Below are 60079 nucleotides of genomic sequence, written 5' to 3' on the forward strand. Positions count from 1 at the left end.
GGAGTTAAGTTCGTTACAGTTAGTTAGGAAGTTTATTAGTTGTTATTAGTTTGTTACAATTCTGTTTTTCATCTTTTACTCTTCGTAACTTGTAATCTATAAATACTAGATGAGTGATCAATGATAAGAGAACATTCATTTCTACCATTTCAATTCTCTTATATGAACAGTTCTAACAATATGTTATCTTTCTCTCTATCTGGTTGTATCCCTCTCCCTATCACGTGTCTATTGAGGATGGTGGTGGTTAGGGCATCAATGGGAGTGATGGCGACAATCTCTATCTTTTCCCTCTATCAAGAGTGACTGTTAGAGTGCACCTACCAGACTGGTTTCTCATCAGTAAGACGCTACCAACGGTTACACTGGTAAATATGGTGGTCACTGACTTTTTAACTAAAATTTAGTGTATTTTCACTATATGCTCTTTGCATAGCCAGTAAGACGATATCGTTATAACCACCCATGGTTAGCGAGGGTTGTGTACACCTAATTGGACCAGTCAATTAGATGTATTTGATCGAGAAGGCGAGCACAATATCCTACTATCGACTATAACATATTATCCCTAATATTGCGGGGGAGGGGTAAAGCAGAAATACTCTAACATTGGGCGCGACAATTGCCAATAGAGAGAAAAGAAGAGGGAGAATGGGTTAGTGTAGCATGGAATGAGAGAGATAGGGAGGATAGACAGAGCGCCAAGAAACAGAGAGATAAAAAAGACAAACTATTAGAGAGATAGTGGGTAGTGATAGTTGGTATTAGGTCGCCGAGAAAATGGGGAAGATGGAAAGTGGTGTATGGGAACAATCGACTTGGTTCCAATTAATTGACCCAGTCAAGGATGCTATATGTCCATATAATAAAGGACAAATGCTAAATGAAGCTGCATAATTGCTTCATAAAGCTATTTGCTAGACACAACCATTTATTTTTTACTAAATTGCTAAACAACACTAAAGATCGATTTATTGGTTTTATCTAGCAAATAATTTTTTGAATCTTAGATTGCTAAATATAACTATGTTTTAACTTCCCAAAATTATTTACTAGACACAATTTTTTCTTTTATTAAATTATCCAACAAAAATAAAATTGGTTGTATACTTGTATTAGTGTTATCTAATATTTTTAAAAAATACTTAAACGTGTTATAGGTTTTAAAAAAATATACATTATTTATATGCAGTATGATTTTATGAAATATACATTATTAAAGTTTAAACTAAGCTTAAAAATATACATAGTGACTTTATGTTGTATGATTTTATGAATATCCCATGCGATTTTTTTTTGTTGAAAATATATCCGTTAGATTTTTTTTTTTTGTTGAACAATATCCGTTAGACTTGATAAACCAAAATTCTAATCTATAAATACCCGTTGGACTTGATAAACCAAAATTCTAATCTATAAACACGATTTGATTTAATGAAATATACACTATTATAAACTAAGCTTGACTAGGTCATAGTAGTTAGGGTTATAGAAGATACTTGGTGATTTTATGAATGAATATCCGCTAGGACTCTTTTTTTTGTTGAACATATACCCGTTGATGAGGAACCAAAATTTAAACTAAGCTTGACTAAGTCATAGTTATTAGGATTATAAAAGATACTATCTCTATCTCTTTGAACCCAATATTTTTTGAGAAAAATTTCGGTTATATTTGATTTTTTTTCTTTGGATTCTACCTCAAATTATAGCTTGAAATGCTCTGATTGGAATATAATATTTTTTTGTTATTTGTTAATATTTGGTTAACTTTTTAGTTTAATGTTCGAATACATTTTATTTATGAATAATTAATTATGGTAATAGAAATTTGAATTTTGAGAAAAAATTTGATTATATTTGATTTTTTCTTTTCTTTTAGTGTTGAATTTAGCAATTTAAGATAAAATTCAATTAATTTTGTTTAGTTATTTTGTGTAATAATTTTTTTAGAGTTGTGTATAGAATGGAAGAGAGATTCGATTATACTTGATTTTTGGTGTTGGTTAGCAATTTAGGACACAATTTTAGTTAGTTTTATTTAGTTATTTTTGTCTAATAGTTGTCCTTAGCAAAACTGAAGTTGCATATAGTAGCATCCTAATAAAAATGGTATGTGCAGATAAATTTACATTCGCGAGTTCGTGTCAAAATAGGAACCCATTGGTTAATATATGAACCTTATTTCATCTTATCTTATTAGTTAACCTTAAAGAAAATCCTTTAGCGCAAGTAGATCAAGCAGGTGGGAATTTCTTTATCTCAATTTGCCTTCTTTTGTTATGAGATTCCATGTAAAGTTGGATCTTATGCTTTTGCTCTAAGATTTTGGGGGACCATAGTACATGTCAAGGATTTCTTGAGCTCATGAAAAGGCAACAAGGGTTCCATTTTTTAACTTTTTAGCATGACTTTAAATAATGATTTGGAATCTTAGACTTGGCAAATGGGCTGGGTTGGGATCCATTTCAAATGGGTTCACTTGTCAAAATAGTAATTCGTAAGTGAGAAATTCTACTTGTGCACTCCTTAATATTGTGTGTGATTTTTCCAGTACTCGGCTCATTTTCATCCCAAAATGATTATCCGAAAATCATTTGGTGACGTGCACCCAGGGGCGAGCCCACATAGGGGCCCGTGGGGGCGCAGGCCCCACGATCCTAATGTGACTCGCCTATGTTATACTTCATGTGCTACTATATTATATATGTGTATTTCCATTATGAAATATCATCCTTTCTTAGCTTAGGTGGTGAAACAGTGGAGTTACATCACAAAGGTCAAGGGATCGAAAAAACCATGCAAACCACATTTTTTTCTAGAATTTCTACCAACACATTTTTATCTAGAATGTCTACTACTTAGATTAGTTGAAATTGTTCATTAAAAATATATTATGAAGGGCATGTTCCGCTTAAAATTGGTTCTTATTAATTGAGATAACTCAATTTTGACCTACTCAAAGTCACCAACTAAATAAAATGGCATCCAAGAGATGATGAGTATTTTAAACAACCCCTTTAATATTGATTTTGTGTGATTTTTTCGTGATTTGTATTTTGGACTTCAAAATTGTCTTTTTTACATTTTTTTGTCATAGTAAATATGTTAATAGAAAGAAAACTTGATCTTCATCTTTTCTTCCATTACGATCACTTCCTCTTCATCATCTTTTCTACCATCGTTTCTTCTTAATCTTCACCAATATCTTTCCATCCCTCTGTTTTTTATTTCAATATCTTTTGGGAATCCAGTTGGGGGAAGATCCTTGAACCATATTGATGAGAAATTTTGAGATTGCTTGTTATGCATCAAAATTACTATAGAATATCTAAATTATAAATAAAATTTTGTTGAAATAATACGTCTACATCATGTATCTCCAACTTGTAAATAGGTCCAAAGAGGACCACCCTATTGAGAGAAACCCATCGTTCAAGAAAGAGTGAGGGAAAGAATCCATGTATTCTCCTTTGGCGAGAGTGACATATGATGATAAGGATTCTAACGGCAAGTTGGTGCTAAATATCAAATAAAACTTTGCAATACAATAGATAGAATCTAACCTAAGTCATACGACCATGGTACTATGAGAAGAATAATACGACACTAAACAAGAGGACAATATACACCCTCCCGGATTCTCTTAAAATAAGCTCCCCAAACTAGGGGTGTTCCATTTTGGTTAGGGTTAGGTTTAGGGCTAGAGCAATTCCCTTCAACAAAAAAAAAAAACCACCTACTAAGTGGTCGGGTGAAAAATGAAATACCATCTCTTTAGATCTGTGAAGTGTACTAGTTTGAGGGGCGTTGTTAGACTTTTGTCATTTGATCATTCCACGATACAAACCCCTTTTATGATTGGGTCAAACGGATCTATCTGACATGTCACAGACTTTTGACAGACTATATCGACACAACATGACTCGTTCCAAACAAGATGTTTTACTAAGTCCAATGTCTATATATCTCAAGGAGGCTTCTGAGGACATTGAGATTGTCATGGAATTTTGTTCATATGGTCAATGTTGACATTGAGATTTTTTTTTTGTTGCAAGGCCATTGAGAGTTTATATGAATATTTTGGGTTATAACGCCAGTATATTCTTAGAGATTTTACATCAATGGTCAAAATGTTCACTGACATTTTTCAAGACATTCAAGACATTCTTAAGTGGACATTTGAAGATATTTAGTGAACACTTTTAATTGATATCTAATTAGTGGCCTCAAACTATAAGAAAAAGTGTAATTAGTTCACCAAGAAAACCCTAAATAAGTTACATTAAGCAAACGGACTCTTATGCTATGTTATTCATAGTACTCTAAAAAAAAAAAAAAAACCTCTTTGAAGTTTGAGGAGATAAGTAGGCAACCTAATAAGAAACTAAGGCCTCTAATTCTAACCCGAAAAATACCTCTTGGAAACTAGAACATTGTCAGCGAAAGCCTAGGGGTAGTCGGTCGGTATTGAGATGCAAGACACTCAGCACTCCTACATGTTGTATCGCGCTTCAGGGTCAGGGACATAAGAAATATAAAAAATTTACCATGTAACCGCTGTCATCTAACAATGTTTCAAATGTAAATAGCTTTACTCTTTATGCCTATTATTTTCCTTTGAACTTGACTATATGGCTTAACTATTTCAGTATTTTGTGAACAATTCTTTTCAACCAAAATAGTCGTCATGACTATAATTTTTTCATTATATAAGGGCTATAAAGATAAATCATTACGTAATCACTTTTACGGTTTCTCAAACATTGGTCCAATCCTCCAAGTATCATATGCTCCCTACAACATGAGCATTAACTTATTCGTCGTCTTTCTTTTTAAGTTTATTGAAATCAAAAGGTCAAGATGCTAAGTCGGTTGGTATTAATTAATCAGTTTTTAACAATAAGAACAAGAGATATCAATAGTAAGCAAATAGAATTTATACTTCAAAAAAAAGTAAACAAAGAAATCAGCGGTCAAAATCTAATCTACGACTATATTTTCAAGTGGTCGAAGAATTCATTAACAACAATAAATAACTCATCCAAAGAGTAATTTGACTTGCAATAGAACCGGACCTCCACAAAAATAAAGTAATATAGTATATATATATATATAAGTGGCATATTACTATTAACCTTAAGATTCTATTTTCGACTTTTGCAAAACCATTCAAGAAATGGTCCCCCTTGTACCAAGCTAACCTGAAATTAACGTCATTTTCTGAATGAAATAAAATAAGAACTTAGGTCTAGTCTTCTAGTCGTATAAGATTGTTATAGGACCAGATAATGTTTTGATATAATTGGGTCGTATAACAGTACGATACAAACAAATAATGTTTCCAAAGGTAAAGTATTGACGAAAATATCCAAATCAAAACAGCATAATGCTAAAGCATTATACTTGAAGATAAGTGTTCCACCAGTTATCATGTTTTCTTGTCTTGTTACAAAGCAATTCTGGATAAAACTAGGTCTTCTTGTCATGCTCATTTTACTATACATAGTAAGAATTTATCTCTACATAAGTAAACTATTGAAGTGAAAAAGGATAATACTCAATATTATTATCCACACAACATAAAGGACACAAAGTCTTCTCTTTCTACTATAAGACCAACCAATATTTGTTGACTTAACTCATTCACCAAACAAACTTAGTTTTATATTTCTAAGAAATTATTCACCAAAATGGATTCCTCATGAGAATTTGCTAAAATAAAATCCATTTTCATCTTTTTTTTAGTTGAAATTGAAAATTTATTACGAATCTATTGAGGTGCATATAAGAGTAGAATGTCGGTAAAAAGAAGAAATTACATAAGGGATAAAAGTTCATTCGGCTTTCTCAAAATTCGTTCTTACCCATTTTGTTAAAGTTGGATGCTATAGAATAAGAGTAAGGATCATGAATTACCATGCTAATCTCTAAATCATCTACATTGATTAGCAAAAGAAAAATCAGTTCAAATTTAGTGGCGGGGGGCGTTAATTTTATGATTGGCCTCCCTCTTCATATCTGCGCAAATTGTGCAAATCTTACGTAATATGTGCGAACTTGTGCAAAACTAATTTTGTGCCAAACTGTCAAGACTTGTTAAGAGGGAAGTTAAACCACAAATTGATGGCTAAATAAATTTGGCATATGTAGTTTTAGGGTTTAAGATTAAGATAGCCAATTTGTTGTTGTTTTATTCAATACCCATAATATACTAGTTTCCTTTCTAGAGTCTAATACAAAAATACATTTTGAAAATCAAGAGAAAGGACTTGAAGATAAACAAGTATAAAGGAAAGAGTCCGTACTTTGATACTTATTCCTATCCCCCCCTATTTGCTACTCCTTCCAAACCTAAATTTTTGTGGTTCAGAAACAAAGAAGTCACACTATATTATACCCTTTTCTCCAAAATACATATTCTGCTTAACTGGTTCCTACCCCACCACCACCTCTTCCCTTTCTTGTGTTTATAAGGAGGTAGCATGCTCTTCATTTCTAGCACACATCAGTCTCGACTTATCGCCCACCTCAAGTTACAAACAGCTCTTCCGCTTTCCTTTCGTGTTTGCAGGTATAACCTTCTATTTAATCCTTTCGTCTTTGGTCGTCTTCTATTTACTCTCTTCTCTGTGTATTTAATAATTCCACTCTACTTCTTATTTGTTTCAGAAACACTATCTATAAGTCTCCACTATGTCATCTAGCTCGAGACGTAACTCAAACTCAACTTGGACGGAAAAGCAAAACAAATCGTTCGAGGATGCCTTAGCCATATATGACAAGGACACGCCTGACCGTTGGCACAATGTAGCCAAGTATGTTGGTGGGACGTCGGTGAAGGAAGTAGAAAGGCGTTACAGGATGCTCTTAGACGATATCAAACGCATTGAGGCAGATCAAGTCCCTTTCCCCAATTATAGAACAACTGGCTCAACTAATGGCAGAGGCTTAACCGACGAAGAGAAGTATATACTCATACCATATTAGCTTAGTTCATTCATATATAACCCATTCATACACAACTCACATTCTTTTATGTGCCTAAACTAATAAGTACCGTTTGAGATTCTTCGCCACACTCCCAGTATCTAAAAGCCATAGAAAAGGAAATACGACACCAACCCGTCCTGTAATCTTGAAAACGACTCTCCGGGAAAAAAAATCAACTTCTCTTCACTTAACACATTCCTTTCTAGTAATGGTCTTTATAGAATACTAGTATAAGAAATCAAAATTTTCTCATGTTATGTTTCGAATTGACTAATAATTCTTGATTCTTTTTCGGTTTTTAACAGGCTTCTGAAGTATCTGAAACTCCAGTAAAGCTGGAAACAGGAACTATAAAATTAAGTAGATAAACCTAAAATTGATCTGTCAAAAGACGGTGAAGTCAAATTGAATCAAACAAGTATGATTCATCTTTGTGTTTATTTTTCTTATTTCCTCTTGTTCTCCCATCATAATCAATTTGCCCTATGATAAATGGGTAAAGGAAAAAAAAAAAACAGTAAAACAATGTGGGTTTTCCTTGTTCCATGACTTCTTAATGTAAAAGTTATGTATTATATGAACTATTATCTATTTGTCTATGCGAATCGTCTTCTTATTTCCCTTCTGCCAATAGAAAACAAACAAAAACAGAACAGTACAAGACCAAAAACACTAATGTAGTTAAAGTTAGGGTTTGACCATTTGAGGAACTCGTACCTATCAAGGTGGAGAAGAAGCAATTCAATCATCCAAACAGAAAATTGCATCAGAGAGATTGAGAAGTGGATGAGAGTGAGAGAGAGAGGGGGGAGAAGAAATTTCTTTCCGTTTTGGGAGTTGGTGAGGGCGGGAAACTTTTATTGGTTAATTCTGTTTTGGCCTATATTTGTTATCGACTGGTTGTTTTGGCACACATAAGTGTCCAACAATTCGTTTTGGTCCTCAACTGCCAAAATAGTTTTGTCTTCTTCCAATACTACCCTTACGGCGTTTCTTTATATTATATACTAATTTTTGTTTAATCCACCTGATTTTTCTTTCTTTCTTCCACTTCACTTTCTCACTTATCCACTTCATCTCTTCCTCTTTCTACTTCACGACCTCTCATCCATTAAAAAGGTCAACCTGATAGTGACCTTCATACAATAAAAAAGAAATTATCTTCGCCTTCTTCCTCTATCTCATCACCACCACCACCTTTTTCTCCCTCGGTGTCTCTTCCCACTCTCTTCCTCTCACTGTTCCATCTCCTTCGCTGGAAAAGGCTTTATCTAGACCTTCGATTGATTTAGGGTTAAAAATTGGCCACTCTTCTGCCCTGATGGCGACTACCATCATCGCCTCTGTTGAACCTAGGCCTGTAAACGGTAGCTCAACGGATCGGATATAGGCACACCCGTATCTGGTAATTATCCGATGGATATCATATATAAATCAATATCCGAATCCGATAATATTAACGAATATCAGATAATAACCGGTATCCGAGCTTTAACGAAATTTTATATTTTTTCTTTTTATTTTTAACCATTGGATCTAAATAATAAATCTCAACCATACATTATATATATGTTATTATTATAAAAAATTTATTTTATTATTTTTTTGTATTACTTATCGGATACGGATATTTATCGGATTGAACATTAGTGTATCCGTATCCGATATCGGATAAGCAGATATCCGGTAAGGAATATCCGATTCCGTATCCGACATTTGAAACTTGAGATATTTTTTTTAAATTCGGATGCGAATGCAGATCAGATGTCGAATATTCAGATATCCATTGACAGATTTAGTTACACCCTTTCTGTTAATTTACACTCTCCCCCAACACCCAATTCATACCCCTCGTACCTTCTTCCCCATTATCACGAGAATTTCAATTGGCTTCACCTGAAACCATCTCCCTTCGTCTGAGACGAAAGGTACTTTAACTGGAACAATGATGATTGAGAGAGAGACTCAAGACTTTATCCAAGAGAAAAGAGATAGAGTTTTGATAGAAAGCAAAGGAGGGGAGAAAGAGAGATGCAAATAGACAAATGGTCAGGAAGAAAAGAGGAGGAAGAAGAAGAAGCTGTGTCTAATTTGTTGGCCCAAAAAATTTGATGAAACTCTACATTTTTCATTTAAAATTTTATACTCCATTAAATTTTCCATTTATGAATTTGGCCCCCAATCTCTGTCCAACTAGAATATATGGCTGCTCCCAAAGGCCATATTATTGTAAAGCAAACTTCATTTTTTTCATTTTACCCTTCCCTCAAAAGTAAATCCTTCCTACCTTTTCTTATCATGTTAATGCTACCCACAAAATTAGATTTTGTATCACCTGTGTTAAATTAATTCACATAATTAACATCAAACCAGCATGAAAAAAGTAAGAAACCCAACTACAGAAAATAGAAATCAACCTAAACAATAGCAGAACCCACATATAAAAAATCAGAATTGCTCTCATAAACTAGTTGAACTTAAAAATCATCATAGTAAGGTAAGCAGCAACCTCTAATTACAACTCAGCTCTTATGGAAGCTCCTAAATCTCCTGTGGCTTGGGAAGCTTTCTCTTTGGCATCTTCGTAATTTGTGCGAGCTTTTTCACTCATTTTTCCTATTGCTGAGTTATAATTCTCTTCAACATTTTGTTTTGCATCATCATAAGCTTCTTTAGCTGAATTCTTATCGCCATTTACTTCCCATGCTTTCTTTGAAGGAGCTATATTCATTGTCTCTCCAGAGGCAGCATTTCCGGCTTTATTCATCATCATGTCCTGAGCGGTTTCCTTCACCCCTTGGCCGACTTCAGAACCCCTGAAAGTGTACCACATAAAAGACTCAACACTAGATCGGACAAATTATAAAGAATGATGTTCTAACTTGTGCGCCACAAGGACCCAGGGGTGGTCCGTGACCAAAACCACCAAAGCGGTCGCTTTGGGCCCCAAATAACCAAGGGCCTCATGTTTCCTATTTTGTATGTAACTTTCGAAAAACTAATTATACTTTAAACCAATTTCAAACATAATTTAAGTCGTAGCTTAGTGGTAAAGACTTTAGATCTTGAATAACAGGTCAAGGGTTCAATCCCACCCTTTGCAGTGTTTAAATTTTATTCAATTTGTTTCTAATATCCATTGTATGGGGCTCCAATTTTTAATTTCGCTTGGGGCCTCCGATATACTTGGGTCAGGCCCTGCAAGGACCCGTGTTGAGAGATAATTTTCTTCTATTTTATGTAGTACTTTACAATTTACGAAGACAGGACTCTAATTTAATAGAAACAAAGAACTACGTGTGTGTGTGAGAGAGACAAACATAAGTTTTCTTTTTACCTGAAAAAACGTAAAATACACTAAAAAACAAATAAAACTATATTTATAAAATAAAAAGTGCGGAAAAACAACAAAAAATTGTTGTGCCAGAATCAACACTTCAGTTCAAAAATGACCAAACAATTATTCTGGTACAATGGGAAATTTAAAGACTAAGACATAAAAGTCGAGTTATCATTTTTAGATTGGTTATTTCTACCAATTTTTTTTGCTTATTTAAGTAGAAGAGTAAAAACTTAGATGTTGTTTGGCAAACAAAAGTAGACGAACTTTTACTTTTAACAGAAGTACTTTTACTTTAATAAAATTAAAAATATCACAAGTATAATTAACAAAATAGTAACTTATAAGTAAAAAAAGAAGTCAAAAAGTTATTTGACAACATAATTTTATTTTTTATTTTTTTCTCATTTCATTTTAAGTCTACTCGTACGATTTCATGATGACTATTGTCCCGAATGTGGTGTGGTGGTGCTTATGGCGGTGGTTGTACTGGCCATAGTGATCAAAGTGGTAGTGGCGTTGGTCTTTTAAAGAAATGATAATGGAGGTGGTTGAGATGTGATTGTGGTGGTGATGGAAACACAATGGTGATGGAGATAGAAATATGGTGGTAGTGGTGGTGGAGGCTTGGTGATGGTGACAGAAGAGTTACATTACTATACTGGACATGTAATTAACTCAATTGGTAAGTTGCTTGGTTTGTTTATTGTAGATATTGGGTTGTTTTTTTTTCAAATTTTTGTAAGTCGTAACAGCCAACTCTCTCTCTCTCTCTCTCTCTCGACTCCTCCAACTTTCAAACTTTTTTTCTTTTTTTTACAATTTTTCTCCATCAATCTATCTTTCCAACCTCAATTTCATAGTGTGTGTACATCAATCTATCTTTCCAACCTCAATTTCATATTGTGTGTATATAAATCAGGCGATTTGCGATTTTTAGTTAAGACATTGAGAAGGTAGCACCATTTATTTGGGTTCATTTATTATAACGTTTTAAAGGTCAATTATTTCAAATTTAAATTTGTGAGGGTGAAACGTTTTTTTTAGGCCAGCGCTTTGGGGAAAGCTAAATATTTTTCGGGGTTTGAAATTTTAAAGGGAATATGTAGAATTTTAGAAATTTTCCGGAAATAAATTTTAAGGGAAAAAAACCCTCCACCTCACCTCACTCTCTCTCCACCTCACCTCTCTGTCTTCTCCGACAAGTCGCCGGCCGGAAAATTTTCCATCGGGCGACCACGAAAAAAAATTTCACTCTCTCTCTAGAAACTCCGGCGAAGGGGTTTCCTTTCGCTGGAGTTTCTAGAGAGAGTGAAATTTTTTTTCATGGTCGCCGACCGGAAAATTTTCCGACCAGCGACCTGTCGGAGAAGAGAGAGAAGTGAGGTGGAGAGAGAGGTGAGGTGGAGAAGCTATTTTGCTTTCCCAAAATATAATTGTCACTTTGTCAGCCACTGTGTGGTGGTCGACATAAACAAATCACAAATGCTAAACAAACAGTCTGAAAAATGTGTGGACCACAGACCAAAAACCAACGCAGCCAGCCCGCTCAAACTCCCATTGGGAGTGCCCTGGTGAGAGAGGAAGGGTGTGTCTAATGACAGACGACCGCGTCAATCTTCGGCTTGTTGTCGGCTAGGGGTGAGCAGAAACCGAATCAATTGGCCGAACCAAACCAAGTCGAACCGTACCGACCGATTTTTAGGCCGAACCGATCACCGTTCGACTCGGTTCGGCCGAAAAACCGAACAACCCTAATTCGGCTTGGTTTGGCCTCGACTTGAGTTTCTAGAAACCGCCCAAACCGAACCGACCGAACCCTAAGGAAAAATGAAATAATAATTTTGTAAAGTTAGAAAGTGCTAAACTAAAAAGTAAAAAAATTAGAAAACCCCTAATCGAATCTTCCATACTACTATCCGTCCTCCTCCCTAGTTGTTGTTGTCGGCTTCATCAACCACCTATTCAACTTGATTGAAAAGTTTTAAAGGTAAGTCTTCACTGATTTTCTATTTACCACAACCTATTCTTAGTTAATAACTTACAATTATAGATTTTCTATTCGTACTTCTATTTATTTATTTATTTTTGTAATCGTGGAAAAGTACGATGAATTTTTAATTTATATTTTCAGCATATGTAATGGTGGAAAAGTATGATGAGTTCTTAATTTTTATTTTCGGTGTATGCAATGAAATGAATGACATTAGTTTACAATTTTCTCTAAATTGTGATCGGTTAAACCGATCAATCGAACTCAACCGAGCCGAACCAAACCGAGTCGAACCATGTCGGCCGGCTGAATGTTCGGTTCGACTTCGGCCGACGATTTAGTCAAACCGTCACTTATTGGTTCGGCTTCGGCTCGAGCCAAAACCGAAAAAAACCGACCGTTGCTCACCCCTAGTCGGCAATATTTTGGGCCGTTTAGCATTGCTATAAACAAATTATCTAGCAAAATGATGATGACTAGTCTAGCTAGTTAAGAATAAAGATGACAGACTAACCCAGAGAACTTTTGACGGGCCGAGCCAACCCAAGAGTCGTCACTGGTCTCTTCCTTAGGATCGTTCATGGTCTGATCTGAAGCATGCTGTAGCTTCATTTCCTCAGCTATTGATGACTCCACTACTAACATCATCGTCAAGTACATCACCACCACCAACATCTTCATTCTCATCTTCATTTCTCTCTCTCTCTCTCTCTCTCTCTAGACTTTTCACTCTCTCTCTCTCTCTAGACTTCTCACTTTGTCTCTCTCTCTCTAGAATCAAAAGCGAGAACAAACTTCAAATGATCAAAACGGGTAAGAAGTTCTTAAAAACGCTTGGACTGGTGTGGGTTTGACGTGGCCTAAAATTGTTTTTCCATAATTTGACACGTCGCCTTTTACGTGTCTGACTGATGATGGTTACCCGACTCTGTTTACATGAGTTTATAGGCACGCAACCCCAATTTTGTTGAGATATAATTGGATGGGCCTTAACGGACTGGCGAGTACCTGAATCTATGTACCAATATTTATCTATTTCCCACCTTAGCAACCTAAATATTGAGGTCAATTGAAAATTTATATGGCGTATTAGCACTATTCTTCGTATTATTTTATTTCTTTTGAAACGTTGCATTGGAGCTTTACTTGTACGTAAGCGCATTGGGAAAAACATAAATAATCTGTTTCACTGTTCTTCTGTACTCTCACTGAAACTACGGAACATGTTTTCTACCATCTACGTTTGTCAAAAATATTTGATTTTTATTTTTATACTAGGTATAACTCATGCATCCGGCACGGGCACTTCCGCTAAGCATTGTATACGTTAGAAAGTCGTTGATCACTTATTATCAAAATGAATGGGACATTATGGCTGCAAAAATGACATTTTATTGTCACGATTATTTGGTCTCCGCTTAACATGAACGAATCAAACCAAATGTTTGAGAATGTTATTCTCTAAAAGCAAACTGTAGAAGAGAAACAAATTAAAATTTACTGAAGATTTATAATTGGTTTCCCCTGCGATACAATCTGCAAAAATAATTGGCAGCCAATAGGTGGACAATGTAATTTCTTATGTGGACAACTCATATTTGGGTACAAACAATAAAAAGAGATTACTAAGGAGATAACTTAATCCATGAATCCTCTTCTTCCTCATCAAATCTCAATGAACTTCCACCGTTCCAGTGTTATTCCTCTCCACCTTTCACTAACAATGACATCCCAAAATTGATTGCCACTGTAAAGTTTTTTGGCATGAAGATTTTAAAATCTTACTTCATTGACCAAAAAGTTAAATTCAAAAGTTAGGATTTCTATTAACAGTAAACACCCAATAACCTAACTTCTACACGTTTATTTATCATTATTCTTGTGTTACTCCTCTGTAAATTTGGTGACGCATCTCTGTAGTTTATCCTTCTTCTGCCTGGATTTGGTTTACTTGAAGCTTACACGATTTCTTCATTAGAAAATTATTGCTAGCCAAATTACTACTTGAATCAGATATGTTAAGAGATATATCGTTTACTCAAAATCAGACACTTGATGTTGTGTATTCATATAATTGATAATGACGAAAACACTTGATATGTTATAACGGAATCTGAAAAAGGGAGTCATCTGGGTATTTTTGATAAAGTAGGGGGCTAGGCAGGAAACCGGTCACAAAGTTGGGGGCTATTAGGGAAATAACCCTTTATTTATCAATATTAGAGGTTCACCCCCAATCAATATCTATCATGTCGCGGGGCAGTTCAATCCCTCGAAAGAGCAACTTTAGATCATCATCAACCTTCATTGATACTCTCAGATCGTTAGGATATGCGACATTTTCTTGAGAGTCAAAATTCGATAGCAGCCAGACATGGCCAGCAACTTTCAGAGCCTGCATATGATGACAATAAAATGCAAAAACTAGAAGACATTAGCAGATATCTTCAGTTTTCACTTTCAAGTGTTTTTCACTTTCGGCATATCCAGTATAGAAGATTCAAATGCATCACAAGTTACGGTAATATGAACAATGATATAGGTATAAGTTCTCGAATTTCTATTTTATTTCCTTTTGCTATCCTTATAAGTTAAACTTAAATGATAGGTATGAACAGTTCATGAATACCTTCCTGGAGGATGTAGACTTATATCTACCTTGCACATAAAGGAAGCAACGCCCATAGAGGGCCTACTCTAGTACTCGTATTTGGGCACATACACAGGAAACTGCTGGAATGAATGAAAACATAGCAAACACACATGCAAGTCTTCCATCACCGTTGGGTATGCATCCTTAAGATCAATGATCGCAATACCTTCTGAAAACTTTCTATTCAAGACAAGTAGTTGATTCTTGTCCTTCAAATCATGCTTGAAAAGCTTCAATAAACAAGTATGCGTCACTGTAGATGTATTCTGTTAATTACGAATAATAAGCTTGCAAGCGTACAGTTTAGGTTTCGTGTATGTCTGCATTTTTTCATCAATGCCTTCTCCTGTTAAGTTTGTGTGTGGTTTGAGTTATTTTGAATGTTTAGATTGCTATTTTTGCAAGAATATTGTTGTAAGTAAGCAATGCACTCATATAATATAGGCGTTAGTGCATACCCTTTCTTGGTGGAACCAAATCGATTGATTTGAGTTTTTTGGGCCGATCGAGAAAACCGTTAGAAGATCTATGTGAGTTTTGAGTGATTTCGCTAAACCCTAGTTTGGAACAAAATTGTGTACCAATTATACTTCAATCTGGAATCTTTCTGTATGAGTTGGCACCACAAATCCCTCCCAATACACAAGCCTTATACATACACAAGTAAATTTTGAATGTATGCAAGTAAAGTTTGAATGTATGATTATATTTCTGTTCCATTTTGTTACGATGGAGATCTAAAGAGTCTTAAAAACAATAATGAAAGTAAACAATCACACAAACAACAAACTATAAGGGAGTTATGCCATTTGGGCATCAAACCTATTCCTCGGCGAATAATGACATGACAATTTTGATTTGGGGGTGAACCCCTAATATTGATAAATAAATGGGGTCTAATCACTAAATAACCCAATGGTTCTGAGGAGGGCAATTTCGCCAGAAAAAACACATGTGAGTGGCACACGCGCTACCTAACGAGCTTCTGACGGAAAAAGAGAAAATGGGGGTTAACCCCTGAAACATTATTGTTTTGGGGGTGAACCCCTAATATTGATAAATAAATGGGGTCTAATCAGTAAATAACCCAATTCAAATTCGGCAAACATAATAATTTATCGAAATATCAGTGACTTATGATTTGGCAACTCGAGAGAAAACTTTTGAGAACTAATTCATTCCACTACCATCATCTCTATAATCTCTAGGGAAACCCATCCTGCATTTCCATTTGTTAAATCTTGTCGTCAACACAAACCTACCAAAAACCTTATTTCGATTTTGAAATATTGATAAGAAGATTAAACAATACTATCAATAATTTTTTGAGTAAAGGATTTCAACATAAATAACAGGAAGTCCATGGCGGACTCTTGCAGTTGTTGAGAACAAAAGCAATGTGAATACAATTCACACAGGGAATAAGAGCAATCCGACTATTAGATCTCGCAACTATGAAGAATCATCATTCAAATTGATCTTAATGATAAGCTCGTTAATTAGAAAAACGTAGGAAGAAAATTTAGCTACCCCATTTGTTGACTTGAGCTGTAAAGATGAATCAAGGCGATCATTTTTCCTGTAGTAATAAAATTTCAATTACGATTTCTTTACTCAAATGATTTGAATCATTCTAACAAAAATATGAACGTCTAGCAGAAATTAGCAACAATCAAAAATGTGTGTCTACTAAATGAAACGGTTGGAACAAAAAAGAATTCAACATACAGATAATCTTTGTGATGGATGGAACCGTAAACAAAGAGAATTTCCTATACAATACAAGTAATTGAATTCAGTTTTTTTAGAATCACCATGGATTCTTCAAAAACTGAAATAATTGGACCAACCTGAATATCAAGCAAAAATGAAAAATTAGAACACATTCAATCTGAAAACTAAACAAAAGTGTAGGAAACCTAGGCTTTCTTGATTCTTCATAACCAAAAAAAAAAAGAGATACCCAAAAAACTTTTGCTTCTTTATAACAAAAAAATGATACAAAAAAAAAAAGATGAACACATCAATCAAAAAAGAAAGAAAATCATAATCATACCTTATTTGAGACTAAAATTTGAGTTTAGTAGAAGCAATGAAAAATTTTAGATATAGAGAATAAAAACTAGGTTAAACGTTTTGAAAAAGTGGAAAATGAAGAGAGGGTATTAATTTTTTAGTGATAAATATTAATTAGGGTGAAATTAATTTGGTTTTTTTTAATCATTAATGTTGGATTGAAGTTTTAGAGAGGGAGAGATAGATCTAAAGGCTATTAGAGTTGAATTCAAAGGCCATTAGAGTTGAATCAAGTTTTTGCAACTATGATTAAACATGGTGATTTGTGTTGATCTGGGATGAACGCCCGGATTTATCTTTTGATTTGTCCCAATCAGCACAAACTTTTGAGTTTGTCCCAGTCAGCACTCACAATTCTATTTTATATAATAGATTTATACTACTAATATTCTTTTGCTTAACGATTGGATTCTTATTTGGAAAGAATGGGATGCCTCCCAATGCACTGGTGACAATATACACTTCTCTACCATTCTTGGGTTTATTTGGAAAGGCAGATATGTTAGATGTTTCCAAAATGTTATTACAATCCCAGCTCAGGTTATAAATCAGATTCTCGCCTTCCCGACGTATATTAGTAGGCATCACGCTTCAACGAACATTTCGAACAATATTAAATGGTGCCCTCCAGCTAAATTGCATTTAAAAGTAAATATGGGCACATCCTTTATCAAGATTGACATGAATATTGGCATAAGTTTCATTTGTCATGATCACTTGGCTCGTTTTATCGTAGCAAAAACATCTTCATCCACAGTTCGAACTAGTGAAGAAAGTGAAGCAATGACTATTCTTATGGGCATTCGTTGAGCGGCAAAAAAAGGCCACCATTTTGGGGAAAACAGAAAAGTTTCCGGGAAGACGGTGGAAAATAAAAAAAACGCAAACCAACGCACGTTATAAGTCGCCGACAGAAAGTTGTCGTCCGAATGTCGCAGGCGACGGCCGGCGACTTCATCATCTTCTATCTCTCCCCTTTCTCTCTCTCTCTTTTATTTCTCTCTCTAAATTCTGACGAAGGGAATGGTCCCTTTGCCGGAACTTTCGTCTGAAAAATCAGACGAAGTGATGATACCTTCGTCTGGTTTTCCAGACGAGTTTCACCTGGATCTAGACTCCGATCGAGACGAGCTTCGCCTGGATCTGGAGTTCAGATCCAGGCGGAGCTGTCTGGTTCTACCGGATTCGTCTGGTAGAACCAGACAACCTCGTCTGGAAAACCAGACAACCTCGTCTGGAAAACCAGACGAGGTTCCAGCGAAGGGGACTCCCCTTCGCCAAAATATACAAAAATAGAAAGAGGGAGAGAGAGGGAGAGAGAGAGGGGGGGAAAAAGGGCTGAAGAGAGAAAGAGGAAGAGAGTTGGTCGGTTAGTGTCGGAGGGTCGCCGGAGTTTATGGTCGTCGTAATTTATGGTCGCCAAAGTCAATGGTGGTGTGAAGGGAAGAGGGAGGAAGAAGAAATTTTTTGATTTCCCCAAAACTCGTTTGGAAGAAACAAAAAAAATTTGTTTCTACCCAAAACTTAAGTTTGCACCCCGCAAAAATTTCTTATTTCCCTAAAACATCGACCCAAGAAAACCAATACAAGAATATCAATATCGAAATTGACAACCAAAAACTCATCTATCACCTTAAAGATGTAAACAGCAAAGTCCAGCGGCATTCCCTCTACCACATCAAGGAGATAAGGAATTTCCTTCCTTAGTTCCACCACATAACTTTTGTATAAATCAACCGATCGCAAAACACTCCAGCAGACAAGTTAGCAAAATGGACTAGTACTTAAGTTGAAGATAAAATTTAGAACGATGTACTAACTTTGATTCCCCACTTATATTGAATAAAACTTTGATACATTAAAAAATTTCTAACTTTCCAACGAAAAAAACTTTGTACAAAGGCGGTCCTCAATTTGTGTCAAAGACCTATTTTTTATTTAGGGTGATAGTACACAATCCAACTTTCTCCATTTTCTTATACCCATTGTAGTCAATTGAATTTTTTTTTTTTTGAAAGAGTCAATTGAAATTGATTTGTCCTGATCTTTAAGTCAACAATAAACTGTTTTATTGTCAAGTTGTAGTTATTAGTTTCTTCACCAAAAATAAAATTTACTAATTACTGTTACTAATTAAATTCACAGATCAATCTTATGTTGTCAGCATTCAGTTGTAAAATATCAACTCTGTTGACACACATAAGAAGTCGAACTTATAATATTGAAGTCAGATACAAGCTCCATACCACGTTTTATTTAAGATATCATCAGATTTTTTTTATTTGTTGATAGATACCATCAGATTTGATTCCTTTGACATATTCAAAGTTTAATTTTATAATCAAATCTTATGTTGATTTAGAAAAGAAATACGAACCGACTTTTATTCATCTAATTAGGGATGCACGCCAAAGGAAATTAAACTAATCGAAATGGTAACTATATAATTCTATATAGTAAAGTACAAAGAGAAGGGTGAGACTATGATGAAAAGAAATTGGTCCGAAGACCTAATTTTAAAAAGACAAATCATTATATTTTTTTTTAAATACGAATTTTGTTTTTTTCTGTTGAACTTGTATTTATTCTCTTGTTAAAACCTCAAATATTTGTCTTTTGTTTAGGTTAAAACCCCAATAATTTTAAAAAAGTGTTGCAAGAAATTGCAAAGCTGTTGTAAGATGTTACAAGGCGTCGCAAAATTGTTGTAAGGTGTTGCGAGGCACTCCAAAACTGTTGCAAAACAGGTGTAAAGTTGTCGCATGGCGCTGCAAGCTATCGCAAGGTGTTGCAAGTTAAAAAAGTACTCAGAGAGCTAAAGACTACAAAAAATTAACTGATCTTTTTTAATCAAAGTCCAAATATTTTAGGGAGATTTTGCCAAATTTCTCGTATGATAAACATCCATATTTCATTGGTGGTATTATTTAGAGGCTCACTTTTTCTTTATATATGTTTTACTCTAAAAGTTTTATTATTTGATCTAACCCTAAATTAATAATGTTTATGACGCTCCAAACTTTAGCATTTATTGATACTGTCGCACTTTTAGACACCTCGGGTCCAAGCTTACAAGTACTGAACTTTGTTCATGGCGAAGGCTTAAAGAATCCTTCTAAAAAATTTCGACATTGGTGATACACGAGTCGCCCGATCATCTGAGTAAGGTGGAGAGAAGGAAAAAAAAAATAGAGATACTGTGAAATTACAGTTTTAACATTTTTAGGATTAATTACTTTTTGCCCCCAAAGAGCGGGGGGGGGGACTAAAACAACAAATTTGTTACAAATTAGAAGTTAAAAAAAAACTGAACCCTTCTTGAAGTTGGAGTGTTCATCAGTCTTATTAGATCCCCAAATTTGGATTTGGATGGAAATGACATATTTGGAACTTAAATGGGTGCCAAACTGCCAATCAAGACTTACATTTTTACCAAAACTTAAAAAAGGATGGGAGTATATAACACGAAGAGAAGAGCTAAAGACTCCCAACGTAATTTGTGTAAGTGTTCAAATGTTTTTTTTTTAATATTGACTACAATGATCATTACAAAAGCTTTAATACATCGACACGACGTGATAAGCGATAACTGTCGAATTACTACTAACCTACAACCCGACGAATTAAATGGCCTAAAGCCTACATAAACTACTTTATTTATACCCAAACTCAATAATTCTGGACTTGCACTTCCACGAAATCGAACTTAGGACCTTCGCGTTGCGGAGTAGATGCGCTAATCAACTGGACGACCATTTGTTGGCAAGTGCCCAATTAATATCACACGACAACTTCTTCAATTTAGTTGTAAAAGGCGCCCACAATAATTGTGCCTAAGGGGCAACAATTGGTAGCCCATTTGGTCAGTGCACATACTCTGCAATGTAGAGGTTTCAGATTCGATCCACTAGAAGTTAAAATCTATAAATATTGAATTTGAGTATAAATAAAGTAGTTTATGTAGGCTTTAGGCCACATTTAATTTGCTAGACTAAAGACCAGTTGATTCGTCAGACTTTAGACTAAGCTTGTAAACGGTAGTTTATTGGATCGGATATAGGCATATTTGTATCCGAATTCGATAAACTATCTGAATATTCGTAACCGATAATTATCCGACGGATATTATAAATCAATATTCGAATCCGAAACTTTAACAAAATTTCAAATTTTTTCCTTTAAATTTGTTACCATTAGATCTAGATAATAAATATCAACCATACATTTTATATATTATTATGAATAAATTTAAATTTTGTTATTTTTTTATATTACTTATCAGATACAGATATTTATCTAATCAAATATTAGTGTATCCATATCCGAATTCGATAAGCAGATATCCAATAAGGAATATCCGAATTCGTATCTGATATCCGAAATTTCGAATATTTTTTTAAAATTCGAATATCGATGCGGATCAGATGTCAGATATACGGATATCCATTGACAGGCTTACTTTAGACCAGTAGCATATCAATCATTATCGTGCTTATCACATCGCTCGATGTATCAATGCCCTTGTAATGACAGCTATATCACTACTAAAAAAATATATACTGTATATATTACCCAAGGGTGAAGGCTGAAGGGCCTTTAAATCTTCCCACCTTCCAGTACTAGAGGTTCAATCAAAACGGCCATCTATTATCACATGCCACGCTGTATACATCCAATGATCCAAAGCGAGATAAACGAGGTTATCCAAACGTGGGAGCAACAACTTCCAGGTGGGTCCTCTGGACAAACTAAGAGCCGTTAAAAACAAAGCTTGACAATAGATGGCATCAGATGATGAGGTAACGTACATAATTATCATACGTTACGAAGTACCAAATTATTATCTCTCAGAGACGTTGAAATTAGACCGAGTCACAAAGTAGTCTGACTCAGAAACTCATCATTTAAACGGTTCGGATGACACGAAATGTCTATCTGTACATAATTGGATAAAATTACTAATTCGTCCTTCTTCATCTCTTGTTGTCTTCTTCTTCATTTTTTCTTGTCATCACACAATTAGCGCCATTCATCCCATCCCCTCTCTCTCTCTCTCTCTACACTTTCTCTCTCTATACTTTCTCTCTCTACCCTTTGTAGAGAAGGTGGTGGTGGAGGTTTTTCATCGTCGTGGGGAATGAGTTTCAGAGAAGATAGCGATGATGGAAGAGGGGATTTACGAAAACCATTCCTTCATACAGGAAGTTGGTACAGAATGGGATCAAGACAATCTAGTATGATTGATAAACTTGGGTCTTCTCAGATCCTCCGTGATGGTTCTGTTTCTGTTGTTCTCTGTGTTCTTATCGTCGCTTTGGGTCCTATTCAATTTGGCTTCACGGTCTCTCTCTCTCTCTTTCTCTCTCTAAAATTTATGAACTACTACCCTTTTTTTTTCTCTCTCTCTAGAACTAATCAATTAATCTCTCTCTGTTTCTCTATCAGGGAGGATTCTCTTCTCCTACACAAGCTGACATTATAAATGATCTTGGACTTACAATATCAGAGGTAAAAAAAAATAACATCTTTGAACTTTCAATTTGAGTTTTTACTCAATTGAAATTTGAAATTCTTCTAAAGAAGAAAGGGTTTTTTTTATCAATGGCAGTTTTCTATATTTGGGTCTTTGTCAAATGTGGGTGCTATGGTTGGAGCTATTGCTAGTGGTCAGATTGCTGAGTACATTGGGAGAAAAGGGGTAATTTATACAATCTTTATTTATCTGATTCTGTTTATTAATATGGAGTCTATTAGTTTCTCTGATTGAATTGGTTTAACATGAGTTGAATTGAATTATTACAGTCATTGATGATTGCTTCTATACCTAATATCATCGGTTGGCTCGCTATTTCATTCGCGAAAGTGAGTTACTTATGGCCTAAATTCATACTTATTTTGCTTCAAAAATGTAGTTTGATTATTGTCTTTTGATTTTGGTTTGTTAAATTCTTATTAGGATTCTTCATTTCTATATATGGGAAGGTTATTAGAAGGTTTTGGAGTGGGAGTCATCTCCTATACAGTAAGTCTTTCTATCATATGGCATTTTGGAAACCCTAATTGTAATTGGACTTCTGCATATTGGCGTTTTATCTCCTACTGTAAGCTTTTGTATCTGTTTAAAACCCTAGCTGTAATTGGACTTTTTGCATATTGGGTAGGTGCCGGTGTATATAGCAGAGATTGCCCCTCAAGACATGAGAGGAAGTCTTGGATCCGTCAATCAGGTTTGTCATTTAGGGAAATCAGGGATTAAATTTAAAAGAAGTTAGATTCATTTGGCGTCAATTCCGAAAGTTATTATATCTAATAGAGAAAGTTTTATCTTGGTTTCTTGTAGCTCTCCGTCACAATTGGGATTATGCTGGCTTATCTCTTGGGACTTTTTGTTAACTGGAGGGTTTTAGCAGTTTTAGGTAAGCCCAAATAGTCGCTATTATAATTCGACGTTATATGAATCACCACTTTGACTATCGCTTTTTTTACTGAGAATATAAGATTTTGTCTATTCCATCATTATCTCATTAAACTACGTCGGAATCTATATATTGTACTAGGCCGATGTGGGAATTTACATCTAGTTTGAGATGCTTTGTCGGTCAAGTTTATAAGCATAAAAAGTCCAACTCTTAGTAAAGGACTAGTTCGATTGCCTCGAAATTTGATGAATTTTTAGTAGTTTGGTGTATTGCGTTTTATATCATTTACTCTTAGGATAACAAAATCAGTTTTCCGGGTACTTAGAGAAGCTGCTTACAGTGCCACGAAAGTTTATTTGAACATATGAAGAGAACCCACTATCCTCCTAAAACGTTTTATGGATTTGCTAATTTCAGAAATCCGTTCGGCTTATCTTCCCTACCATAAATTCTTCCCAAAGAACCTCCATTTAGTAGTTTAATCAATTTTACATTAATTGCAGGAATCTTGCCGTGTACAATTCTAATTCCTGGACTTTTTTTCATTCCCGAGTCTCCTCGATGGCTGGTAAATATCGTGAATCCTATCATTGGTTTGGATCTTGGTTTCAGTCCTGATAAGTTGTCTTGCCTGATAATCCAGGCAAAAATGGGAATGACAGAAGACTTCGAAGCTTCTTTGCAAGTCTTACGAGGATTTGATACAGATATTTCAGTTGAAGTGAATGAAATCAAGGTTCAAATAAATTTCTGTGCACTTTTATCAAATAAAGCAAAACAAACTTCTTTTTTGTTGATTAATATATTTTTTGTGTTGAAGTCGCTATAATTTCCTCTTAATTTGCGATATGCAGAGATCTGTAGCATCATCCTCGACAAGAAGAACTGCAATCCGTTTCTCAGATCTCAAGCAGAGAAGATATTGGTTTCCTCTCATGGTACTAGAGCTGTTTAAAGTTCTAGTTCGATTTCTTAATGGGATTCCTAAATCTTACAAGTGGAGAAACATTAAAACCTAAATTGGTAAGTTAACCATATTTTGCAGGTAGGAATCGGATTACTTGTGCTGCAGCAACTAAGTGGAATCAATGGAATTCTTTTCTACTCTAGTAACATTTTCCGAGCTGCTGGTAAATTATTCTGTTTTAGTTCCTGATTATGTTTATTTCCGAGTTATAAAAATCAAACTCTTAACTGGATTGCCTTTTCTCGTGTTTAGAATTTCGTTGGGATATTTACTCTATTTCTATGCATAGGGTTCACCTCTCTCAAATAATAAAATAATACAGGTTATCTTCTTAGAATTTTTGGTTAAAGGGATTAATTTGATTACGTCAAACATTAACAGGGGTCTCATCAAGTAATGCGGCAACATTTGGACTTGGAGCGATTCAGGTGTTGAATCGTTACTAGCTAACTTTTTTTTTCTTTTTTAAAGTTTAAATGGTAAACCTCATAAACCAGTTTCTTGTTCTCTTGATTCGAAAAACTAAATCACATTGTGTATAGGTCATTGCAACTGGAGTTACTACTTGGCTGGTCGACAAAGCTGGGCGTCGGGTTCTTCTAATTGTGAGTATAACCAAAAATGAGACTTCGTGAGGCCCTAGTTTAGAGATTAGAAAAGCTACATATGATATCCTTTTCCATTATAGGATAATTTATTTCACCTGTTATATGTAAAATAACAACTTGAAATTGAAAATCTGACAGATATCTTCATCTGGAATGACTGCAAGTCTCTTGGTTGTCTCGATTGCATTTTATCTGAAGGTAAGTCATAATCTATAGATATGCTTCGAAAGTTACATCGGAGTATAGAGATGTGTAATTTAAAGCAAGGAATGAAATTCAGTTTCGGTGAAAATTTCTGTAGGCAAGGAAGTGGAAATATTTTGGTCATTTCAGCCGTAATATTTTGAAACTTAGTTTCTTCATTAGTCATTGTTGAGAGAAAGAAAATAAATTTTAGTTGCGGTTGAAATTTCGGTAGGCATAGAAATGGAAATATTTGGGTCATTACGGCTGAAATATTTCGAATTTACTTCCTTGTTTCAAAGAACGTTGCTGAAATTAGAGAAATCTAGCATGTCATTCTCAGCTTCTAATGTTCATTTTTTTCGTACTGTAGGAAGTTATACCAAAGGATTCTCATTTGTACAGCGTTCTGGGCATAATCTCGCTGGTTGGACTTGTGGTATGTTTATCGTTGAATAATATTGTTTTGTGTTGCTCATACAGTTTGTCTCCATTTTAATATTATTTGCTTTTTTGACGAATAAATTTCTTTTAGGTGTTTGTCGTTGCCTTCTCGCTGGGAGTTGGAGCAATTCCATGGGTCATAATGTCAGAGGTAGGCATCTTACCTCTATAACGTTTATGAAAATAAATGATCATCATGGCACATGAGATATTTCGTTTTTGAAAAAGCAGCACCAAACTCAATACCAGCTATTGTTCTTTGTTTAGGCACTATATCCAGGTCCACTAGCCTAGTTCCGCATTGTAGAAGTTTTTTTAGGCATGGCAGTCTTAGACTGTCCCAAGCTTCTCCACCCCATAAATCGAGTAGCCAGAAAAAGGCCGAAAGGCCTAGCCTATATGTAAGAGTAGGTGTTATTTGTGACACAGGTCTGGAAGTTCTTCCTAGACAATGTGGAACTAAGTGCCTTACACACGAAACTTCCATTTTGCATCACGTGTCTAGTGCAAGGAAGAAGCAAAAGCCTTAAACTGAAGAAAAGTTTCGGGATCACCATTAATCTGATTCACGCAAGGCCTGAAAGGATGAATGACACAAGTTTCGTAGTGTCAATTGACTGATTGGAATGCCAATACCCGGACCAAAATATGCTTTATTTTCTAGCTCATTAAATTAGCCTTACGGAACTTGGGAACGAACAGATCACCTAGACCATGTTCTTTCACTTAGTAGCTTGTGATTCCAGGTTGGTTTATGAGATTCTGAAACACAATTAGCATGTGCATTTGTTTTCTGAGTAACATAGTTTTACGTTCTGTTATTGGATCAGTGGGCGTGAAATTTTAGAATTTATTGAGTTTTGATGAGAATAGTCCCACGTGAACAAAGGGTATCTCATTACCAAGTATATGATGTGTAGGTCCTTATGAAGTTTTTTGTACGTGGTATGATCGGAAATTCTTATTTTTTAATATGGCATCACAGATTCTTCCGGTGAATATTAAGAGTCTTTCTGGTAGTATAGCGACACTAGCCAACTGGCTCACATCCTGGGTGATTACAATGACTGCAAACTTGCTGCTAAATTGGAGCAATGGAGGTACATCTCTCCTTCTCTTACATCCATTTAAGTGGCACCTTCTCTCATATGTATATCTAAGTTGGCATCTTCATTGTGTGTGTGCAGGAACCTTCATGATATACACTGTAGTGAGTGCTTTCACAATTGCATTTGTGGCATTATGGGTCCCTGAGACAAAGGGAAGAACTCTCGAGGAAATTCAATGGTCGTTCAGATAAGTTTTCATTGGAAGATATTATTTGTATTCTTCATATAACCTTCCTTATTGAAAGAAGTACTTGATGAGGTTCTTGAATATAATGTTTGAATGCATTGTAATGTGATATAGAGTCTCATGCCTCCGCATCTCTTTGTTGAGCTCGAGTCATTCTTTTGTGGTTTATCATGTTTTTTCTATGTTTTGGTGTGATTATATTCAAGCCCATTCTTCTCTGTAAACAATGGGAGAAAGTGCAACATTTCTGAAACCCTTTTATACTTCTTATATTGAGTTCTCTTCTTTGGGAAGTTATATGGGTACCACAAGTTTTACAAACCCTTAAACCTCAATCCTTCTTTGGGAAGCCTTTGTTGCCCAGCTCTAGAAAAGAGTGAAGAGGGAGAGGACGGGTCGAGGGAAGATGGGTTCTGAAATTTTCTCTAGTTATCTTCCTTCCCTCTCGATCTTTCTGCCTCGATATCTCTGGTTTACCCTCAAACTATCTCTTCCCAATCCCCTAACGTCCTACCTCTCTTCTAAAATGAATTGTCCAGATCTCACACAGTTCTGAGTCATCATTCAACTACACTGGTTGTGGATCTATACAGGGCGGACCCAGCAAGGGGCCTGCGGGGGCTCGTGCCCCCACGGCCCAAAGCTGGGTTCCATAGAGGCACTACGATGAGTGACTCCCTAGTTCTGGCCAGAAGACTATATTAAGCTTAATAGGTGATAAATATACATTAATTATAGTTAGTCAAGTGGTTCCTTAGTTGATCCTACACTCTATAGGTCTCAAGTTCAACTCCACCGTGTGGTGTTTTTTTACTCCATTTTTTAGCTCCAATTTTTGCCCCATACTCTTGACATAATTTTTTTCTTGTCATTTTTTTTGCTAATTTAGTTTTGTTCATCTAATCTTTGTTAATGTTATATTTTTTTGGCAATCCTTTTCCTAACACACGCACATCTCTTATTTTTTTTCCCATCACACGCACATCTCTTAAATGAACTAACAATCTTTGATATAACTTTCAGTGGTTAATTTGTTTAGTTTTTGGTTTATGTTTTTTACTTCTATTTTACATTCTTTCGGCGAACTATTGTCTTTCACATTCATAGAATAAATTAAATAAATATTCTTAATTTTTAAAAATTCAGAATTTTCTAATCTAATATTGTGTCAAAAATAAAAATTTAGTGTGGTCAATTATATATGATATGAATTATTCTAGTTCATTTAAATTTTCTCTACTTCGACTAAATGTGCCCCCACAAGTGAAAATTTCTGGGTCCGCCATCTATAATATATTATGGTTTATGTTGCATAAAAAGTTAATTCATGGGCGGACCAACATGGAGACCAATCTGGGGTCTAGCCCAGTCTGAGATCCATGGGTTTTCCGCCTAAACAGCGCTAAAACTTCACCAAAAGCCAAATTTTGCCCAGTGGTTTCTACGCTTGTGCACTTGTGGTGGTCCAAGGATCAGAACCCCTTGGGGCATTTTTCTCCTTTCACGATGCGTTTGGATGCAGGATTTTTTAACAAGATTTCAATTAAAAATGAGATTTGGTAGAAATCAAGATTCTTTGGCTACCAAAAATCCCTCTTGAATCTTAAGGATTTTTGCGAAGTACAAGATTTCTCTTTCAACAAAAAAAAAGTATAAGATTTGTATTGGCCAAAAATCCCACTCTAATTTTTACTACAAAATAATTGTTAAAAATTATGTTTTTATCGAAGTCCCTTTATCCCAGAAATTGTTTATTTGGAAAATTGTTATTTCACAGAACTTTTTTCCCGAGATTCTTTTCTTATAAATCTCTTTTTTGGCATACATTTTTTCCGGAAAACTGTTGCTTCTCGAAAATATTTTTTTTCATAAAAACCAACTTTTTCCAGAATTCATTTTTTTCTCGAGAAAACGACTTTTTTTCTTCTAAAATCCATTTTTTTTTTCAGAAACTAATTTTCCGAAATCGTTTTTTCTTGAAAACAATATTTCCCCGAAAACACTTTTTCTCACGAAAACATAAATTTTTCTTGCAAACATTTTTTTTCTCGAAAACATATTTTTCAGAATTTTTTTTCTCAAATCGTTTTCTTCCTGAAAGAGTCTCATTTCTTGAAAATTGTCTTTTTTTCACGAAAACTTTTTTTATTAGAATTTCTTTTCAAAAAAACATTTTTCCCCATAAAACTGTCTTTTTTTTTTTCTGAACGCCTTTCGTGAAAAAAATTTCTTAGAAAAACAGTTTTTGTTAAAAAAAAAAAAAGGATTTAAAACAAAACGGGTTTCTGAAAAAGCGGTTTTAACAAAAATGATGGTTTTTAGACAAAAACTGGTTTTCGAAAAAACGGTTTCTTAAAAAAAAAAATTTAAAACATAATTTAAAAAAAATTAAGCAATTATAGATCCTATGATTCTTAGTACTTATCAAACAAACCAAAAAAAAACTATTATGGACTTGTGAATATGTGGAATCAAATAAATGCTTTCACTACCCCGGACCCGGAAGAAAATCAGAAAGAGACTAGCATATCGATGCATGTTGCTCTCGTTAAGGTATAACTTATCTCTTTAAATTAAAGTTCATGATAATGCAATTAGTGCTTACGATTAACCATGAGAGATTGAGAGATAGACAACAAATTAAGTTCTTCGAATTCTTGTTGTTAGAATATAGCCGACCGACCGCCCAACCGAGAGCACCGACCGAGATGAATAACTTACCCTAGTCGGTTTTGCTATTATGTAAAGTTGTTAATTATTGTAATATTCATGAATAGGGAAGTTTCCCAATTATTGTAATATTCATGAATAGGGAAGTTTCCCAATATTCTTAAATTACTTCTATATGTAAATCCCTTGTAAACCTATAAATACCTATGTAAATCAATGAATAAAACACACAGAGAAATCTTCTCACATATCTCTCTCTTCCTTGTTTTCTCTCCATCTCTGTGTTCAAGCTATTTATTATTCAAGAGGAATTTCCCTCTTCATATGGTATAAGAGCCAATTCAAATATTTTTTTTCTGAGTTCAATTTCTTCTATCATGACTACTACTGAAGTCGATTCTGGAGATTATACTCCTAATTCTCCACCTAATCCGGTGTTTGATGTTCATCACTCTGATTCACCAACTACTATTCTCATCACTCCATTATTAACCGGAGATAACTATGCCTCTTGGTCAAGAGCCATAAAGATGGCTCTTCGGGCAAAAGATAAATTCGGGTTTGTAGATGGTTCTATTCCCAAACCCACTTCTCCAACTCAATTACACTCTTGGGGAAGGTGTAATGATCTTGTTAGTAGTTGGATAATCAACTCCATTGCTCCGGATATTCGGTCTTCCGTTTTATACGATGAAAGTGTCGCCGATATTTGGCGTAATATTTATGAAAGGTTTTTTAAACCAATGGCGCCCCCAAAATTTATCAATTGAAACGGGTAATTTCATCCTTCAAACAAGAAGGACGTGATGTCTCCTCCTATTTTACTCAACTCAAAACTCTACAAGATGAGTTACAATCCCTTATGGTAATCGATCCATGTATTTGTGGTCAAGGGAAATCGTTACTTGATCGTACTAATCAAGAACGTGCTATGGAATTTCTTCAAGGGCTTCATGACAGTTTTTCGGCAATTCGGAGTCAAGTTTTGTTAATGGACCATTTTCCTTCAATCCTAAAGATTCATTCTCTTGTCAAACAAGAAGAAATCCAACAAAATATCATGGCCGCTACTTCCAATCCACCGGAAGCCGCCATCCTTGCAACATACAACAATGATCAACGAAATTTTCGAAACGCTCAACGTCCTAAACAAGCTCGTCCCTTTTGTGACTATTGTCAACAACATGGCCACGTCCGGGCTACATGTTATCAACTACACGGTTCATACCGATCTAGCTCGGGTACTCGGCCAAATCGCCCATCACGACCGACCGGTCCACTTGCCGCCACCGTAACCGAGACGGTTGATCCTCCAACGGGAGCACCTCCAGCCACCTCATTAACTCAAGAGGAATATCAAGGTCTTCTTTCACTTCTCGATCACCAACGTCATTCTAACGACACTTCCAATCCTATTCAAGGATCTACCGACGCAGGTATTAACTTTACAGGTATTCAATTCCTCTCCTCTCCTTGGGTTATTGATTTCGGTGCCGCCAAACATATATGTAGTTCTTTATCTCGTTTCTCACATTATGTTGATGCTCCACCTCAATGTTTTGTCCGTTTACCGGATGGTAAACGTATTCAAGTACGTCACATTTGAACGATTGTTTTCAATTCAAACTTAATTCTCAAAAACGTTTTACATGTTCCTGAATTTAAAATCAATTTAATTTCTGTCTCCCAACTCACCAATTATCTTCGATGTTTAGTAACATTCGATTTTTGCTCATGTGTCTTTCAGGACCCAGTGACGAAAACGAGGATTGGACTTGGTAATCTCCATGAAGGATTATACTTTCTCCGCACGGATATTAGGATTATTCCTTTTCAATTTCTAGTAATAGTCTATATAATAAAGATGTTTCCGATATTTGGCATTGGCGCCTCGGACATCCTTTTTCTTCTATTTTTAAGTCTTTGATTTCAAGAACTCAATGTATGAAGTTAGTTTCATTCAATAAAAATCCGTGCGAAATTTGTCCCTTGTCCAAATTTACACGTTTATCTTTTCCGTTAAGCAATTCTACTTCTTCTCGTCCCTTTGAATTAATTCATGTGGATTTATGGGGACCTTTCTCCGTCCCCTCAAACTCTGGTTTTCGTTATTTCTTAACTTTAGTGGACGATTTTATTCGTTGCACTTGGATTTTTTTAATGTCACATAAATCCGACATTACTCAATTTATCAAGAATTTTTCTAATTATATATCAACCCAATTTGATTCTTCCATCTCCAATTTACAATCCGGACAAGGAACGATTCCTATTCCGAAAATTCAATCCATCCAATCTGATAATGGTATGGAATTTATGAATCATGAACTTCAATCATGGTTCCGTAAGAAGGGCATTATTCATCAAACTAGTTGCCCTCATACTCCTCAACAGAATGGCATCGTCGAAAGAAAACATCGACACATTCTGGAAGTAGCACGCTCCTTACGATTTTAAGCCCATCTCCCAATTTCCTTTTGGGGTGAATGTGTTCTAACGGCAGTATATCTCATCAACAAATTGCCAACACCAACATTACAAGGCATTTCTCCTCATGAAAAACTCTTGGGTTCTCCTCCCAAATTTGACCATCTTCGGGTCTTTGGATGTCTATGTTATACTAGACGTCCTTTGGTGTAAACAAAGTTAGATTCCCGAGCATCTCTGGGTATTTTCGTCAGCTATCCCCACAATAAAAAAGGATATCGCGTTTTTGACTTGAATTCTCGTAAAATAATCACCTCTCGTGATGTTCTTTTTTACGAAGATAAATTTCCGATGTTGTCTAAACATCCGATCCCTTCTCCTCCTCCTTACTGACCGATTGTCTCCATCCACGATGATGGTACTTTTAATTTTCCGAGGACATCACAATCGGCTCCTCGTCAAGTCTCTCATCAAGCGTCTGATGTGCCTATAGGCACTCCCTCACGGCTTTCCGGCTCTGTCCCTTCCGCTTCGGGTCAGCCCGACAGCGACTCCTCTTCGGGCACCCCTGGGCACCTCACGGTACGCGTTCTTCTATCAATCGCGTCTATTAAAGGTTGGTCTCTCCACCAACTAGATGTAAATAATGCCTTTCTCCAAGGCGACCTCGATGAACAGGTCTTCATGAAATTACCTCCCGGTTTCTTCAAACAGGGGGAGTCCAAAGTCTGTCGCCTTCAGAAATCTCTCTATGGCCTTAAACAGGCATCTCGTCAATGGGTCTCAAAATTTTCATCCGTCCTTATCAAAAAGGGTTTCACACATTCCCTCTCTGTTTATTCATTATTTTCTCTCTGCACATCTTCCGTACATCTGTACGTTCTAGTTTACGTAGATGACATTGTCATCACAGGCAATGATGAATCCGCCATTTCCAAGCTTAAATCCTTTCTCCACACCACTTTCTCTCTCAGGGATTTGGGTCGTCTTCAATATTTTTTAGGGATCGAGGTCTCCCGATCCTCCAAAGGAAACTTCCTTTGCCAACGCAAATATGCCCTTGACATCATTAAAGACTCTGGTCTTTCGGCATGTCGTCCTTCTGCTTTCCCAATGGAACAGAAGCTTCGTCTCAGTCCTTCCGATGGTGATCCTCTTCCGGATCCCACCGTTTACAGACGGCTGATTGGTCGTCTTCTCTATCTCACCGTAACACGTCCTGATATCTGTTACGCAGTCAATAATCTTAGTCAATTTCTACAAAAACCCAGCACTACTCACCTTGATGCTGCTCATCGGGTCCTTCGTTATCTCAAAGGATCCATTGGTCATGGCCTTCTTCTCTCTTCTTTCAGTTCCCTTCACATCACTGGATATTGTGACTCTGACTGGGCTGGATGCCCCCCCCCACTCGTCGTTCTACCACCGGTTACTTCATTATGTTGGGTTCTAGCCCTCTCTCTTGGAAATCTAAGAAACAACCAACGATTGCTAAATCTTCTGCTGAAGCAGAATACCGTGCGCTAGCACATCTCACTAGTGAGCTTCAATGGCTGAAGTACCTTCTCAAAGATCTTGGCATAACACATTCTTCACCCATGACGGTTCACTGTGATAACAAAGCTGTTCTCCATATCGCCGATAACCCAGTCTTCCATGAACGAACAAAGCATATTGAGATTGATTGTCACTTCGTTCGGGAAAAGATCAAAGCAAATGTCATCGCTCCTCGTCTCACACCAACTTCTGAACAACTAGCGGATATTTTTACCAAGCCACTAGGAGCTGATGCATTCAAGACGATTATTGGCAAGTTGGGCCTCACGTCCCTTTCGGCTCCAACTTGAGTGGGAGTGCTAGAATATAGCCGACCGACCGCCCGACCGAGAGCACCGACCGAGATGAATAACTTACCCTAATTCGTTTTGCTATTATGTAAAGTTGTTAATTATTGTAATATTCATGAATAGGGAAGTTTCCCAATTATTGTAATATTCATGAATAAGAAAGTTTCCCAATATTCCTAAATTACTTCTATATGTAAATCCCTGGTAAACCTATAAATAGCTATGTAAATCAATGAATAAAACACACAGAGAAATCTTCTCACATATCTCTCTCTTCCTTGTTTTCTCTCCATCTCTGAGTTCAAGCTATTTATTATTCAAGAAGAATTTCCCTCTTCACACTTGTCATCACTGCATTCTGCTAAGGAAGAAGTAGGGGGACTTATTCTGAGAGCCAAATGTTGGACACCCTCTATCAATCAAGAAGTCAACCGATTGACTTGGACGACATATGTCGAAACCTTGAATACGCATGAGCGAGACTTAAATATAGAACCACAAAATTGGTGGACCCAAAAGAACTCATCATCTGAACCTTAATTAGAATAATAGGTCGACACGAGTTTCCTAGGAACCTTGAACTTTGTCACGACTTAAAGTCCAATAGAAGGGTAGATCTGAGTTAGCTCTGCAGCTTAAGTCCTGGAATAGGAGGTTTGCAGAAGTTATAACCTTGGCACCTTGAGATATGCTCTGTTTGAGATAAATGTCGGCTACACAACAGGCCAGATAGCTCTGAATATCTACTTGCCATGTTCAGAATATACAATGATACGACCATGATCAGAAATATTCCATTAACGGCCCTGCCACGTGACCTTCATTAAGTTTATGATTTACCACCGTCATGCTAGCCTATATAAATAACACAGATTTGCCTTGAAAAGGGATCCAAACCCTAACCTTTGATTTCTCATTGACTCTTAAACCTTAAACACCGAACTGACTTAATCAGCGCTAGGGTGTCTTTGCGGGTCATTCCTCCGCCTTATCAATTTATAAACAATAAGAAAAAACAATTGAATCGAAGGTAACAAGGACAATGTCTGAGAAGTCACTTTCCAACATCAGCACTACCAGCACGTAGAGTTCAGGTAGGGGTAGGAAAGAAGGCCATCAACTCGAACCCGTCGAGGGTACCCACGTCTTGGGCTGCGAGCGGCCCGTTACATGCTCCGGGCATGAGCCACCCATCCTGAAAGAAGAAAATGGGAAGGCTTGGGTTAAATCACAATACCTATAGTCCGCTTGAGCCCAGACTGAACTGCAACCCGATAGAACCCGATTAGAAATCTACGTGGAGTGACGTGCTTAATTTCACGTGGCGAGTGTTATAATGCTCATAACCCTTTCAATTTTTGTGATATTTTCATGTAGGACTAAGTTTAATGACTTGAAATCTAACCCTTCACGTGGGGCTTATTCTCAAAACTCTTCTAGTTTCTATGATCTATTCGTGAGGGACTAAGTTTATTGACTTCAAATCATATTTGGAAGATCACATTGGACTTGTTAACGAAAGAAAGAAGCTTGAGCTTCTATATAAGTTTCCTCATACACTCCTCATGTAGTTTCAGATATCATGGGCCTTGCGCTTGTTATTTGGGCTTCTAATATGAATCATGAAATGGACAATTGACTTATTCTTTAGGAGTGCTATCTGGTGGCGACCTTTACCCGCCCGACATCTTATGTACCTGCTACATCAAGCAGGCACATGCGGGCAATGGCGGACTTAGTAGAGGGATGTTTTTGTCCGCCTGAATATTTTGGCAGTCATCACGACATCACATTTGGTTGCTCGTACACGCCCGACCGACTCTTGTATTGCTCGTGGGCCGCCCAACACGAGCCAATTCCAAGCTCAATGTTGATTACGTACCTATTTAAAATTTCACTTGTTGTTCTTGAGCCAACCGAGGATCTTGGCTTGCGAAGGTCATATCGTGGTGCCACAGTTCTCTTATTTGTTTCATTTCTTTTCTATTGCAAATTCCAAAATTATATGCCTAACGGAAAGACGAACCAACAAGATGCATATATAATTATCACATAGTAGGTTTTGTATAGATGGAGGAACTTGGGTAGAATGAGTTATGAGGATTTTGGTAGTTCAAATTCGAACAAGAGTTATTTGTCAGTTTATATATGTTGTTTTACATTTCATTTTGTTTAAAGTGAATGTGGATTAGAATATATGTTGACAGATCATGCAGGATAGACGGCTTTGATTTACAACTTTGTAAGATTTTAGTCTCGTATATGAATTGACGGGGCGTGCCCGCTCATTCCCATTTTTAAACACGGGGCGTTACACCTACCATCTAAGTGTGGTATTGATCAATGTATATTATGTCCTCATACTCCGGCGTAGAATGCTAGGGTTGAAAGAAAACATGGTTATAGTCCTCACTGCGACCGACTTAAATATCTTAATCACACAACTAATTATCAGAGTATATTTATATTTCTCGCTTCATGTTATTTTTGATGAATCTGTTTTTTCAGTCCAAGGTGATGATGTCCCTACCACCTCTGATCAATTGACTTGGTAAGTTTGTTTGACTCATTCTTTCCCTCGACAAGGACTTCTTCTTTCCTCCCTTCAATATCTTATGAGTTATGAATTATGATACCTCCCATCCGGACTCCGTCTCCCTTGATGACTCTCCGCTGCCGACGGCCGGTATTTCATAACCTAGTACTTACCTTGACAATGGTAAATAATTAGCTTGTGGTACTATTCTGAAAGCAAACCATAAACAGTAGAAAACTGCCATGCACCATGTGATAATACTGCACCGACCAAGAATGAGAAATATATTTACTACTGATCTAGTAGTACTACTACTTGGAATATCAAAAATTAATTCAAGAAGAAGGTCCTCAAAGATTCATCAATTGATTAGAAGTTCACTAAACTAAAATTAAAACAACAAAACGTACTAATTAATGAAATTAAGAAGGCCAAAACAACATACATTGATACATATATATAGTTGTACCGTCGTCAATTCTATCATTTATATTCATATCGTTTCACACTATGATGACGATGATGATGATCAGATATAGTCATGGACGAGGCTAGGTCTGTCAGTGGTAGCTACATTAAGTCTCCATGAATGGAAATTAGTACTACTTGTAGAGTTACGATGACGATGATGATCATCTTCAATGAATCTAAATTCATGATGATGATGATGGTTTCCAAGAGAAGCTGTGGGATGATAACTAGTGGAATTTACTCTTTGATTTGTCGAATGTGCAGAAGGATGATTAGGCCATGATGTAGTAGTTCCACTTCCACCATTAAGGCATGAATTGTTGTCGTTGTTCGTGATATTAGATGGGTTAGCGCTGTTCGTAGTGGTGATTGTGGCGCGTCTTTCTTCCTTCTTATAACGAATTCCACATGCATTACACAACGACTGCATATTTACAAAAACGAGAATTTCTTAAAATGATGTAATTTTTTGTGAAGAACGTATATATATATATATATATATATTTATATTGAATTGGTGCATGGAAGGACTAGTATACCTTGGGGCCTCTAGGACCATTTCTCCACAATGGTGTTGAAGTAGTATCACAGTTTGCACATCTTCTAGTACTACCACTACTAGTATTGTTGTTGTTGTTGTTGTTATTGATGGGATTGTTGCCGATACCACTTGATCGAACATTTCTTGTTGTCGCATTCGTCGTCGAAGAATTATAACTAGGGTTTTGGAGTTGTTGATGTTGCTTAGTTGTTTGAAACATGTCCCATACACAAGAAGTTGATTTTCGGTGATTAATAAACGATTTATCGACTTTGGTTTGTCGAGTTGAAGGAGTACCTAAAGATAGTGTACAATCGACAGACGGGGACGAAGATGAAGATGTGATCTTTGGGTACGAAACTTCGAATTCATTGAAAGTTTTATGATGATGATGATAATGGTTGGTAGGTTTAGTTGAGAATATCATTGAGAATGAGTCTCCTGATGGATGAGAGTGATAATTAAAATCACCACAAGAACAAGTACCAACTGGATGAATATTACAACTGTGAGAATTCCTATACTTTTGCATCCTTCAATAGCTAATTAATAACCTTCTTTTCTTAAGATGGGTATTTAGCTATATAGCTAGGTTATCTAACTTGTCAATCAAAACTTCAATGAAGAAGAAGATAAGGTGGGCTTTATGGAATTTTGATGGGTAGATGATGAAAGTGAGGGAAGAAGAAGATAATAATGATAAGAAAGAGAGTGGTAGCTAGAGAGAGAGAAAGGTAGCTAGATTTTACCAAAATAAGAAGGAAAACAATAATATATGAACTAGGTACTAGTGTAAATTCTTGTTGGAGAATATGAGAGAGAGAGAGAGAGAGAATAATGTAATCTTGAAATCAAGAAAAGAGATGAAAAACCCTAAGAGAGAGAATGATGATGATGGTGGTGGTGGTGGTGGGTGGTAATAGTTATTAATGTATAATGACAAAAGACCAGTCAGCAGTCAGAGGGGGGGAATTCAGGAAGAAGAGAAAATTGACAAACAGAGATAGCTAAAGAGAAAAGTACCTGGATTGTATGAATGATGTTGTAAGTTAGTGATCAGAGAGAGAGAAACAAACAATAAAGTGATATTCAGAATAGTTTTGTTTGTGTGGTTGAGGATTGAGTTTTTCTTGATGTGTTTACCAATTACCAACTTGTAAGGGATAATATTACTGTAGTTAGTATCTTCACAAACTACCCTATATATATACACACACACATGCACACTTGAAGACTAGCCTGACCTAATCCAGGAGTACCAGTAGTGTGGAATAGAGAAACCCTAATTCTAAAATAGAGAGAGAAAATGATCAAAAACAAAGCTAGGGCTCGAGGAACAAAGCAAAGAGTCAGACAAAGCAGATGGGGTTAGTCATTGGGTAGTCAAAAAGTAACCCACGTGATTTCAGTCTTCCAAGTTCTCTCTCTCTCTCTCTCTATCTATGTATAGATCATCATCTTTTTCTCTCTCTATCTATCTAAAAATTAAACCCCGATCACGAGGAACTGTCTCTTAACCTAAAGAACCATGTATTACCAAACAAACTACCCCTCTGAGACATCAAGACTCATGTCTTTCTTCCGTACTTTTTTCAATCTTCATTTCTAACCCCCCTCATCTCTCTTTCTCTCTCTTGAGTACCCCACACCTTTCTTTCCAAACTTGGTTACTTTCTAGCATCTATTTTATCTCTATTTTTACTCTCTCATGTACCATTAGTCATGTGAACCAAACGGATCTTGATCCACCAAACTAGTGTGAGAATAGTCCCACGTAGCAGAAAAGTAATCTAATAATTAAAATAATATAATGTTCGGGTTTTTTTGTTCTTATGGTCAATTGGTTTTAAGTTAGATTACTACAAATTTAACATGACATCAAAGCTAAACCTGTCCGTAATTACTTTAAAAGCCACGTGTGCTCCACTAACTCAGAAAAAAGGGTAACTTAATAACGCTAATCAAGAAAAATGAAGATTTTCATTATAATTAGAGACACTAATCATCAAATAATTTAAAAAAATTAAGCAATAGGTATTCTAATTAGAATCCAATAATCTGGAAATTAGTGTACGTCTTCCGACAAAAAGGAAGTTTAATTCCCCTTTTTCGAAAGATTCTTTCACTTTCTCTCTCTCTCTCTCTCTCTCTCTCTGAAAATGAAGAAAGAAGACGACGATCGATAGACCCAAGATTTACAGAAGGATTCCACCACCACGACATGTATATGCCCTAGAGTATGAGTTTAATTAAGATATAATTATACTTTAATATAAAAGTACGTAACGAGCTCGTGTGCCTAGAATATCTCTAGAAATCTGGTTAAAGCTTAAACACCTTTTAAGAGTGAAATTAATTAGTATAATCTACTATTTAGCTTTGATTTGCTTTTTCTTGATTTTGCTTAAAACATGGATCTTCTATGATGAATCAAACCATGCATGAATGCATGCAATTGCAACAATGCCTTTATCTCTGTCTAGATATCATAGTCGTCAGTCAAACAAATTACTAGATTTTGTTCCTTTTCAAGTTGAGACGACACTCTACTAATTTCAATCATGTTGTTTTGTGTGTCTTTGGATTCTGTGAGCTCTTTAAACTCTTCTATCCTTTCATCCTTATAGAGTTGAGGGAAGATTTCTTGAACCCTCAAATCTATACAAACCATCTCTATAATAGTCTAATGGAATATTTAGGGTTTTGGACGAGACTTAATTAGAAAGCTGTCATACACAGGTTTTTGATAATGGTGGTGACGAGGACGGTGGAATTCGATCTAACAGTCTCCACCGTCCTAATTGTTAAATTTCACGATTACGTAATAATCAGATTAACAAATTGACATAATTGATACGATAATGTAAGTTGATTCAGAGGATGTTCATTGTTGGTTTGGTTTGTTACATTGGTCTAAATTTGTTAATCCGGCCTGACTAGACCAACTCAAAATAGAACGACTAAGTTGGGCTTCAAGTTGGGTCCAACCGACGAGAATTGAAATAACGCGGGCGGACACAAATATGACCAATTCGTTATGTTTATTTTGGGAGTAATTCTCTTTTAGCCCCTAAGTATGACCAACTCATCACTTTTGGTTTTCCCTATTATCCAACATGTCATATTAGTCCCCTAGTTAACAATCTTGTTGACAATAAAGTTCATGTTCGCTTTCCGACTTTCCTTCTGCTTATTTGTGATTCCTTTCTCTCTCCACCTATGCTCCTCATATCTTTCTTACTTCAGTTGGGGATTATGGGATCCAACCCTTGGAACACATGGCTATCATTATGTGGCATATCTGGAAGCATAGATGTGATATAGTCTTTAGAGAAACACAACTCAACACTTTTGACTTAATCCAGAAAATTCAGAGCTACTCCTAAACACAAATTAGTATTGATACAAAGCTCCAACCATCTAGAAACCTAAATTTGCATCACTGGACTCCACCACCTAAAGGATTTATTAAGATTAACTATGATGTATCTTTTGTTTGCAAGACTTTATCTTCATTCTAGCCTTCGTTGTCTCGGATTTTACAGGAAACAAAGCTGCAAAAGAATCCACCCTCACCACTTCCAGATCAGTAGATGAAGGAGAAGGAAAGGCAGCTCTCTCGGGAATTATATGGGATGTCAACCATGGAGTCAGACATCTTGTTTTGGAAGGAGACTCATCCAATGTAGCTAACTTTTTGAATGGATTGCCTAATACAATTCACTGGACAACAAAGCATATCATGAAAACCATCAAGAACCTCTCATCTACTTTTGATAGAATTACTTTAGTTCATGTAAATAGGAAAGCTAACTCTTTTGCGAACTCTATCGCAACTAGCACTAGGAAGAATGGACTATGTATCTCTAGTTGTATTCCTAACTGCTCTCTTTCCCATCATAACATCCATGTAACTCATTTTGATAATCAATAGATGTTATGTTTGTTTAAAAAGAAAAAAATACCCCCTCCCCTCTCTTCATTAAACCCCCATCAAAGTAATAAAAAAGTCCAATAGGGAAACACTTATGGTGTGTTTGGATGGCGAAATCATGAATCCGCGGATTCATGAGTTCTTGAGATTCATGATTCCACGGATTCATGAATCCAAGTAATATTTTTTGACTTGTTTAACAACTAAGAATCCTATGGTTTATTATTATTTGAGTATTTTTAAACGTCTTTAGAAAAAATATGATTTTCGAAAAAAATAATGATTTTAAAAAAAAAAATAATGATTTTGTAGAAGGATATATTTTTTTGTTGATTTTTAAGTTTGAAATTTAAGTTCATTAATCCAAAATACTAGCAAATTTTAGAAGGTAGGGTGGGATTTTGGTCCAACACAAATTTTGGAATATGGAATCCTTAGGATTCAAGAGTCCTAGGATTCTTGGTAGCCAAACAGACCAAGGATTCATGATTCCTGCCAAATTCCACTTTTGATAGGAATCCTACTTAGGAATTCTGCAACCAAACACACCATTAGTTTTTTTTTTTGAGAGGGAAACACTTAGGTGCTGTTTTTTTTTCTTAATTTTCAGATCTGAAATCTGAATTGAATTCCAATTCAGATTCATTACTTGATTCATTACAAGGTTTGTTGTACATTTGATTATGGAGAGAGGTTGAGTGGGAGAGAGACTGTGGAGAGATGTGTAGGAAGAGAAAGTGAGTACTTGTTTAGGGTTTTGTTTTGACTTCTTTATATTCAGGGATTAGGTTAGAGAGATAATTAGAAATATCAACTAGGGTTCAAGGGTATAGATGTCTAAGGTTCATTTCAGATTTAATATTCCAGATTGAAAAACAAACATACTAACTTTTAAAACTATTTAGCTAATATCAGATTCAACCATTTCGGTTCAGTCAATTCAGATTCAAACAATTCAGATTCAGACATCACAAAAAAAAAACAAACACCACCTTAGTTGAATCTATTTTTCAGATTTCAAAAAGGTTCATTCTCTTCACATATTTAGGAAGAAAATTTTCTTCCGTATCATCCAAAAGAGTTGTTTTCCTAGATCTTTAAGGGGGTACTCCAACGAAGGGTTTTCTTCCTCGTAGCTTCTAATATTTTGTGGAAGATTTCCATGTTTCATGTGTTTGGAACTTTTTTTTTTTTATTACATGATTCATTTTTTATTACAATAATTTAAGATTGTATGAAGTGATCCAAAAATTAAAAATATGATAGCTCGAACGATACAAGAAGAGAACTACTTTTTTTGTTGAAAGAGTAAAATTACAACACACATTAAGAAATACTCAAAATACAAGGGGGGTGGAGTTCCAAATCTGCTTCTGAAGATGTTTCCTTCCCTATTTAGCTAGTGCATCTGCTTTCGGGTTACTTTGTCTAGGAGTGTAGGAGAATATGATGTCCGTGAAATGTTGTTTGAGCTTAAGGATTTCCTGAATGAGCTTCTCTGATTGCCATTGGATTGCATAAGATTGATCTTCAATGTGCTCAATTACGTTGAGATTATCACTCTCGATGTGAAGGTGTTGGATATGTAGGTTGATCGCCCATATGATTGCATTCTGAATTGCTAAGCATTCACACTCTTCTGCGTTTTGCCCTCAGACCGTGTCTGCTAATGTTGTAACATAGTTAGCTTTATCATCATACATAATACAATCAATACATGCGGGTCCCGTCGTGGCTATGAAGGAGGCGTCAACATTGATCTTAAGAAATTGTGTCGATGGAGGGCTCCATTGGTGTTGCTTTTGTTGGGCTCTATTTGTGGTTGTTTTTGTAGGGGTTGTTTTCAGAGGAGTAGTTGATGATCTACATTGAGTTTTGCTTCTGCGAAGAGAAACAATTCTTTCATCTAGCTTCCCAAATAAACTATAGTATTTTAGCATATAGATTAGTTATTTCCTCATCAAGATCTTTTTATTGGAGGATCCATTGTTTGACATTGGTGAGGTTTTCTGCTCCTACTTGAAAGTAAAACCAAATAGCTTTAGCTTAATGACAATGAATAAGGGCATGGTCAATAGTTTCGTTCGCATTACAATTCATACAAGAGTATAGGTTTCCGATAAATTTACCTATTTTGTCTTTGACCGGAAGACTATTTGTACAATACTTCCATATGAATAGTTTTACTCTAGGCGTAGTATTTAAGTTCCAGATAAAGAACCATTCAGTAGTTTCATTTGTAAGCTCATACCTGTTAATTCTCAAATGTCTGTAGATTGATCCGATCGTATAGTTACATGATTTTGTGAGTGTCCATCGAGCTGTGTCTTTTTTATCAACCTGCAAATTTATACTAAGGATAGATTTACTGATATCAGTGTTGAAACATTGATTTATAATATTCATATTCCATTCGTTATTCGTAATAAGTTGGGCAACCCAGGGTAGGTTCGTATTTCCTCGCGTTTAGAATCGGGGGAGGGTGATTCGGAATCCTGTAATCATGCCAAATATTGATTCAAATGTCATTGTTAACATCCCAGAAAATTAAATTAGCAACCTGATCAAAATGTTTTCTAATGGATTTCCAGGGCGAGGAGTGATTAGGTTTCGGGAGACTGGGTTCGGAAGTTCTCGGGAAGTATTTGGCTTTGAGAAGTTGAACCCAAGCAGATTGAGGGTTTTTTATGATGCGCCAAACTAGTTTACTGAGGGAGGCTTGGTGATCAAGGTGAGGAAAACGAAATCTCAGACCTCCTAGTTTGCGAGGCCGACAGATAGAAGACTAATTGATGGTATGGAAGGTTTTGACTTTTCCCCACCAAAAAGACCTTTGTAAAGGCTCAATGAGGCTGCTAACACCTTTGGAATGGCAAAACATTGCATTTGGTATCGGAGAACGGTCGCTGCTATAGTGAAGACTACCACAGAGCGACCAGCTTGGGAGAGGAGATTAGTGTGTCATTCAGAAAGTTTTGAATCTGGGTGAGAAGGGAGGAGAAGGCTTGTTTTTTATTCCTATCGATGAAAAGATTTGTGCCTAGATATTTGTCAAGCGAGGAAGACTGGTGAACTTTGAGGTTTCGGATGATCATCCTTTTAACTTTGGGTGGGAGTTTTTAGAGAAAAAAATAGTGGATTTAGCATAGTTTATCATTTGGCATGAGGCCTCAAATATTCACTCATTTTCGTCATCTTTTGAATATTTTCTTGATCACGCATTCACCCAACACATTAACTCAAATAAGAAAAATTGATTTGTAGAACCTAAATTTTGTGTGAGTCCGCCTAACTTTAAATACTAATTTCACCCTTCCATATTGTTACGACGAAGAACAAACTACTAAGAAAAGTACTAAAGATAATAAGCAATCACACTGAACACACGAGATTTAAGTGGTGGTTTATTAGACCCACTCCTTGGGCAACAATGACGTGATGATTTCACTGTGAATGAAGAACAAGTTACATAAGACGCTATTTGAGACATCTCTGGGGTATCTGTTTTATACAGCTCACTGGAATCCCTAGTCTCATTGTCTCCCTAGTCTCATTGTCTCAACGCCTCTCTTTCTACTTTCGAAGTAGACATGGACACCCATTACAAAAGTAAGCCATGCTTCTAGGTAACGGATATTAGCCTTGCTTCGGTACGCAACAAAGATCAGTCCTGGTTCGGCAGTCATGAAGATGAACCCTGCTTCTATCTAAACGGGTCCAAAATTTTTCGTGTTGCAGCGATCTTACGGTTCGCAAATCGAATTAGATATCCATCCATATTGAAGACATTTTCAACACATCCAGTAGCGCACGTATCCACAAAGAGATGAAGAGTGAGATGGTGAGAAAAATGAGGGGGGTGAGGGAAAATCGGGTCCATTAGATTTGACATAGAACAGTCAACAGTTACCCGAGAAGAGTCATTGGTGACAGAGAAGAGTGTAATCTAGTGATTGAAGCAAATATGATCATTCTCCATTCTCACCAACCTAAGAGTTATTAATTATATCCCAAGACTAAAATGAACTTTTCCGGCCAAATAACACATTCACACAGACTTATCCAAATTTAACCCTAGGCGGTTCGGCCAATTGAGGTGGTTCCAATGGGCTCAGGTCCTGTCAATAGGCTCCATCATACGCCCCCACCAAGACAGAACTAGTCCTCGGGTTATTAGCATCGTAGATGTGTCTGGTCGGGATAAAAGTTGTCTGCCACATTGAAGGCATTTGATATGCTCATGGCCAGGAGGAATCATGTAGGCATTTTCATCAATCTTGGAATGGACATGAAACTGGCCAAACTTCTTTTGACCAAGCTTCTTGTAGGAGTATATATATGCTGGTGTTCGTTGGTTTAGAAAAATTGTGAAGAAGATCAACAATCTTCACTTGCATCTCTGAAAACATTAATGAGGATTGTTTGCATCTTCTCGTTCTATATCGTGGAAATTAACTAATGGGATCAAAGAAACCTATTCTTGCGTATCCCATTTTGGACAGATTGATCACCTCCACTAGAATTCGTTTTAAAATCCGAATTCTCGGTAGAGGGTGTAGACAAGATGTAATTGTGCGTACCGTAACATGTCCTGCATTAAGTAGTCGGGCATCTCAAACTTGGTCCGACATGGACTAGGGAGCCAAGTACAAGGTAGGCCTGAGTTTCAATCGAGTCACCTGTGAGTGAACTCCAAATTCGTGTATTTATTAAATTCACAGACGGCGTGCTAAAATTATTCAGAATTTCATTCAAAGCGTCTCAGTGTTTATTTGGTCCAACTGTGAAGTGCCTATAGAAATTCAGAAATTACTCCTTATGTCAGTTAACTAGGTAGTTGTCAGGTCGGGCCCATATCAATAGGGAACTGGAAGTTTTAAAGCCGCCCAGGATAACTGTTTTTGTTGTCCAGTTACACATAAATCCACCTATGCGTATAGGGCCGGGAAAACAGTCCGAAAATCCAAAACCCGGCCCTAACCCACCGGTCCGAGAAGACCCGACGCCCGAGAAGCACCTAGCTCGGGCGTACTCGGCCCGAAATATCGGTCAGTCACAGGCAGGACACGGGTAAGTCCTCTTACCCGAATCCAACACGCTACCAGTCCGCCCGATTACCTACCCCTATCCGCCACCGATTACTTACCCGAGTAACCCTAAACCCATTGTCCGATCGGACATTACACCCTCGAACCCGATCCACCCGTACTACGAAAGAAGAATCTGAACCCGACCGAACCCACCCGATTCCCACCCCTATTTGCGTATGAAGGGGTGCCAACAGCAATAGTCCAGGGAGCCTACAGAATCATCCAACTCTGAAAACCTGCATTTTGATATAAAATCAATTGGTTTGCTTAGACGACACTTATAGATCCTCAAGAGGGCACTCCAAATTTAGAGTGTCCTCTTAAGGATCTCTAAAATAATTCTTGACACATCATTTTAGAGATTCATGTTGAATTCTGAATTGGAGATGAATTTTAAAGAGAAACTCTAGAAAATCTTATGACACTTTAAGTGTTGCATTGGAGATGATTAGAGTCTTTAATGTTAGATTTTTTCGTTAGTGTCTGGTCAATTATCTCTTAATACATGAGGCACTTTACATTTGAAGTTCTTCGAACTGACTTATGTAACTCTCAAGTATATGGCCTAGAGAAATAACAATTATATCCATGTAAATTCGTGATTGTATCACTTATTAATGAATTTGGTTTCGCGTGGTTTCAAAAAAAAAAACAACAAAGTTGGTGGAATGATTCACGTGGAAAGGGGTTGTTTTAAGTGATAATGGGGCGCTTATAGAATCTCGCATTAGGCAAGCGTTGACTCACACACCACCTAAACTTAGTTTTATTATATACACCACACCACCGTCTTCTATCTCTCAAACTAAAAAGAATTGAGACCTTATCCAATTCAACAGAGATATTAAAAGAAATGAGCCGAAGACATAATTTTAAATATTTTTAAATCAAAAAGGCAATTTATATTGTTTTTAGTTAAATATCAAACATTCTTGTTTGTTTAGTTAAACCCAAATATTTGTATTTTGTTTAGTTCGAAATCCAATATTTTTCTAAAGTTGTTGTAAATTGGTGCAATATGTTGCAAAGTGTTGTAAACTAAAAAAAGTACCTACGAAGTTGAAGACTAAAAAAAATATTAACTGATTGTTTTTCACCAAAATAAAAGATGTATAGAGTTTTAACCAAATATCTCATATCCAATATTTGAAGAAAACAAAAAAAAAACTGAGATAGGTAGGAGGTTATAGAAGTGAGTTCAACAAAAAAAAAAGGAGGTTATATGTTAGAGGACACGGTCCCACTCCACTCGGCCATACCACATGGACCGAGTGGATCCGATTGTATTTCAATATATTAGGAAATCTTGTATCTATCAGATAAGCATTAGTTAGTTTTGTATTTATCAACTCATGATTATAAATAGGCAACCCATGTAACACTTATTGATATAACAGAAAGCATTAATCTATAATCTCTATATTGTTCAAAGCTTTCGGTTTCTCCCTCTCCCTCTCGTTCATCTCTCTCGGTTTACTCAACCATAACAAAGAGGTTCAAGCCTCTTCACATGGTATAAGAGCCGGTTTTTTTTTAACGAACAATGACTTCCGCTGAAACTTCTGAAACAGTTCAAACTTCTACTCATATCTCTGGTGGCCCGTTTGATGTTCATCACTCGGATTCTCCTACCACCATTGTTATCACGCCTCTCCTCACAGGCGATAATTACTCCTCATGGTCTCGAGGAATGATCAAAGCTCTACGAGCTAAAGATGAGTTAGGATTCGTTGATGGGACGATTTCTAAACCCACCGATCCTAACGAATTACATCTTTGGGGACGATGTAATGACTTGGTTTCTAATTGGCTTGTCAATTCAGTTGACCCATCTTTACGTTCTTCTATCCTTTACGATGACAATGCTTCGGATGTATGGAAGAACCTTTATGATAGGTTTCATCAAACCAATGCTCCAAAAGTGTTTCAACTTAAGAGAGCAATTTCTAATCTCAAACAAGAAGGTTGTGATGTTTCAACCTACTTCACTAATCTTAAAGCACTCCAAGATGAACTCAATTCCTTGATGACTACTGAACCATGTATTTGTGGACATGGACGCTCTTTGATTGATCGTACCAATCAAGATAGAGCGATGGAATTTCTTCAAGGTCTTCATGACCGTTTTTCGGCTATTCGTAGCCAGATTTTACTCATGGAACCGTTTCCATCAATTCTTCGAATTCACTCACTTATCAAGCAAGAAGAGGTTCAACAAAACCTTCTCAATCCTGTGCAAACAATGAACGAAGCTGCTGCCCTAGCTATTGGATCAAACGAGAATCATTCCAACCGTTTTGATCGACCCGATCGTTCTCGTTCTAAACGTCCTCGACCATTCTGTGAGAATTGCAAAACACACGGTCATCATATCTCAACATGCTATCAAATCCATGGCTTTCCTCCTCATTACAATCAACGAAATCGACCACGTACTCGTTCGGATCCCATGGCAGCTTCGGTTGGTGATTCCAACCCACAAGGGGTGCCTACAGCGACATCACTTACAGCTGAACAGTACCAATCTGTTTTAGCTCTTTTGGACCAGTCCAAGCAATCTTCTAAGTCGGCTTCTACAGGCACCACAACTCACCACATTAATCTTACGGGTAAGCCCTTCCTCTCATTCGGTCCTACTCTTTGGGTTATTGATTCGGGAGCCGCGAAACACATATGTTCATCTCTCTCCCGTTTCTCTAATTACTCGGTTGCTCCACCGGACTATTATGTTCGACTTCCCGATGGTACTCGGGTTCACGTACTTCACATTGGTTCAGTATATTTTTCCGACACCTTTTACTTACATGATGTCCTTCATATACCATCCTTTAAATTTAATCTTCTTTCTATTTCTCAAATCTCAAAATCTATTAGTTGTACAATCTTGTTTGATCTTGATTTGTGTCTTTTTCAGGACAAAGCAACGAAGAAGAGGATTGGGCATGGTAGTCTTCACGAAGATCTATACTTCCTTCGCACGGTGCGTCCTATTTGTTCAGTTTCTAGTTTAGTTAAAAAGAGTCCTAGTAGTAGTTCTTATGAGATTTGGCATTGGCGTCTTGGTCACCCTTCTCTGTCTCGTTTTAAGTATTTCAATTCTAAACTTTCTTGTATGAATTTTAATTTTATCTCGAATAAAGTACCGTGCGATATTTGCCCTTTATCTAAACAATGTCGTTTGCCGTTTCCTTCTCGTATTTCTACTTCTTCTAAATTATTTGAATTGGTTCATATGGACATATGGGGACCTTTTCCCGTTCCTTCCAAATCTGGATGTCGTTTTTTTCTAACCATAGTTGACGACTTCTCTCGTTGTACATGGTTATACCTTATGAGTTCTAAATCAGAAGCACCTCAATTAATTATAAATTTTTTTAGTTACGTCTCCGATCACTTTCAATCAACAATCCAAACCATCCGTTCTGACAATGGATCGGAATTCACAAACCATAAACTACAACAATGGTTCAACGAAAAAGGTATCCTCCATCAACGTAGTTGTACGTATACACCACAACAAAACGGTGTAGTTGAACGTAAGCATCGCCATATTCTCGAAGTAGCACGTTCCTTACGTTTACAAGCTCACCTTCCACTCTCTTTTTGGGGGAATGTGTTTTGACTGCAATTTATCTCATAAACAAATTGCCTACGCCAATCCTTCGCGGCTTATCTCCCCATGAAGTGTTGTTAGGATCTCCTCCGGATCTCTCTCATCTTCGTGTTTTCGGTTGCCTATGCTATGCTAGAATACCTCTAGTCAAAACTAAAATGGACCCACGAGCTTCGGCTGGTATCTTCGTCGGTTACCCTAAAGATCAAAAAGGTTACCGTATTTATGATATCACCACTCGACGAATATTTACTTCACGAGACGTGATCTTCCATGAGGATCGTTTTCCAATGGCGACGCAAGACTCGGTACAGTCATTACCGAGTGACGTCCCACGTCCATTCCTTTCTATCTCGGATAATGAGACTTTCGATTATCCATTGTCTTCACAACAGTCACGATCGACTGAACCTAGCTCGGCCAGTCACAATGCTCCACTGTTGATTCCAACAGAGGGAGCGCCTCCAGATAATAGCCTCACGACCCACTCCCATTGTGGGCCTATACCGGGAGCGCCTCCAGCAAACCGTTCTGGTGCAAATCCGCCTGGGGTGCCTTCAGAACACCCCATGACAGAATCCACTTCGTCTTCTGAACCTTCCACGGACGCGCTTCCAGCAACCCCTTTAGTCACAGACTCAGTTGGGGTGCCTTTAGAACAACCTGTACTCGAATCATCTTCGTCTGACCCTCTGGTTGTTCCCACCAGTCCTGTACCAGGGTGTCCCACTAGAGATCGCAGACCCCCTGCCCATCTAAAAGACTATGTCTGTTCGACAACCAATCCGGTTGCATATCCTCTTGAGAGATATTTTTCAATTAATTCATTATCTTCCTCTCATCAATCCTTCCTTTCTTCGGTTCTCACCACAACCGAACCCACGTCCTTTAAGCAAGCTATGAAATCCCCCCACTGGAGGGAGGCAATGAAACAAGAAATCTTGGCCTTGGAAACCAATAACACTTGGTCTATTACTCCACTCCCACCGGGAAAACGCCCAATTGGATGCAAATGGGTATATAAAGTGAAATTTAAATCTGACGGGTCCGTTGAGCGTTACAAAGCTCGCCTAGTAGCTAAAGGCTACACGCAGATTGAGGGATTGGACTACACCGATACATTCGCTCCGGTAGCCAAATTGGTCACCGTAAGAGTTCTTCTTTCCATTGCGGCCATTAAGGACTGGCCACTCCATCAACTTGACGTCAATAACGCCTTCCTTCAAGGCGACCTGAATGAGGAAGTATATATGAAACTTCCACCCGGTTTTTTACCTGAGGGGGAGTCAAAAGTCTGTCGTCTCCAAAAATCCTTATATGGCCTTAAACAGGCATCTCGACAATGGTTTTCAAAATTCTCATCTGTCCTTCTCACTAAAGGCTTCCCTCAATCTAAAAGTGATTACTCCCTCTTCACTTACAATTCACGGTCTACTCAAATTTTCGTCCTAGTATACGTTGACGACATTGTCATCACAGGTAACAATGAGATTGCAATTTCCAACCTGAAAATATTCCTCGACAACACCTTTTCTCTCAAAGACCTAGGCCGCCTACAATATTTTCTCGGCATAGAAGTCTCCCGTTCTAAACAAGGAATATTTTTATGTCAACGCAAGTACGCTCTTGACATTCTCAAAGACTCGGGCCTCACAGCTTCTCGCCCCTCTGACTTCCCAATGGAGCAAAAACTCCGCCTAAGTCCATCTGATGGAGAGCCTTTGGCTGACCCATCTGTCTATCGTCGTCTCATCGGTCGTCTCCTTTACTTAACTGTCACACGACCAGATATCACATTTGCAGTAAACAATCTAAGTCAGTTTATGCAAACACCCAGTTCGCTTCACTTAGAAGCTGCACATCGAGTCCTTCGATATCTAAAAGGATCCCTAGATAAGGGAATTTTCCTATCAGCACACAGCTCCCTCGAAATCACAGGTTACTGTGACTCAGACTGGGCTGGATGCCTCTCCACTCGTCGGTCTACAACCGGATATTTCACAATGTTGGGTTCAAGCCCACTATCCTGGAAATCAAAAAAGCAACCTACAGTTGCTAAGTCATCAGCAGAGGCAGAATATCGGGCTCCTGCTATTCTTACATGTGAGCTTCAGTGGCTCAAATACCTTCTACTCGATTTTGGTATAGATCACAAGAACCCGATGACAGTATACTGTGACAATCGGGCAGCGCTTCACATCGCCGAAAATCCTGTCTTCCACGAACGTACAAAACACATAGAGATCGATTGCCATATCGTCCGTGAGAAGATCAAAGACAACGTCATTGCCACACGCTTCACTTCTACAGACAATCAGTTAGCGGACATTTTTACAAAACCCCTTGGAGCAGAGTCGTTCAAGAACATCATTGGCAAGTTAGGCGTTATTTCCATCCCCGCTCTAACTTGAGGGGGAGTGTTAGAGGACACGGTCCCACTCCACTCGGCCATACCACATGGACCGAGTGGATCCGATTGTATTTCAATATAGTAGGAAATCTTGTATCTATCAAATAAGCATTAGTTAGTTTTGTATTTATCAACTCATGTACTATTATAAATAGGCAACCCATGTAACACTTATTGATATAACAGAAAGCATTAGTCTGTAATCTCTATATTGTTCAAAGCCTCTCGTTCATCTCTCTCGGTTTACTCAACCATAACAAAGAGGTTCAAGCCTCTTCACATTATAGAAGTATAGATAGAGATTTGAGAGAATAATGTAGGAAGGAATAAAAAAGTTTGACCAGAAAAGCTCCTTTTAACAACCTCTTAATCATTAGTGTGTTTGAACTAGCCTTATTAAACAAGTAGAGTCAATTACAAAATGGTGGCCAACAATTTGTTAGGACTGTTGCTTTCACAACCTTTGGCCAAAAAAATAGATACATATGGATGCCTAGATTTGACTTTATTTTTATTTATTTTCCTCACGTTTCCTCTTATCTTTGTATTACTTTTGTTTTATGAGGTGTGTCCTAAAAGTATATTGTCTACTATATTAAGACAAATTATTTTGAATTTAGATGAGTAAGCATAATTAGTGAGAGAATTTGAACTTACGAATGATTTTTTCATAATTTTGGCCGCCGTTGTGGATTGGTGCCTGCCTGCCTGGTGGCGGAGGGATGGTGTTTCAGACTTTTAGTGTGTGGTGATATGAAGAGAGGTGTAAATCCTTATGCTAGAAAGTAGCAATTAACTCTTGTTTGCTACTCTTTTTGGAAAAGCAATATGATTGACTTGTATTCTATAATATCTACTCTTGTATTCCTTGGTTTAGTTCGAGTTTTTGTTAGAGTATAAAGATCGAGATGAATCGAGATTCGTAGAGATCCGTAGATATCCGTATCAACCGTCCAAGATATACGAAGATATTATTTATACTTATCCTAGATAGAGTTCTAGGAAAATAAGACACCCGAATCACTCTATAAATAGAAGTGACCTCTATGTATTTTATATTGAATTGAGTTACATTGGGTCATCGAGTCTGTAACCAATCAATCCCACGATTGTGGAGATAATATAATATAGCCATTCATGGCTTTCTCCGTGGATGTAGGTCGTGATCCTCCGACCGAACCACGTAAACTATTGTGTTATTTATTTAGTTCGTATCTTCAATTCTACCGACTAACATGAACTTTCACATGGTATCAAGAGCAGGTTAGGCAATCTTGATCAAACTTTCGTAAATTCTCGATTTTTTTTTTATCGATTAAATTCATCAATCCTGTTTCATCAATTTCTTTTGCTTCCGCTATTTTCGACGATTTTCTTTCATCGTGATTCTACCTTTCGGTCACTTCGTCGAGTTGTTGGACTCTTCCAAAATTTTCTTGTGATTATTACTCTTCTTGAAGCCAAGAAAATCCTGTGAAAGAAAAGAGATTAATTGATGGACTATTGAAAAGTCTAATCTGAGTTCTCGTGCTTCAATCATCATGAGATATGAAGAACAAATCCCACGTGCATTGAAGGCTATTTCATCCGTGAGTTGCTGTTTTTTTTTAAGTTTATTTACTTGATTCTCTAGTAAGTATAGAAATCTCCTGGATGGGTTTACAAAAATCTCAATCTCTTTCTCTCTCTGCCCATTGACAATGGTGAAGCTCCTTTGATTTTGATTCTATGTGTTTTAGCAATTTATTTTTGTTCCTGGAGAGATATTTGGTCATCTTCTTCAAATCAAAGGTTACTACTTTTTAATTTTTTTTTTACTCCAGAAGAGACTAAATCCCGTTCAATGTACTTGTTTTTAGAACGAGCACTTTCCCGACGTTTTTTCGTTGTGATTTCGTTATCAATCGATCATCTTCTTATTGATTTTCAAGAAGAAATCATATCCATGATCATCTTGTGTAATCATTCTAATATTCGATGTGCTTCAAGCAATCCGTATTCCAGATTCCACAGCTTTCCAATATCTTTTTACCCGCCTAAATATTGTCGTTCCATCGGCTGCGATGAGTTCACCTTAATCCATCATTCCCTCTCTTCTCAAAACGGTCTTTGCTGAATCGTTTCTTTTGCATCCGGATTAAGTTTCCCCAAGTTCCAACAATTTCTTTGTTGTGTTTATCGTCCAATCATCACTGTCGTGAATTTGTTAATGAAGAGTTGCAAATTTCCACACATCATTGAAGGTCACTCTCTAATCTCACCAATTACACCACCTTCAAATCATATTTAGTAGGATATACTACTACAATTTTTGCTTCATCTTGATATTCGTCGTATTCAATCTCTCGCCTCCAACGTTGTTTGATGTATTCAATGTTGTGAATTTTTTTTTTTCAAAACCAATTGAATTTTGGTATTTCGAACTCCGTCTGTCCAGCTCACCAGAAATTGGATTGTGAACTTTCTTTTTTTGGCCGATCGACTTTCCCGGCTTTTCCTTCGACCAATCGAAATCCTTCATCGATTTGGACATCACCCTATTAGCCACCAGTGTTTTTTTTCAGTTTTGTGAGTAATCATCCCTCTTCCTTCCGGTTTGTGATCCGACGAGTTTATCTCTCTCTCCCGATCATTAAAGATCGATAATTCCCATGGTGTAATCTCTCTCTCTCTCGGCCATAACCCTCTCTCTTGACTATATCTCTCTCCCTCATGGTTTCTCTCACGTGAGTGTGAAATTTCACATGGTTTCTAGCCGCTATCTTTCTGTCACCTATCTCTTCTTTTTGTGACACTATGTTTTCATCATCCTCTTCGTGGATCCACCGGTTCCTCTCTTCCATCATCAACTACATATGGTATCGGTTCCTCCTTAGTTTGTTGATAAATTTGAAGCTCACCTCCCTCTCATCGAATTTTTATTTAAGTTCGAGAAAGAAATAAAGCAAAGAAGAAAAGAATGAGATTCAAGCTTACGAAAGACGATATTACTATATCAAGTTTATGTCGACTACAAGTTTAAGTTGCAGACGAAGAATTCAGCACCATTGGCAATTGTTCGACATTACACAAAAAATAAAATTCAAGTTCAAGTTCAAGTTTGAATCCGATCGTATGCAAGCAACATCCATCTTTTTCAAGTTCAATTTTTCAAGTTGGAAACTCCACAAGTTCCGCTTCCAACTTGAGGGGGAGTGTTAGAGTATAAAGATCGAGATGAATCGAGATTCGTAGAGATCCGTAGATATCCGTATCAACCGTCCAAGATATACGAAGATATTATTTATACTTATCCTAGATAGAGTTCTAGGAAAATAAGACACCCGAATCACTCTATAAATAGAAGTGACCTCTATGTATTTTATATTGAATTGAGTTACATTGGGTCATCGAGTCTGTAACCAATCAATCCCACGATTGTGGAGATAATATAATATAGCCATTCATGGCTTTCTCAATTCGTGTTATTTATTTAGTTCGTATCTTCAATTCAATATAAAATACATAGAGGTCACTTCTATTTATAGAGTGATTCGGGTGTCTTATTTTCCTAGAACTCTATCTAGGATAAGTATAAATAATATCTTCGTATATCTTGGACGGTTGATACGGATATCTACGGATCTCTACGAATCTCGATTCATCTCGATCTTTATACTCTAACAGTTTTCACTCTATCCGTTGTTACTCCATTAAAACCGAATTTTTGTTTGTAGCTGAATAAAATGTCCTTCAATTATTACAGAGAAATCGACAATATGTCGATGCAATAATGAGTTGTCTTTACATTTTATACCCCTATGACAGTACTAAGAGTTGGGCCCATGTCTTTCAGGATTCAACGACTTCCTTTCAGAGTTGTGATAGTACTTCACAGTTCTAAAAGTGGGCAAACCTTCGTAAACAACTTGAGCTCTTCCATTTTTGACTTGACCTTTTGGAATCCTGACTTGATTTCTGGATAATTTCTGACTTGGTTTCAAGAGAATTCTTGACTTCTGACTTGGGTTTGAGCTAACTCCTGACATCAGTGTTGTTTTCTAGGCACAATTAGATGTTCCATACTCCAAGTTCAAGATTCAATCATATGCTCTTGATTCTAGGTCTGGAACACGCTTGAAAGCTCTTGATTCTAGATTCTAGACATACTGAAATGCTATCGATTTCGTATTCTAGACATGCTAGAACGCTTATAATTCTATGCTCCTGATTTTATCTTTTGAATTAAGGCTTATATTCTGGACACGCATGAAATGATTAATATATGAGGAAGAGAAGGAGAGACTGAATGAAGTTCTTCTGACATTCCCACTGAAGTGTCATTCTAAACACACTAGAATGTTCGTGACATTCTCCATAGAAATGATATAACACAAGGATATAAAACTCTTATTGTTGAATGCACCAGAGGACACATAATCGGAATTGGAGTTCATTTGGATCTTATTTATAGGAATCAAATAGGTGGTTTAGAAGGGATGCATCTATTGCCTAAAAGGATATGTTGTTCTTGTAGGAACTCAAAATGATGTCAAACCATGTGGTGAAATCACACAGAATCAACACCCTTTATTGGATCTTAGAGGCGCTACCAAAAGAATTTCGAAATTGGGAGCATCTTAGTTGTTTGATTTTGTTCTCCCGAGAAATGTATGATACGGTAAGCTTTGTGGCCGTCCAACGAGGCGCGATCGGGATCTTTTAAAAGGTGCTCGAAGCGCGCCTGAAGAAGGACAACGAGTCATCCGATCGCGAGCGTATGGACACACGCGATTTGTCCAATATGGGTGTTCAATGCATCAAAATTTGGCCCCCAAACTAACTATTACGCTTTGCCATTTAGTCCTAATCTGGCGGAACTCACGCGTTTAATTTTAACTGTTTCTCGTTCAAACTTCAAACTTGAATATTTCATTCATCCGCACTCGGATTTGAGTGATTATTGCCTCTAAACTTAAGAGTTCTATGAGGCAAAAGCATTGATGTGTTATGTTTCTGAGCTGGACAAGTCAAATCGATCTAAAATTAGGTCCAATTCCAACACCTACATCACTTGGGAGCATTCAAGAACTTTGCTATATGTTCCATCTCATGCTTGATAAGTATCCTTTTGGTGTACCTGGGAGTCCTTCGTCCGAAATGAACAATCCTCCCTTTGGGTTTGGACCTTAGTAACAAATGAAAAAATAATATACATAATTGGTAGGAGACTGAGTCATGTAATCCCAAAATAATATTTACAATTGGTCGAGTTTCAGAGTAAACATCGCAAGAATTTATAATATTTTATGGAGTTCATTACGAAGCAATATATAGTGTGGTAAGCTTTTCAAGACGTGCTAACATAAACCAATTCAACAACGAAAATAATGATTAGAAATTGATTATATATTTTTTTTATATTTGAGTTTCAATAGTAAAATATGTCTACCCTATCTAAGCCTCTTCCATGGCTCTAAGAATTTGACTTTAAATATTTGTTAGAGTATTTGCTTCCCTCTCTTTTACCTCATTCATAACAAATGTTGCAACAAGAAAAAAATGACAAAACAAATAATATAAAATATTAACAACAACATTTTTAAATAAAACAAAAACCTGCTTTTACGATTGAATCGGCCAATCGGTCGGCTGTCGCCTTAAAACAGCCTGGCTAAGGTGACCATGGACACAAGGTTAATATTCTTTAGCCCATTCCTAAGTTTAGAAAAAAATAATATAATTAACAACGGCTTAAAATCAATCGAAGTGTGAGAATTGAAGACTCTCTTTACTGCTTTGAGGTTGTATAGGTCACTAGTTTGAAGTTTCTAAAAGCAATATACTCAATTGTAATAGGAAATTGGAAAATTCAAAATTTGGTGTTAGTGTAGGTTAAAAGACGTGAATTCACAATTTAATATTTTTGAATGTTCGGGTTCGGGTTCTTAGTGCAAATCTATGACCTATACAAACTGATGCAAACTCATACAAATGTGTGAATTCGTGCAAATTTTACTCTCGTGAATATATACAAACTTCTGTTAATCCATGCGAAGGTTATTAAGAAAGTGAGCCCTAAACAAATATTCCATATTTTTTTACTAAAGAAAATTTGGTAAATCCCTCTTTGTTGTTCTTAACCTTATAATGGTAAAAGAATAAAGAGAGATTTGATAAAAGAGAAAATAAGAAGACAAGTGGAAACAAGCCATGAAATACATTGTGGAGGAGCATGTCTTATGTCTATGCGAAAGTATCACCCAAAAATGGAATGGATACGTTTAGATTTCTTGAAAACTAGCACCTCGAATGTGGGTCAATTCCCTATCCTGGTGCTGAGTGCATATGGTGGCTTACAAGTTAGAACCTAAACTAGAAAAGACTCACAATTTATTTCACGTGTCTCAATTGAAAGAACATTTTAAAACAATTGTGCTATGAGAAGAATATAAGCCAAGACGAATTTGAAGGCCAAAATTCTTTAAAGATGAAACAATATCATAAAACAACCGAAAAAAATGGATAGGGAGTGGGGAGGGTGGGGGACTAAGAAAGTTTGTACTAATTTTCCCTTGTTGAGATGCTAGAGTCTAGTCTAGCAAAGGCAAACTGATCCAAATTTTCATGGTAATAGAAAAGGAAGTTGTCAATTACTTACTCAAAGAGTAGGTGGTTCTGGTTTTGATTTTATATGAACTAAGTGAGATTTTCTTAAATAGTTTATGAAGGTATGTGGTTAACGTCATACTTGATTAACTCAAGAAGAATGGTGACTTTGCTTTTTTGGAAGACAATTCCTGAATGTTATTCATCTTGTCAAGCTGCAATCATCTTTTGCACATTAGTCTTTTGTCGAACTCTATTTATTATTAGGGCGCTCATCTTTCCATTTGTTCATAGCAATGTTTGTTTGTGAAAATATGGGTATCATGTCCACATTAGTTGAAGACTTGAAGGATATACATAATTTGGCTCAAAACCTTTCGGTTAAAAGGAACTTAAAATTCATAGTACGGTATTAGGAATAAAAATATTTCCAATTTAAAATTTGATCACCATGATTGTTTTTTTAGTTTAACGATCTTTTCAGGAAAAGAATTTTTCGATTGAATTACAATAACGTTTATTTTGTATCTTCATTTAGCAATTACATGATAAATTTTGCAGCAAATTGATTTTTTACCCTTATTTTGTGATTCATCTTTATGTTTAGAGGTTGAAATGTCAAAGTTTGTGGTAGTTAGCATGACAAGAGCAAAATAGAGACACCACCATTTTCAAACCAATCTGCCTATCGATTTCTAATTTTCAAGCGCGAGTGAGAAATTTGTTTTTTATTTAAAAGTTTAAAATTCCGAATTTCATTTTCTCGATCCCAGATATACTAGCCACTTAAGCTTGCGAAGAATTTAATTGACAAAGATGGTATCACTATAATTTCTCTCTAAATCCTTTTCTCTGTAAGAATGCAATTATAGGATTCATATTAAACGGTTTATTTTTTTCTTAGTTGATGTAGAATTTGTTCTCATTCTGGTCCCCTCTTAGGTTTCACTTTCTCCGTCTTAAGATATAACATTGCCGAC

The 60079-nt window shown here is 36.5% G+C and overlaps 4 protein-coding genes across 4 annotated transcripts; 2 read left to right on the plus strand and 2 right to left on the minus strand.

The window, feature by feature from the left end:
* The first annotated feature begins 6441 nt into the window (after window positions 1-6441).
* On the plus strand, window positions 6442-7470 carry LOC147565234 (protein RADIALIS-like 1). The gene is made up of 3 exons (XM_086666771.1): window positions 6442-6574; window positions 6673-6968; window positions 7299-7470. The coding sequence occupies exons 2-3, from the start codon at window positions 6697-6699 to the stop codon at window positions 7324-7326; spliced, it is 300 nt and encodes a 99-aa protein (XP_086522897.1). The 5' UTR covers window positions 6442-6574; window positions 6673-6696; the 3' UTR covers window positions 7327-7470.
* Window positions 7471-9351: 1881 nt separating this feature from the next.
* Window positions 9352-13043, minus strand: LOC147565235 (uncharacterized). Its single transcript, XM_086651713.1, has 2 exons — window positions 12841-13043; window positions 9352-9809 (listed from the first exon to the last, which is right to left on the minus strand). The coding sequence occupies exons 1-2, from the start codon at window positions 13017-13019 to the stop codon at window positions 9509-9511; spliced, it is 480 nt and encodes a 159-aa protein (XP_086507839.1). The 5' UTR covers window positions 13020-13043; the 3' UTR covers window positions 9352-9508.
* Window positions 13044-21924: 8881 nt separating this feature from the next.
* LOC147565236 (sugar transporter ERD6-like 6) lies at window positions 21925-27265 on the plus strand. The gene is made up of 18 exons (XM_086651714.1): window positions 21925-22396; window positions 22501-22563; window positions 22664-22753; window positions 22858-22917; window positions 23012-23077; window positions 23217-23282; window positions 23396-23471; window positions 23978-24042; window positions 24118-24210; window positions 24329-24412; window positions 24520-24604; window positions 24823-24869; window positions 24984-25046; window positions 25188-25247; window positions 25606-25671; window positions 25768-25827; window positions 26662-26776; window positions 26864-27265. The coding sequence occupies exons 1-18, from the start codon at window positions 22193-22195 to the stop codon at window positions 26974-26976; spliced, it is 1476 nt and encodes a 491-aa protein (XP_086507840.1). The 5' UTR covers window positions 21925-22192; the 3' UTR covers window positions 26977-27265.
* Window positions 27266-36799: 9534 nt separating this feature from the next.
* On the minus strand, window positions 36800-38795 carry LOC147565237 (uncharacterized). The gene is made up of 2 exons (XM_086666782.1): window positions 37463-38795; window positions 36800-37347 (listed from the first exon to the last, which is right to left on the minus strand). Exons 1-2 carry the CDS (start codon window positions 37994-37996, stop codon window positions 36982-36984), a joined length of 900 nt encoding a protein of 299 aa, XP_086522908.1. The 5' UTR covers window positions 37997-38795; the 3' UTR covers window positions 36800-36981.
* Between the last annotated feature and the right edge of the window lie 21284 nt (window positions 38796-60079).

Source organism: Eschscholzia californica, unplaced genomic scaffold (assembly GCF_041429995.1).
Source record: "Eschscholzia californica isolate CP2 unplaced genomic scaffold, dmEscCali1.0.p SCAF_1, whole genome shotgun sequence".
NCBI classification, from domain to species: Eukaryota; Viridiplantae; Streptophyta; class Magnoliopsida; order Ranunculales; family Papaveraceae; genus Eschscholzia; species Eschscholzia californica.

What these genes read in the sequence shown, in the direction of transcription:
- LOC147565234 (XM_086666771.1), top strand. Translation starts at nt 6,697, where the DNA reads ATGTCATCTAGCTCGAGACGTAACTCAAACTCAACTTGGACGGAAAAG. An exon ending in GGCTTAACCGACGAAGAGAA is followed by an intron (nt 6,969 to 7,298) that starts GTATATACTCAT and finishes GGTTTTTAACAG; the next exon opens with GCTTCTGAAGTATCTGAAAC.
- LOC147565235 (XM_086651713.1), bottom strand. Translation starts at nt 13,019, where the DNA reads ATGAAGATGAGAATGAAGATGTTGGTGGTGGTGATGTACTTGACGATG. An exon ending in GCCCGTCAAAAGTTCTCTGG is followed by an intron (nt 9,810 to 12,840) that starts GTTAGTCTGTCA and finishes GTACACTTTCAG; the next exon opens with GGGTTCTGAAGTCGGCCAAG.
- LOC147565236 (XM_086651714.1), top strand. Translation starts at nt 22,193, where the DNA reads ATGAGTTTCAGAGAAGATAGCGATGATGGAAGAGGGGATTTACGAAAA. An exon ending in TCGCTATTTCATTCGCGAAA is followed by an intron (nt 22,918 to 23,011) that starts GTGAGTTACTTA and finishes AATTCTTATTAG; the next exon opens with GATTCTTCATTTCTATATAT. An exon ending in TTGGACTTGGAGCGATTCAG is followed by an intron (nt 24,870 to 24,983) that starts GTGTTGAATCGT and finishes CATTGTGTATAG; the next exon opens with GTCATTGCAACTGGAGTTAC.
- LOC147565237 (XM_086666782.1), bottom strand. Translation starts at nt 37,996, where the DNA reads ATGCAAAAGTATAGGAATTCTCACAGTTGTAATATTCATCCAGTTGGT. An exon ending in ATGGTCCTAGAGGCCCCAAG is followed by an intron (nt 37,348 to 37,462) that starts GTATACTAGTCC and finishes GTAAATATGCAG; the next exon opens with TCGTTGTGTAATGCATGTGG.